This window comes from Canis lupus, unplaced genomic scaffold, assembly GCF_011100685.1.
Source record: "Canis lupus familiaris isolate Mischka breed German Shepherd unplaced genomic scaffold, alternate assembly UU_Cfam_GSD_1.0 chrUn_S1841H2038, whole genome shotgun sequence".
Classification (NCBI taxonomy): Eukaryota; Metazoa; Chordata; class Mammalia; order Carnivora; family Canidae; genus Canis; species Canis lupus.
The window spans coordinates 1-67,346 of NW_023330702.1; the positions used below are offsets into that span (position 1 = coordinate 1).

Consider the following 67,346-nt stretch of genomic DNA (forward strand, 5'->3'; position numbering starts at 1 on the left):
TTCCTTTCAGAGCAATCATGATAGTTTCAAAGCTGCTCTTTGAAACCCAGTAATTTTAACAGCCCTCATTATATCCTTGTTCCTGGGTATACCTGCCCTTGTTGCTATCAGTTAATTTTTGTTAGAGTGAGCAGGGGAGTCTTACTTTTTGAGTTGGGTACTGTACCAGCATATATATGTTTGTGACATATGTTGGATATATGTCCCTTACATCCAAAAGGTCCCAGGAGGGATCCCTGGGTGGCGCAGCGGTTTGGCACCTGCCTTTGGCCCAGGGCGCGATCCTGGAGATCCGGGATCGAGTCCCACGTCGGGCTCCCGGTGCATGGAGCCTGCTTCTCCCTCTGCCTGTGTCTCTGCCTCTCTCTCTCTGTGTGACTATCATAAATAAATAAAAATTTTTTTTAAAAAAAAGGTCCCAGGAATATCCATCCCAGCTCCCACCACCTGAGGTTTCCCATTTCTGCAACCCTTCTGTGGTTCCTAGATATGGATTAGGAGGCCCTATACCTTCTTTGATCTCTGCTTACCCTTCCCCACTGCCAAGCAAGTCAGTGTGTGTGAAAGGGTCTAGCTATAGGTGGTCTGGAGTCGGGGGGCGGGGGGCGGAGACGGGTCCACTCTGTCTTCTTTAATTTGGTCCTCCTGTGGGTGTTCCTGGTCATCTTTCTCTCCTCTCTTCCCTTTCCACTTGGCTCTTAGTTTCATATTTACTGACCCAATACAATGAGGAGAAGCTTACAGAGTGTATTTTGTAAAGGAACAGGCTGTTTAAGGAATAGATTAGATTTTGTTCTGAAATGTGGAGAATCATACTTAGCTTTTAGAGTCCAGTAAGACCTAATCTTCTATAAACATATACAATGCAGTGGCTCAGAAAGAGATTTTGCTTTCCTATAGCACTTGCAGGAACTCTCTAATGGGTCAAACATTTACCCAAATGAGAGGGAGTAGCAGGATACTAGTGAGGATGTAGGGCTGACGTGAGGTCACAGAGGGGATTCATGTGGCATTTCCTACTGTTAACAGTGGTTCCCAGACCTGCTCCGCAACAAAATCACCCTTAGGGTTTTACTAATAATGCTGAGTGTGGACCCTTTCTGGACCTCCTGTATCAGAATCCTTGGGGCTAGGACCAAGAACATGTATTTTAGCACATACTGATTCTACTTTTTTTTTTTTTTAAGATTTTATGCATTTATTCATGAGAGACACAGACTGAGAGAGAGAAGCATAGATACAGACAAAGGAAAAGCAGGCTCCCTGCAAGGAGCCTGCTGTGAGACTCGATCCCAGATCCCGGATCATGACCCTGAGCTGAAGGCAGGCGCCCAACTACTGAGCCACCCAGGTGGCTGATTCTACTTTTGACATAGCCATCCCAGCGTTGGTCTTCAGGCTGGTATTGGGGATCATGGCATAAAGATACTCATAGACAGTAGTTTCTTGTGGCTTATGAAGATATTATCCTTTTATGGAGAGAGAAACAGATTCAAAGATATTGTTACTTGCCCAAGGTTCTATAGCTAGTAAGTAATGGAGTAAATATTTAGTTTAGGATTATGGTTCAAACCCCTGCAGAGCAAACAGACTCTGTGGACTATATTAGTTTTATAACCACTGAATATAGATTCTTTTTGTGCAAAATTCCATCCTAAACTCTAAACAAGCAGCCCGTGGAAGTAATTCTAGCTACTATTAGTTGAGCATTCTGTCATATGCCAGGAATTTTACTGTCATGGTCTCTAGTCTTCCCCACACTGTAAGGAAGGGGAAAAACTGAGGTGCAGAGAGTCAGTGGCTTGTCTAAGGCTACAGGGCTAGTCATTAATGGTGGAAGGATGGATTTGGACCCACACTCTTTCTAATTACTCTCCCAAGTGAAATCTGAAACATAACCTAGACCAGGGATTTTTAGACCTTTTCTGTGAAGGACCAGATAGAAATGTAGAAATGGTTTCATTTTTGTGATGCATACCACTGCTGTCATAATTTTTCAATTATTTTATTCTAGTGGAAGCAGCCATAGACAAAACCAAAATTAATGGATATAACTGTGTTCTAGTGAAACTTCTTTCCAATAAAAGTATTTTATAAATAGGCAATTAGCCATAATTTGCTGACTCTTAGAGTAGATATATCTGGAAACCACTTAAATGCAAGAGTTGTTTTCTTATTTCTTGAGTCATCAGGGAGATACTGGATAACTATTAAGAGAAATCTTTAGAATTGGAATCAGATGTTGGTATGAACTCATGGTTTTTAAAAAAATATATACATAGATACAGAAATATAGATGTGCATGTGTGCATGTGGGCTAGTACGCATATGTATGCTGTTCCAAGTTCTGGTTTCTGAGATGGCCTAGAAGCAATGACACCACAGTAGCAATGAGCACGCCAACCCCTTAGATTTGGTTTCCAAATATCATTTTCTAATAAAAGGAACAAAGGCTGCTTGAAAAAAATGTCTGATTCTAGGGCAGAGGCAGGAAAATCACAAGATAAGCCTGGAGCATGTTGTGGTGCCAGAAAGTAAGAAACTGATCAAAAATAAAAGGTCACTAGAAAGTCACAGAGCTAACCTGAATGAGCTGCCAGTAGCTGAAACTGGAAAATTAGAGTGACAAAAATAAATAACAATACTATTGGATTATAATCTATAAAGTAAAATACTCATGAGTCATACTGATATAAGTAGTTGAATAAATAAATAAAAGGGGGAGAAGAGATAGCTCTTCCTTACAGATGATTCCAATTAATAAGTGTGGGAGGGTTGAGGGAATATCACAATGATAGTTGTGTGCAAGATTCATTGATGAATGCTAAAATCAGTGGGCAGAAGTTTGAGGAGAAACAACATATCTGTATAGTCTCAAAGTACCTCTCCCCATCACCCTCCTCCAGATATCTTTTAATTATAAAGAGGAGAAAGCCTAACTTTATAGTGGAGAAACCTGGTAGGCACCACTTTAACCAAGCCATCAAGGTTAACATCACCAGTGAGAAGACATTCCAATGTCACATATCCCCTGATTATCCTTCATTGAGGAGGGCACATCATCCCTGTGGTATACTCCCCAATAATGCATAACTTCATTCAAATCTTGAGGAAAAATAGGAAAGTCTGAAGCTAGAGATATTCTCCCAAGCAACTTACCTATATTCTTCAAAAGTATTGAGGTAATGAAAGACTATGGAACTCTCATAGATTAGAGAGACAGATCAACTAAGGCCATGTGGGATTCTGGACTGGATCCTGGAACAGAGAAAAATCTGGCAAGGGAAAATTCGTGAACTCCAGATTAAGTCTGTAGTTCAGTTACTAGCATTGTGTTAGTAGTAGTTTTTTAATTTTGATAATTGTAGTCTGGTTATGTATTTGCTAACATTAGGGGAAGAGGGTGCTTATGTTTGTACCTTTTCATATGTCTAAAATTATTTTTTAAAGTTAAAAAGAAGTGTTTAGGTTGATGTGATTCATTGTTCTTAGTATTTTGACTTGGTTTAGCTTAATGTTTAGTGTCCAGATTTGGGTAGTAGATTAGTGGAAAAAATGTGGGCTGCACTCAAAACAAAACTGTCTTATCTGATGTATCCATTAAATTGCTTACAGGGCTGCTTGAATCGTCATTTTTCCCCCCGCATCATAGCCTTTAGAGACTTTTGATTCTGAGGATTCAGTATGACTATAGCTTCCACTTGGGTTGCAGAATAGTTGCTACATGAAACCACATGGACTTTGTTTGTACTCAGAAAGATGTGCCTTAAATCCCACCCCTCCTGAAGGATAAACTGTGTGGTCTTGACCAAGTTATTGAGCCTTTTCGAGTCCCTGTCCTGATGGTTAAAACAGATAACAGTACCTACCGGTAGGGTTGATATAGGAATTCAAGATAAAGTATGCAAATGTTTAACAAATGGTATATATTGAGTACATGGTATATGCTATTTTTGTTGTGATTCTTATAATTATTGTGCATTGGCTTGGCATAGGTGAGGCATTCATATGAGGAAATACAACATGGTTAGCAACTCTAAAATCTAGAAATGTTCAGAACTTCTTTTAAAGGCAGGATGGCCATTATTATGATCTTTGGGTAGACAAGTGTGAGCCTTGAGTAATTAGAAAAATGGGCCCAGAAGCACACAGACATGCTGATCGGGAGTTTTAAGCAGAGATCAATTGACCAGCATTGGTGGTTTTACCAGGTCTCATACTTTTTCTCAATGGAAAATAAAACTGATGAATTATTTGGATAGAAAGCTAATCAACAGAGAAAATAAGTTAGTTAGAAAAACTGAAGTGGAACTTACCTTTGGTGTGGGAGTTGGTGGTTTGCCTACAACTCTTCACAACTTGATTTACAGTAAACCATTGGGAATATTAAATATTTAGCACTATTACATTTGGAACACCATATGTTTGACAAGATGTCTCATGCCCCATATGCTCTGAGAGTGATGAAGACTGAGTCAGTAAATGATGACTGTCTTTTGCTATTTTAATGGCAAGGGCTCAGAATTTCCATTAGTTTTGATGTAGGGAGAGGCAGATTGAACACCAGTCAGTAAAAATCCCCTCGAGTTTCTACCATATTCTTCTGAAGAACTCATATCATTTTAGTGCCTGAGATTAGGTGTCCCTCTCATTTTACTGAAAGAGAAAGCTGGGACTATAAGCTTAGAAGTCTTTGAAGAAACAATTCTAAAAGGAGAAGGTAGTACTTGACTTAAGTCCAGGTATTTTTTTCTTAAATGTAACATATTCTCTCCACTGCTTCTCAGGTGTTTGAGTAGCTTCTCTTTGGGAATATGAAGTTTGGAAATGATGAACTGGGTTTCATAATTCAGTTTTCTTACTTTGTTTTGTTACTATTATTATTTTAGTAATCTCTATACCCAACATGGGGCTTGAATTCACAACCCTGAGGTCAAGAGGCCCATGCTCTTCTGACTGAGCCAGCCAGGTGCCCCTTGTAATTCTGTTTTCTATAACTATGGTTTAGGCTGTCCATTGTCCTGGCTTTTCCCTCTTTCTGCCTTTCCCCATTTCCCAAATCCAGCTAGAGAGAAGTCACTCCCAGGGCCTGAGAAGGCAGGAAGTACTCCCTTCCCTGTCCTTCCAACCAGCCTAGTCAGAGGAGGAATTATACTGGGACTAAGTTGTGGGTGTTGGTTTACAGTCTGCAGGAAGATTGGACTCAGTGCTTTTGATTTTAACTTCCCTATTTCTAAGGGATCATCAGTATTATTGACTTTTCTCACTCAAGGACCTACATCAGTATCATTGACTACATCAGTATCATTGAGTTTTCTCACTTAAGGACTATTCTGGCTCATACCCTAAGACAACAAATTCACTTTGGAAATCAACATCTCTGTGGCAATCTCCTCCAACACTCTTGTGTTTGGGCAGTTTATGTCGTGTGGCCACTGGCTATACTTTTGATAGGATGACCTGGAAAGTCATAAATGCAAGGGCATCCTGAACCCTGATGCCTTCTTCCCCCGGATAGAATTACAGCCCTGAGGTTTCTATGTTGGTAGCCAGAAAGAACTAGTGAACCTATCAATGAGTTTTATTAATAATGGGAAAAGACCTTTTCTGTTAGAGCAGTTTGCTTTTTCTAAAGGTACCTTTGAGGAGGACATGGAATGGAATGAAAAAAAAATCCCAATGATTTTAGGTTTCACTCTGGGGCTCATGCCAGGAAGCCAGACAGCATTATGTCCCACCAGCTGCTCCTGCCTTTGGAAGGCTGCTTCTTGCTCTTGGGGACAATTGCTTCACAGATGCTTGTACATAGGATCAAGAGTGGTACATTACATTTAGGGCAGCCCTGCACTGAAGAGAAGGATTGTACTGCTGCTTTAGGTCACTGGTCATGAATTTGTCTGCTTAATGAGTCTACTTTTGTTTTTAATGTCTCAGGGGTATAAAAATCAAGACTACTTGGATGCCTATTTGGGGAGGAGGTATGGACAAGTAACTTGGCTTTATGGGAAAAGACTTAGAGTACTCAAATTACAAGGAGCATAGCAGTATCTTAACAGCTTGAAAATTGGATATTTTGTCTAATGGTTCAATTGTGGCCCAAGGTATTAACTTGACAGATTTGTGGAAATTGTCATAGTCTTCGGCAGAGAGCAGAACTAAAATGGTTGCTCATAATTGACTCTGTCTACACCTGATGTCCTCTCCTAGGGAGGTATGAGGATGCCTGATAATGACAGGTTGTAATCTGTAAGTCATAGGTAACTGGGATGTCCAAATTTTAGTGGAGGAAGGAGCAAGTACATGAACTGGTTATCTTGTTTGGGCCAATAGGCAGACATAGGAATAAGCGTGGCGAAAATGCCATTTTATCCTTATTGAGTTGGGGGAAAAACAGGAAGATATTCAGGGTAAGATAGTCTTCCTCCTTGGTGGTGGGAAGCTCCTGGGCTTGGTTCAGATGAGGGCAGGAATTAATTAGGTTGGTAAGGTTTAAGTTCCATCAGTAGACAGAGAAGCACTCACCAGAGGCTTCCAGCAGGCAAGAACATCAGAGCTGATGGGAGACCAGCAGGTTTGGAAGTTTCAAATAGCTCTAGAGACAGTTTTTAAGTCAAGCTGAGAGGAAGACTATACTGTAAAGATGATGTATAAAACTTGGAGAAATAAAAGCAGTAGAAGTAAGGATTGGCAATTGGACCAGACTTTTCTTTTTCATGCATGCTCAAGCAAATGTCTTTTACAAGTTCAATTGTAATTGTGTTATATCCATGGAGAGTAATAATGAGGAGTGTCTTAGTCAGCTTGGGATGCTATAAGAAACACCTGCGTATGCAGGACATTTAATCCTCACAATTCTAAAGGCTGAGAAGTTCAAGTTCAGGATGCTAACAGATTTGGTTCCTAGTGAAAACTCTCTTCCTGGCTTGCAGAGGACTGCCTTCTCCCTGTGTCCACACAGGGTGGGGAGAGAGAGAGAGAGAGAGCATGTAGGTGCTCTGGCCTCTCTTACTAATCTTATAAGGGCACTAATTCTATCAAGGGTTCCACCCTCATGACTTCTAAATGTTATTACCTTCAAAGGTCCCACTTCTAAATGCTATCACATTGGGGGTCAGGTCTTCAACATGTGAATTTGGTGGGGGTTCGGGAGCAACCATTCATTCCATAATAAGGAGTAAGAGTTCTGGTTATCTATTGCTGTGTAACAGGTTTCCTCAAACACTCAGGGGCTTAGATGAACACAATTTTATCATATTCTAGGATTGTTTGGGTCAGATATTTGAGGAGGGCTCAGCAAAGTGATTCTTCTGTTTGACATGGTGTTAACTGGGCTCTCTCAGTGGTATGCAGCTGGTGGTTGATCTATTCTGGGTGGGGGGCAGAGGGTCCAATATGTTTTCATTCATATTCCTGGAACCTTGATGGAGATGGCTGGAAGGTAGGGCTGGGGGCCCTCCTGCCTCTGCATGTGGCATCCTGGAATATACAACTCTTGATCTCAGAGCTTCTCTACATGGCCTGTCTAGCTGGGTGTCTAAGCTTCTTGCAGGGCCCCTTTGGGCTCCAAGTACAAGTGGAACCACTTAACCAAGTAAATCATATAAAGAGTGTTTTGCGGGAAGTAGTAAGTTTTGGACATGTTGAATTTGGGGTACCTATGAAATGTTGAGGTAGAGATGTTTAGTCTATACTTGGGAATATGGATTTGAAGCTCAATGAAGAGGTTTAGGCCCCCCATGGAGATTTTGGACCCCATGAGGTTTTCACTTCCATAAACCTTGGGAAATATACTGCACAGCCAAGGGAAAGAATATAGAATAAGACGAGTATCTGAAAGCTAAAGACTATCCATTTTTTAGAAAGGATGTCTAGAAGGAGAAACCAGCAAAGGAGATTGACCAGGAACATACAGAGTAGAAAGAAAAGAATGGGGAGAGAGAGACCTTCTGGAAGCAATGGTAGCTGTAGACTTACTATAAGAATGGGCTATAGTGTAAAACATCAAGAAGGAAGGAGGCTGGAGGACATTACTGCTCAGGTGCTGAAAGCTTTGATGCCAGGAAGACGGGGTTAAATCCTACCTCTGGTTGTAGGACTTTGAACAGCCTCCTTAACCTATGCCTCAATTACTTTATCTGTAAATGGGAACACTAATAATAATAACTATGCCATAGGGTTGTTATTTAAGTGCATTAGTCAATATTATCAACATGTGATGGGTCTTTTTACTACATGCTTTAAAGAGTTTGAAAGGTTCATGGTTCTTTCAGCTAGAAGATCTTTGACCTTAGAACAGTTTGGTAACAATGTGAAATTTCTGTGGCTTGACAGCAAGTGTTATATGGTGGTAAATTCCAATGTAACAAGCCTGAAGGAATCCCATCATTTCCTCTGTAATTGCATTTTTGGTGTTTTCATGTACTTTAAAATAAACAGCACTGAGTGTTTTTATAACCTCTATTGTATTTTCAGACTATTTTATTTTTAAGTATACATACATTAAGGATTTCTTGGATGTAGAACAGGGGTTGGCACACAGGTGTCAGGATGGCCCCCATTTGTTTAGTAAATAACATTTTATGGGACACAGCTATTTCTATTCATTTATGTGTTGTCTCTGGCTACTTTCGTGTTCCAATGGCAGAGTTGAGTAGTCCTGACAGACCATATGGGCCACAAAACCTAAAATATTTATACTGTCTGATACTTTACGAAAAAAAAAATGGTGCTTATGCTTTCTTAGGCTTCCTGTTTCTGCCTCTGTTTCCTAGGTGTTTCTTCTCCCAGCTGTTACTTCTATTTTGCTTATCCCTAAGGACCCAGAATGCAGGAGCAGTTATGGTTGAAGAAATAAAAACATTGCACTGAAGCAGTAAAGGTTTCTTTGCCTAGGTTACTGCCAGGAGGACAATAACTTGTGAGCATGCCTAGTCTATAGATAGTTTTGCTGTTGTTGCCATTGTGTTATAGATTTCATTGAAACTGGAATGAAGGGCAGCCCAGGTGGCTCAGAAGGTTTAGCGCCACCTTTGGCCCGGGGCCTGATCCTAGAGACCCGGGATCGAGTCCCATGTCGGGCTGCCTGCATGGAGTCTGCTTCTCCCTCTGCCTGTGTCTGCCTCTCTCTCTCTCTCTCTCTCTCTCTCTCTCCCTTTCTCTGTGTCTCATGAATAAGTAAATCTTAAAAAAAAAAAAAAAAAAGAAACTGGAGTGAAAACCATTGGTTACTGGTAGCTAATGAGCTAGGGCCTAGTTTTGATTGGCTGACCCAGAACACTGCTAGGCTGCATTCATTTGGATGGCATTCTTTTTTTCCCCTGTAGAGGCCAGAGGGCCTAGAAATGGCATAAATTGGCTAGATAATGCAGGGAGACTGAGTTACTCTGGGGCTTTATCCAGGTGAGATGTGAGAATCAGGCCATCTTTTCAGGGCTAGGATGAGAATTGGTAGATTATGGATCTGGTTACTTCTGAAGGGAAAAACAAACTCCTGCTTGGGAGGTGCATTCATTCTTGTTTGAAGCCCCATTTGTTACTCAACACATTTATTGGAGCTATGCATTATTCTGGTGTAGGGCACCAAGGGTTTTGAGAAAGATAAGAGATAAGAGACATTTATTGGAGCTATGCATTATTCTGGTGTAGGGCACCAAGGGTGTGTAATTTATTCTGTAATCACAGGCTGAATCAATTTCAACAGAAGCCCAACACTTGAAGATAACCAAGTGTGTTATATTGTTTACTTTGGGGAGGTTTTTTGTTTAGTTTTTTTTTTTTTTCCTAGCTCAGCAGCTACCAAATTAAAAATCAATCTACTTAGTCATAATCACCACCTCACACCCATCTTCCTCTCCCTCACCAAACAAGCCAAAGTTGGAATATGAAAGAAATACCCCATTTCTATGATGGGGTAGAGAAGAATGATCTAAGGCTAAGTGTAACAGAGCCTAGCAAAATTAAAAAGAACCATTTGTTGGTAATGTTCTCATACTTCAGGTTCATAGAATGTAGAATGTGAGAGCTGAAGGAATTTTAGGAGTCCTGGAATCTGTCCCCCAAGACCACAGAAGAGGGAATCAGAGAGTAGAGGGCTTAGCCAGCACCCTACTTTTCACCCCTTTGTGAGGCTTCATTAACTTCTCTTTGCTTCAAGCTGCTATCAGTCAAAATAAATTTGTTCTAAGAGGTGGCTTGAAATGTGGTCAGGCTAGATTGTCCAGACTGAAAACCTTGTTTGAATCGGAACTTCTCTAAGCAAATGAGGGAAACTGAGTGGGAAAAATTAGAGAGGGAGACAAACCATGAGAGACTCCTAACTCTGGGAAACCAACAAAGGGTTGCAAAAGGGGAGGAAGGTGGGGGGATGGGGTGACTGGATGATGGGCACTGAGGAGGGCACTTGATGGGATGAGCTCTGGGTGTTATACTGTATGTTGGCAAATTGAGTTTATTTTTTTTTTATTTTTTTATTTTTAAAGATTTTATTTATTTATTCATGAGACACACACACAGAGAAAGAGAAAGAGAGAGAGAGAGAGAGAGAGAGAGGCAGAGACACGGCAGAGGGAGAAGCAGGCTCCATGCAGGGAGCCTGATGTGGGACTGGATCCCAGGTCTCCAGGATCAGGCCTTGGGCTGAAGGTGGCACTAAACCACTGAGCCACTCGGGCTGCCCAGCAAATTGAGTTTAAATAAAAAATAAATTGGAACCTCTCATAGCAGGATATACTGGTTACTGGGGGTCAAGCCATGGAGAGAGGGCAGTTTTTGGTGGGGAGTTAGGGAGGCTGTCTTGACTGTGGTACCCAGAAGTGGATCTAGAGATGAAAATTTCAGTTTTATTAGGAAATCTTCCCAGGAAAAAAGACTTTTAGGAGCTTGGGGGGATTGAGACAAAGAAGGGTGGATGGTCACACAAGTGTGTGATGTTGAACAAAGTTGTACAGAGGAGAACTTGGCTGAAAGCCACAGAGGAGCTCTGGAAGAGTGTAGGTCATGCCTTAGAATTGTCCTGGCCTAGGGGCAAGGGAGCAGAGGTACTTATCCTCCCCCACCTGTCACTTCTTAACCTGACAGGGAAGATGTGAGTGGAGGAGGCTCCTTCTCCCCTGCATTGGGTTCCAGGAACCTGAGGCAGCCTTCCTAAGAACGATCAAGCTGCTGTATAACTAAGGAGAAAAGGGCCTCTGAGGGCATCTGGGCAGAACCCTGGCAGTATCCCTGCAGACCTACCTTCCTGATACCTTCAGATCATGCTGAAGGAATGCCTCCTCAGGTTTATCTGACTTCTGAAGCTCATTAGATAGAATCAGTAATTGGATCTTAGCTTCTTTAGTCTTTGGAATTCTTATTCTAAATGTAAGTTGAAGAAATAAAGGTTTCAGCTATAGTAAACCAGCCGCAAATTCAGATATTTGGTTGGCAGGCTTTTCTTTCTACCTCTCTTAGGGAATTTCACTTTCCAGTAAGGAAGCAGAATTTTAAAAAACCCAACAAAACCAACAACTAGCATATATTCCAAGTAGGAATTGAAAGGGAAATAGCAATGCAGTGTATGTTCTGAGCCTCCTGTCTAATTGCCAAGCACGCAGAATCATGGTTCTTTCTTTTTCAAAGGCGTGTAATCCATCTGTACATGTAGTAACAGCAGGAGTTGTTGGTGTAGTTCAGATTTGAATTCATTGCCCAACTTGCAACTCTAAAAGGAAGAAGGAAAAAAGGGAGGAGAATTAATTACCTTTCATGTAGAACAGAAGGCAGATGGGGTGGGAGTGTTAGAAGAAGAGAGTTCCAGAGGTGGGCCCACTAGGAGGGGTCATTGCATCAACTTGGGAGTGTCTGAGTGAACACAAAGAAGGTGGGAACAGCTGGGGTTTACTAAGCCTTCACTATGCTCTAAGCTCTGTTCTAAGGACTTCTTAATGTGTTAACCTACTTATACCGTACGATGATGCTGTAAGTGGGAAAACAGGAAGAAACTCACTGGAGGTCACATCACTATAAGTGGCAGAATTGGGATTTGAACGCATGCCTCCTGGCTTCTGTATTGGACTGCAGTGCCAAAGCTGGGGGGCTTAGTTGGACTTGACATCTGCCTGTTATATATGAAATTCTTCTTGAGTCTCAATAAGTCTAAACTACATAAAAATCCACCTTTATCCTGAGTAGAGCTTAGCTTTCTTTTTTAAAAATACTGACTTCTAATTATTCATGTAATGCATGAATACATGTAAAAAGCAGAAGTTAAAACATCACAGATAAAACAGAAGTCATAGTTTCTTTTGAGCAGCACCTCTAAATTCCTGTTTTCTCTCTCTTATCTGTTTATCATGTTTCATTTCAGATTTTTAAAAATACATTTAGATACTTATTATGTATTCTTTGAAAATATAGGGTAGTGTTTGTACTTTTTACTTAAAAAAGAAAACACATTAATTCGATGATACCATAGTTCAGAGGTTCCCAAACTTTGTTGATTTATGGCTCTCTTAGTATCTTAGTAATGATTTCATGGTGCCCTAGGTCAAAAGTATTTATTTCATAGTGCCCTCTGTAATAAGAGTTAGAGACAACAAACTTGGTATTTATATCCTAACACCTTGGGGCCATTTAGAACATGACCTACATGAAAATAGTATTTCCAGTTCATTCTTAACCACCATTACCCAGGAACAGGATGTGTCCCCTGTTGGCTGCCCCCTGGCTTCCTCAGAATCTGGGACCAGATCAAATACTTCCATACTCATTACCTCTCATGCCTCTTTTAGCATAGTACTTGCTTTTTATCACAGCAATCACCAGCAACTCAGAATTGCAAAAAGTATGACATAAAAAGGAATATAGCATGATCTGATATTGGAGCTGGGAACTTCCTTGAGCTTATAGTTTGCACGGTGGATATCTGAAAGATGTCTAGAATGACTCCTTTTCCCTGGGGCACGTCAGTGCATGATTTGGGAACTGTGGCCATAGTTATAAATTTTGCAGTTCACTTTTTTCATCATGCAGTGTGCTTTAGAGGTCTAATAACATTACACATCAAGATCTACCTCCTATAATACACTGAAGAATCATCAAGAACATAAACAGATTATAGGTTATTTACCATTTTCCTGATGATGGCCATTAATATTCTAATATTTTATAATTTAATATAATCTTGCAATGAGGATCCTTGTTATGTTCCTCTGTGTTCATATGGGCAAATTAGGAAATAAGGGGATTGTTGGGCCATAGGTCAGTCAGATTTTTAAATTTTAATAAAAATTAAAATTAAGTTCATGAACTGAGCTTGACCCTCTCTGAAGAAATGATTTCCTATAATCCCTTGAAACATGACTATTGCTAGCCTATTTTTCTTAGGGCTTTATACCCCATGACTATCTCACTGCAGAAGAATAGTTGTCCTGGGGAAAAGTATGTAGTGGTCACACTATAGACATAAGTAATTAAGATGCACAAGGTTTGAGAGGCAAGGGTAGGGTGTGAATAGGCTGAGAGGATGAGGAAGGTCAGAATCCATCAGAAACTGTATTTCATAGGATAATGAGGAGGCCAGTTCATTTAAAATAAATAATTTATTTAGGGCACAGATGGTAAGATACCTTGCAGGCATCCCTTACATGTTCCCTATCCCTCCATGGCAGATATTGCCATTCCATCGTGGTACTCATTCTCACTGAGACTTGGATCCTTCTTTGCAGCCCTGGGAGATTGGCACTAACTTGTATGGGCATATCAAATGAAATGTACTTGTCCTCCATGTAAGCAGAGATGAGGAGGAGAGGCAGGTCGCAGTTAGGCAGAGAAGGGCTAAGGAGTTCAAAGGATGCCAAGCAAGGGGAATTCAGAAAATGTATTTCAGACTTTATTGGCCAAATGACTAGTGATTTTTCTCTGTGAGACAGTAGCAGTAGATACTGATCTCAGTAGGTATTTTTTCTTGCCTTAGTTCTAAATTATCTTATTTATTTCTAGAACATAATCATCTGATGCCCCTTTTATTATTCTCCTCCATGGGATGTGGTCTGCTAATGAAACCATACTTATTAACTAACAAAAGCATCAGCAAACAAGGACTTATTGATATTTTTCATGTGCCAGGCACTGTTTAAGTGTCTCACGTTTAGTATTTACTAACTTTTAAAATCCTTGCAATAACCCTGTGAAGTAGGTATGATTGCTATTCCCATATGATAGTTGTGGAAATTGAGAGTGAGGTTAAACATTTTGTACACGGTTATACAGGTAGTAAGTAGTCCAATCGAGAAATTTCCCCACTATTAAATGATAACTGTGTGAATGCCAAACATCACTTTTGACTAGAAGGAGATAACCAAAAGTAGAATGGTGGTTTCCAAGGGCCTGGAGAAAGGGGGCTGCAGAGTGACTGTTTATTAGGACTTGAGTTTCTGTTTTACAAGGTGAAAGTGCTCTGGAGATGGATGGTGGTGATGATTGTGCACTGTTTTGAATACATTTAATACTACTGAACTACGCACTTAAAAATGATTAGGATGGTGAATATGATGTATATGTTATCACAATTTAAAAAAAATGAAAAGAGGAGAAAAACAGGGTTCTCAAAATAAACAGACATAATTTTGATCAGAATCAAAGAAACTTGCTATTCAGTTTGTGTAATACATTAGAAGTGAATGTGTGGTTTTCTGTCAAACTCTTCCTGATGTTGACATAGTGAAAAGACCTTTCTTCTAATTTTTGAAGACTGCAGAGATCTTACCCCCTGGATTGGAAACTATTGATTTGGCCACTCAATTTATCTACTCCTGGGGAAAGAAGGAATGTTTATCAAGAGTAGTGTGTTTTAGAGCAGACCTTCTGGGGAGGCAGCATGGCCAAGGCGAAGGGCCTGTGCTCTGGAATCCCACTGTGCACTGGTTTTATCATTTATTCTCTAGGTGACCTCAGGCCAGTTGTCTAATGTCCCAAGCCTCCTGATTTCTCATCTGCAAGTGGGGTGGTAGTGCTGGCCCTGGCATTTAGGAGGCACTCAGCATATGCTAGCTCTTACTAGATTTTATGGTTATGCATTTATATCAAAAGGTAGGGGTGTTACAGAACTCTGAGGCTTAACTGGATGACACAAGGGTGTAAGCCTCCACTGATGGTAAGTGTCCTCCTTTCCTCTCTAGTATCAAGTGTGATGAGTGCCTGGCAAGTGAGGGTTCTCTAACCTCCTGATGGATACCAATGGCACTCCTATTGTCTTTATAAACTGTGGATGTATAGAGTGATGCTTCCTGGCATGCCCTAAGTGGCTTCAGGGACATCATGGTTAGGGATATCAAAAGCTACCTGGCTCTTAGCATGTAGAGTGAACTGGCTGCTGGGATCAGCATGGTATCTGCTTCAAATGCTTGTCACTAAATGCCATTCTGAGCTACTGAGGTCGTTGGGCTTCTTTGTTTTGTGATACAGCTAGTGTTTCTTCTGGATGATCTCAGGCCTCTGAAGTGATATATTTAAAGTCATTTGTTCCTCCCTACTGTAAGGAAGAATTGCCTCTGTATGATTGGGCTAAGGCTCACTTGTCCCACTGTTCACAACAGAGGCTACCTGGCAGGGAAATAGGGTACTGTAGCTGTCTTGGACTGTGGCTCTTTGAGGTCATGGACATCAAAGTCCTTAGCCATCTGTGGCTTGCCCAGAGCAATGGAACCCCATCACCTAGGATCCACTAGAGCCACGAGAATATCCAGTTGAAGTGTATGTTCTCTCCCTAGTTCTTCTCTCTTAGTATGACTCAAATACTACTCATAGTGTTAATTCTCTGTAATTTATACCCTTGCCTGTTGTATTTTTATTATGGAATCATTTGTGTTGATCTGAAGAAGGTGGAACCTTGAGGAATATCTATGGGAACCAAGACTGTGCTTTGGAAAAAGATTGTATTGAATTTCTTTTAGTTATTAAGTATGCATCGTATGGTTCAGCCATTTGACCCATAATCTCTGCTTTTTTTCTCCCTAGCACTGGCTTGAACCTAACAAGTCCATCTCCAAGCAAATGAAATGTAAGTGTCAATCTCTGGTTTCACTTTTGCTGTGAAATGTCCAAAGATAGGTTCTGTTTCTCGACAAAGTTTCTGCTGCCAGGGAAGAAATGGCAGGAGTTGAAGATCTGTGGGTGGGGGCCTCTCTCTCCCATTGGAGAGAGAGTGAGTGAGTTCTCTTATTTGCTAGCCTTTGCCTTCCTTGCAGTTACTATTACCATCACCCTACCTTCATATTTCAAATTTGAACAGGATTATTGGAATTAGGTTGAGGATCTGTTAAACATAACCACAAGGTGCCAGGTGCCTTTGGATTGTGGGAATTGCTAGTAAGTGGTTGAGGGTGGGAGGTGCAGTTTTAAGGGGATGAGAAAAGTTAGGTGTATTTTGAAACTAGATTCTTGCCGCTGACTTTACTGAAGATTGTATTATTCTTTTCTACTCTTCAAACTCCCTACAATAATTTCTTCCCCCAAGTAATTGCTTTCAAGCCCTCCTGTTCTGAACTGCTTTTTTTTTTATTATTTTTTTTTTTTAATTGATGAACTCTTAGGGAAGTTGCCTTGGGAAACATCTTTCTAGAACATCTGGTCATCCACTTTGGGTGTTGTGAGGAGGGTGTTGTGATTGGATCCAGGATGATATGGTGTTTTGTCTTGGTAATCTGTGCAAGGCTGTAGTCAGCCTGCTTTTATTTATGATTTGGAGGAGGGCTTCTGAAATGCACTTCAGAAATTCATTGCCTGCCCTGAAATCCATTTATCCCTCCATGTCAACTTTCCCAGGGCTCTGAAATATAGGAGATAAATCAGTTTCTCATCGGAAATCAGTTTAGCACATATTATGTCACTTACCATTATTCAAGGGATTCCTTCCTTTTTCAAATATAAAGAAATTATTTTGGGCAGGGCTTTTAAGTCGGAGAAGGCAGAAACTGAATGCCGATGGCAAACTAGCAACCAATACATCTATTCCTTAACCTTCTTTTTTTCCCCCTCTTGTTCCCTCCCTCTTATCTCTTCTTCTCTTTGTTCCTTTCCATTCCTTTTCCTTCCCTGACCCATCTCTCAGAAGCAAACTCTGTCTGATTAGTGCAGGAAAGACAGCCAGGTCGTTCTGGGGAAGGCTGATACCCATGGCTGCTGGGAGCCATGGCTGTTGAAGGAACTGGCAGGAAAGTTGAAACAGGAAGCAGCAGGGGTCATGCGAAGTCCAGAGAGGTCAGTCTGTTGTGGTGAAGCTGGAATAGAATTGGGACAAAAATCTAAAAAGAAATAGCAGGACAGAAGTATCTGGAAGCTCTATATAGAATGATATGCAGGATAATAAGAATGAATTAGTATGTCTAAAGATATTGCTGGGGCACCTGGGTGGCTAAGTCAATTAAATCTCTCTCTCTCTCTTTAAAGATTTTATTTATTTATTCATGAAAGACACAGAGAGAGAGGCAGAGATACAGGTAGAGGGAGAAGCAGGCTCCTCCCAGGAAGCCTGATGCAGGACGTGATCCCAGGACCCTGGGATCCCAACCTGAACTGAAGGCAGATGCTCAACCACTGAGCCACCCAGGTGCCCTGTGTCTAACTCTTGATTTCTGCTCAGATCATGATCTGAGCTCCTTACTCAGTGGGAAATCTGCTTGAGATTCTCTCTCTTCCTCTGCTCCTCCCCTTAGTTGCATACATGTGCATGTGCATACACACACTCTGTCTCTAAAATAAATAAGTGAAAAAAATCTTTAAAAAATTGCTGATGCCTAGCTTTTATCCTTAGCTACTAAGTTTTGATATTTTTGTTTATGTGTTTTAAAATGTTTAGACAATTTTCCAGTAAGCTTATTTATAGTAAATGGTCCTTTGATTTTGGTTCTTAAATGTCACACGATATTTTCCTTAGGCTATACACACTTTTAAAATATAAATTTATCCCTTAGATGTATTTCAGCACTTAATGGAAGACAAAACTTTTAATTTGTGAGGAATTTGCTGCTTATGAGCTTTGTCCCCATGCGAAGTAAATCTGAACAACCAACTGAAAATTTATAAGGTTTGGTAAAAATGTTTTAAAGATTGACATTTGAATGGTAGCCAATATCAATCTAATGACAAATGAAATCTGAATCTGGAAAGAAGAACTATGTAAAATTCCATTTCTATACCGGACTGGTATACTTATTGGTTCTAGGAACTGGTAAAGGTCTTATCCATCACCCAGTCTTCTGTTATATTTTTGAGGGCATAACTGAACAAGAAATCATGTAATTTTCTAAGGGTCACAGATCTAATTTTGTTGATGACGGTGTCTTTTAGTATCAAGAATTTCTGTGTATGTATATATACATATATATATGTACCTATATAAATACAAATATGTGTATGTATATATATGTATGTACATATATGTATCTATATCTATATATCTCCCAGAAATATTAACTTTACTGTAAATTAGAACAAATTTTAAACTAAGATTTGTGTATTATTAACCTAGAGAAACTGGGTTCAACTCCTGGGACTCATCCATGAATCTATCAAAATTATATAGTTGCAGAACTCCAGGCAAGTTTATTCATGGGTATGTGTATACCTTTAATTCTTTGATTGCCTTTGAGTATCCAATGAGGGCAAAATTTCTTGGAAGAATGGTTTGATGGCAGACTTTCAGGCAGTATTATTTCTTAATAGTATTTTTAAAGACAGTTTATTTTCATTTTACTTGCTATTTAAAATTTTCCCTTTTAATGAGATATAATTGTCATGTAGCATTGTAGAAGTTTAAGATCTATAACATAATGATTTAATATATGTGTCTATTGCAAAATGATTACCACAGTAAGATTATTTAACATCCATTACCTCACATAGACATTCATACCTCATGTATTAAAACAGGTTTTATTTTTTTTTAAAATTTTTATTTATTTATGATAGTCACACAGAGAGAGAGAGAGAGGCAGAGACATAGGCAGAAGGAGAAGCAGGCTCCATGCCCGGGAGCCCGACGTGGGATTCGATCCCGGGTCTCCAGGATCGCGCCCTGGGCCAAAGGCAGGCGCCAAACCGCTGCGCCACCCAGGGATCCCTTAAAACAGGTTTTAAATGACGTCCATAAGTTTTCTTAGTTCGGAAGAATTTAAAATGAAAACCCAAACTATTTCTTTTCTCTTCCACTTATATCCCCAAGCTCACTCCACAAAGAAATAACTTAACAATATTTTACATATCCTTCTGAGATTTCTTATGTATATATGTAAGCTTCCCCATCATATATAAGATCCTTTATAAACAAAACTGAATCAATCTCTCTATATTATTTTATATCTTACTATTTTAAATAGCTTTAGAGATTTTAAAAATATCAATATTGGTATCATTTTAAAAATGCCTTTCTGGGGATGCCTGGGTGTCTCAGTGGTTGGGCTCCTGCCTTTGGCTCAGGTCATGATCCCAGGATCCAGGATCAAGTCCCACATCAAGCTCCCTGCAAGGAGCCTGCTTCTCCCCCTGCCTGTGTCTCTGCCTCTCTCTCAGTCTGTGTCTCTCATGAATAAATAAATAAATCTTTAAAAAATGCCTTTCTGATAATTACATGAATATAGAACAGACATCAAAGTATTTTCTAATAATTTGCTATTATGCATTATGCTGTAATAAACATGCTTGTATATATTTTCTTGCATGTTTGCAAGTACATATATACTAGAAATTCCTTTTAGAAGTGAAATTGTTGGATGAAAAGGTATATATTTTACCTTTCTTAGTGATAAATATCCATTTAAAGACCTTAGAGTAATTTACTCCCAGTAATATTATGTGAGAGTGTTTGTTTCCCCCAAATCTTGTTGAAAATAGATAGAATCACACTTATTTTTATGATGACTTCAAATTTATTAAGGAAGAAATATTTAATTGAAAGAATAATTAATTGGACAGTTCCTTAATTTGGTATACATTCTATTTTATTTTTTAAAAGATTTTGTTTATCTAGAGAGAGTGCATGTGAATGGGGGAGGGGCAGAGGGCGAGGGAAAAAGAATCTCAAGCAGACTCCCTGATAAGCATGGAACCCAGTGTGGGGCTCAGTTTCACAACCCCAACATCATGACCTGAGCCAAAATCAAGAATCGAATGCTTAGCCAACTGAGCTACCTATGTGCCCCAGGGTGTACATTTTAAAGCTGAAAAACTTCTTAAACCAAGGTCTTATTTCTCCTCTGAACTTAAATTTTATTCTGTAAGTGAACATGTAGTAAAATTGACATTATTTTGGTGTATAGTTCTGTAAATTTTAACATATAGTTTTGTATAACCTCCAGTAGAATCAGGGTAGAGAATAGATCCATCACCTCAAAAACCTCCCTTTGTGCTCCATTTTGTAGTCATGAACCTCCACCCCTAAGCACCAGCAGCCCTTGATTTGTTCTGTCAGTATAGTTTGTGTTCCTTTGAGATTGTCAGATAAATGTAATCATGTAGCATGTAATCATTTGAGATCAGCTTTAATCAGCTCTAATAGCTCTGAGATTCAGCCAAGCTGCTATGTTTGTCAGTACATGATACAGAAAATTATTAAATAATAAAAGTTGGTCTTTGAAAATATCAAGAAAGTGATGAACCTCTAGTAAGACTGATAAAGAAAAAAGAAGACACAAATTACCAATATCAGGAATAAAAGAGGCTATCACTACAGGCCCCACAGAACAACTCTGAATATGTAAGCTTGACAGCTTAGATGAAATGGGCTCATTCCTCAAACACCATGAATTACCAAAACTCACACGATATGAAATACATAACTTGAGTAGTTCTATGATTATCAAAGAAAAGAGGATAAATTTCCAGATAAGAAAATCTCCAGCCCATGATAGCAACATACTGTTGCTATGTTGCTGCCAGAGCCCCCTTTGCCTTAACTAGGAGCTTCTCCTGGAGCTTTCCCCATCCATAGTGATGCCTTTCCAGTATCTCTGAGTTCTGTCCAGGGGATACCAGAGGGGAAAAATGTGGAGATTTCAACACCAGTTCAGTGATCTTGTGAATTATTGACCTTTCCCACTCTGCCTGCTATTATTTACTGTCCAGGTTTTATGCATTCAGTGGGAAAGGTGGGGTGAGTACAATTAGTCAGTACTTCCTGGAATTGGAAACTTTGAATCAAGCTTTTTATCATTTCTTGTCAACTAGGTCAAAATGGAAGTAGGCTACATGATTTGGGCAGTGTTGAGGGAAATGTCTTCCTCATTGCCCTATTCCATCATTGTGTGTCCATTGTGAAATGAAATGACCTTTGATCTTTTCCTTTTCAGAGTATTTAGATAGAAGGTTGTCTACAAACAAAGTATTAAATGAAGTGGCGTATTTTGGATGTTTGATTTTCAGAATTTGTTTTCCAAGTAGGAATAGTGAGTGTTCTCACTTATAACCTATAGCTTTTAGCTTCATTCCCATAACTGTGGAATGTAGCTTAGTGTGTATACATGAGTGGCATGCATCAAAAGAACAAAACTTTCATGTCTTGCAGGATCTATGTAGTCAAGAGATTTTTAAAAAGTTACACATTATGACTCAGATGTGCATAAGTGTGACATTTATTTCCCCATGACTGAATTCAGTTTTCAGTGAGCCTCTTTCCTCTGGGGGCAAAAAGTTCAATCTTGCCATTTCAGGGTAACTCAAGATCTGCCAGTTTAGAATTTCATCTCTTTCAGGAAATTACTCAGTGAATTAATTATTTAATCATAATCACTTCAAAGTGCATACTTCTATATTGGGGTATTTTTTCCCATACCAATAGCTTTTCCTTTTTCTCCATTCCCAGATTGGCATCATGAGGCAGGGGATGCTTATGTATCAGCATGGCAGCAAGGATGACATCTCTCTTGTGCTCAGTCCTTTGAATCTTCCCCTGGCCTGTCTTAGGTGATTTGGCTTTTGGTTGCTGACATCTTTCTTCACTGCATCCTCTCTGAATGTAACTGGTCCCACTTGGCTTTTCTCAGTCTACATTGGCCATGTGCTGTTGAGACTGCTGCCCCGGATCATGGTCTTGTCCTGCAAGTCTACAGACTGTGCCCTCTGGTGATCCCCATTCCAGGTGTCTTTCACTCGTTGGCTCTCAGCAATTCTGTATTTACCACTGGGACAGGTGGATGTTACTCAGCCTCTTCTGTGCAGTGCTTCACTTTAGCCTCAGGAAAACTTATGTCCCCTATATAAGGCTCCTTCTCTGCTTAAAAGTAGTATGGGGCCATTTCTTCAGTGCTCTCCAAAGTCATAACAGAACACTTCCCCAAACTCCTACGGGATTTATTTGTCTTGTTTTTATGCTTCACCCTGTTTAGCCAAGCTAGGGTGTTGAGGGGTGGTGGATGCCTTCTCATAGTGGCAGATAGCATTTTAAATGTGGTTTTGTCCTCTCTGGATCTCTCCAAGCTCTCTACTTGCCTTCCTTCTCCACCCTCTCCCTACAATTAATAATGGCTTTTATCCTTGGATGCAGGATTAATATACTAAAACAATACTTATATACAAGCAGCAGCTATTTCTGAAATGTAATGGGAAAAAGGGCTATTACCTACACAATAGCAATCACAAGGAAAAACCTAAATTTCTCATAAACATAACAAGAAATATGCAAAATCTAAATAAGTAAAACTATGAAATTTTACTGTGGAGTTACTGTAGACAAAAAAAGGAGTTCAATAAATGGAGACTTCTTATGTTTTCCATTTGATATTGTTAAAGTCAGTTCTTTGCAAATTAGTATATACATTCAAATAATTTTCAAATCAAAATGTCAGTGAGATTCTTTATGGCATTTAACAAACTGATTCTAAGGCTCATTTGTAAAAGAAAATGCTCCAGAAAAGCCAGTAAATCTGTGAAAAAAGAACAATGATAGGATAGGATTCTTCTTTTATTAGGTAGCAAATCAAGGCATATGAGCTATAATAGTCGAATCCTCATGGTAGACACAAATAGTAATTAAGATAGACATAGGAATAGGAAAAGAAACAAAGCCCCAATCTCAAATTGGCCCATTATTTGTGAGGATATGGGTTATGATGAAGATTGTATTTCATATCAGAAATAGAAAGATTATTCAAGCCATGATTTTTTTTGGACTGCTTTTCCACTTGGAAAAAGAAAAAAAAAAAAAAGCTAAAGACTACCTCACAGCATATATGCAGTTAATTCCAGATGTATTCAAAAGCCCAATATATTTAATAACATATAGAAGTTTTAGGTAAAAATTTAGGACTATTTTTTATAATTATGGAGTCAAACAGGGCTTTCTAAGGAAAATAGAAACAAATAACAAAGCAAAATGCTGACAAATTTGTGTAAAAATTAAACTCATGTACAAGAATATTTGCTCACTACCCAGAGTAGATTTTCAGTAAATATTTGTTGAATGAATGAGTATAAGACAAATTATAAATAAATTAAAACAAAGTAAATAATGGGAGAACATTTGCCAAATACATAACAAGTACTAAATATGCAGAATATATAAAGTGTGATGGTATAAACCCGAAGATTAACAACTCAATAAAAAATGTGAAAAGACCCATAGAAGGAATAAAAATAAATGGCCAATAAACTCATGAACAGATGCTCAATATCATTAGCAACAAGGAAAATGTAAATTAAAACAAGGTGTTTTTGTTACACTGAGAAAATGGTTAATACTGATAATATCCAGTTGATGAGGATGAGAGTTACACCTCCAGCGGGGGGCATATAAACTGGTAAAACCATTTAGGAGGGAAATCTGGCCATATCTTTCTAAATTAAAAATGTATGTGTTTCTTCACATGCTAAGGACAATTTGTGCTTGCATTTTTGTTGAAGTGCTCAAAAAGTAGCTGGAAGGTAATATAAAAATTTGGATGATTTGATTACATTTTTGTTGTTGAATTTAAATTTTCTCTAAAGGTATCAGCCATCACTCATTTGGACTCAGCTAATTAGTTTTAAGTTTTTCTCCATGTAGAATAAACTACCTCCTATATGAGATTCTTGAATTTTAATTTTGCAGTGTGCAATGATATGCTTCATGAGTTAGTTTAGAATGGTTAACAGTATTCAACATCAGAATTTATGAGATGAATGAATTCAGAGAAAGTGTCTAGGATATTTAAAGTATAAATCAGAAATAAAAGTATAGATGTGTTTTTAAAAAAACCTATGTCTCTTGATCTAACAAGCTCATCTCTATGAATCTATCGAAAGTGAAATTTATCCAAGCCCAGGTATATATTATGCAAGGTATATATATTGCAGCATTGCTTATAGCACTGAGAATTGTAAGAAATAAAAAGCCTGTAATTTTGACAAGGCTAAATAAATTATGTGGAATACATACAGTCATTAAAAGGAACAAGACAGGGCAGCCCAGGTGGCTCAGCGGTTTAGTGCCACCTTCAGCCCAGGGCCTGATCCTGGAGACCTGGGATCGAGTCCAACGTCGGGCTCCCTGCGTGGAGCCTGCTTCTCCCTCTGCCTGTGTCTCTGCCTCTCTCTTTCTTTCTGTGTCTCTCATGAATAAATAAATAAAATATTAAAAGAAATAAAAAAATAAGGGATCCCTGGGTGGCTCAGCGGTTTTAGCGCCTGCCTTCGGCCCAGGGCATGATCCTGGAGTCCCGGGATCAAGTCCCACTTTGGGCTCCCTGCATGGATCCTGCTTCTCCTTCTGCCTGTGTCTCTGCCTCTCTCTCTCTCCCTCTGTGTCTCTCATGAATAAATAAATAAAATCTTAAAAAAAATAAAAGGAACAAGGCAGACTTATAGTATTGATATCGAAAGATTTATTAGATATATCTTAGAGTTAAGAAAGCAAGTAAAAATTCCACATGTAGGATGATCTATCATCTATATACCTAACATCTATCTATCATCTATCTATCTATCTATCTATCTATCTATCTATCTATCTGAAAATAAACAGATTATTTGAGATGAACATGTAAGTGCAGAGAAGGGCCACAAAGGTGTATACTAACTACTTACCTCAGGGGAAGAGAGTAGGGTAGAGGGAGATGAGGACACACATTATATTTAATATAGTATATGGTTGTATTTTATTATATAGTTATTCTCATTAGGAAGATCTGAGTAAAATATATTTTCCTAGATCACTTGGTAATAAAGAGAAAACAAAAAGAGAAAGAGTTTTATGTAAACATTGAGAAAGAGAGGGAGAGAGAAAGTAGGGGAGAGAGGAAGGGAGAAATCAAAGTGCATTATAGATTAAGAAGGTACATCCAGGTAAGGGCCACCTGGATGGCTTAGTGTCTTGTATCTGCCATTGGCTCTGGTCGTGAACCTGGGTCCTGGGATCAAGTCCTGCATTGGGCTCCCTGCAGGGACCCTGCCTCTCCCTCTTGCCTGTGTCTCTGCCTCTCTCTGTGTGTCTCTCATGAATAAATAAATAAAATCTTTTTAAAAAGAATGTACTATAAAAATACAGACTTAGATGAAAGAAGACCCACTTCCAGAGAGGTTCTCTGCTTAATCCTGGCTGGGACCTGATTAGCCCAGCAGGGAAGTTAAGATCACCTTCTTGCTCTATTTATCAGATACTGTGCTGTTGCCAAGCGCCCTGAAGGGATAGGGGTGCTTGAAAATGACTTCTGCGTGCAAATCAGGGTAGAGAGGACCCCCATCTTCTGCATAATACCTGGTGCGACTGGGCCCTAGAGCACTGTTGAGTCAGGTTGCTGGCTGGTGTCTGTAGTGCTCCCTCGCTGAAGTTACAATGGCTCTGCCTGGTTATTGTCACATTCTTTAGCCTTCCAGCACCCCTTGAGGCTAATTTAATGAACAGTTCCCCTTGCTGCTAAATAATTTCATCAGTGGAGAACACATCTTCTTCTGTAGCATACTGAGAGAATACCAGGAGCCTAGATTTTGCTCTGGTGTAAGGAACAGAAGGAGAAAAACCATGGGTCCCATGCCTATTCATGAGGCCAGTTTGGATGTCTGCCTTCCACCACTTTTGTTCTTCCAAGGACTCCTCTTGCTGAGTAATTAACTTCCTCAAGGGCTGCCATAACAAAACTACCCGCATTGGTTGGCTTAGAACAACAGAAATCTATTCTCTCACTGTTGTAGAGACTAGAAGTCTGAGCTCAAGGTATCAGCAGGGCCATGCTCCCTCTGAAAGCTCTTGGGGAAAATCTTTCCTCGCCTCTTCCAGCTTTTGATGGTTGCTGGCTGTCCTTGGCATACCTTCCTTGGCTTGTAGATATTTCATTCCAATCCCTGTCTTCCTCTTCACATCACCTTCTCTCTGCAATTCTCTGTCTCTATGTCCAAGTCTCTCTTTCCTTTCTTTTAGAAACATACCAGTTATCGGCTGTAGGGCTCACCCTAACCCCGTATGATTTCATGTTAATTACATCTGCAAAGACCTTATTTCCAAATAGGGTGACATTCTGATGTTCTAGATGGGCAGGAATTTCCAGGTAACGCTGCCCAGCCCACTATACCAAGTGGCCTCCACTCAGATCTCCCACATGTTTTAATATTTCTATTTATTATTTTGGTTACTTTCATGCTCTTGCTTTGTGGCTCGTTTCTTCATTTTGTGTGTGTGTTCTTTTTCTGTGGAACTTGATCATATGCTTCTGATAGTAAAGCTTCACATATTTTACTTCTCAAAATACCCATAGTGATAGTAACCCCATCTCTGACCTCTTGGGGCAACCTATCCCATTGGCCTCATTCATATACTTGTCTAGTCCTATCTCCAGTGTTTAGTTTGGAAAATTTCTTCACCTGATCCATGCATATAATCAATTTACAATCAATGCTTGTAGACTAGAATCAAAATACTCTTTTAGGGAGCAGGTAAAAGATGTTTAACCACCATGTTCTTTAAAAGCAAATCAAAACACACACCTGAACAAAACCCATTGCATAGATCAAGTAACTGTATGTCCCCATTTTTGTGGTTTAGTTTTGGCTGGTTTTGTTCTTTCTAGTTTTCTTCATTCCATTGTTTCTATACAGTTTTGGAAGCTAGCTCTTATTACTGTATGCAGAGCAACTATTTTTCTTCCAGGTACAAATGTTTCATCGAAGATTTCTGTATTTGAACCTTGTATCAGAAAGTTCATGCTGTTTGGGCCGATAAATGGTTTTTAGTGTTGCATTCTTTTGTTTTTGTTTTTTTTTCCAATATGGAAAAAAATAATGGTAACAATAGGTAATGACAAAAAAACTCTTTATGGTGTGCAATTTTAAATGGCATGCAGAGTTGATAAGCCACAGATTCATAATTTTTTTTAACCTTATCCTTATGTTATGGTTGGTAGCGACACTTAGGCCATTTTGAGTGGGTACAGTGGTGGGTTCTTGGGCTTTATGGAGAACCCAGAATTCTTCCTTGTTAGAAGGAGGGAATTTAATGGGGTATCGAAGAAACCAGAAGGAAAAGAGCATCTCCCATATGTCACTGGGGTGTACTTCCAGGGGCTTCCCTTCAGGAGCACCCATGTTTTTTCATGATGGACTGCATGATTCAAAACTACAGCTTGTATTGGTAGTCTAAATGTCTGAATGAGAACCCTGATGTACCAAGAGATTCCATACTTGGTGTAGGAGTACTAGAGGTGATTCAAACATGGGTCAAGTGGGCAGTTTTATTCATGTTTCCCTTTGGTTGGAAACCCTTTATAATGCCTCATTTTGGATGCGATTTTATAGTGTAAAGTTTTAGGGTGAAGTTACATAAGTAATTGAATTTGGCTGTTATAATTATCATTATTACTAGTTGAGTCACACCTACCAACATGACTCCTGAGGGTGTAGTATAACATCCGCAGCAAGCAAGCACCTGGATCTCCTGCCTTCAATTTCATGTATTTTTGTTTAACTCATCTTTCTTTCTTTCTTTCGTTTTCTTTCTTCTTTCTTTCTTTCTTCCTTCGTTCTTTCTTTCTTTCCTTTCTCTTCCTTTTTCCTTTCCTTTCCTTTCCTTTCCTTCCTTTCCTTGCCTTTCCTTTCTTTCCTTTCCTTTCCTCTTTTCCTTTCCTTTCCTTTCCTTTCCTTTCCTTCCTTTCCTAAAATTCTTGAGTCATTACCCTATACTCAGGGAGCAAAGTGAGAAACCAAAAGATTCATTCTGACTTGCTTTATGGAGATACTTGCTTTATTGTGGTGTCTAGAACGGAACCCTCAATGTCTCTGGGGTCTGCTCATATAGGGCTAGGTCAAGTTTAAGGGCTCCCCTTCATCCGCATTAAGTTCTTTTTTGCCCTCTAGAGTAGTAACAACTCTTAGGTCTCAGGCAGTCTTCTGAGTGCCTTATGTCCTTAACTCATTTCATTCTTATCATGAGCTCTGTATCTGGGATATATGAACTATGGCCCCTGGCCCAAAAGCAGCCTGCCATCGCTTTTTTGTAAGGCTAATAGGCTAGAAGTAGGTGTCCTAGTTTTAAATGGATAGGGGAAAAAAGCAAAACACAAGACTTTGTGACCTGTGATGATGACATGAAATGAGACTTCAGTGTCCTATTTGGAACACAGCCATGCCTATTGGTCTATGCCTTGTCTGTGGTTGTTTTTGCACCATACCTGCTAAGTGTAGTAGTGGAGGCAGAGACCTTGAGGCCTGCAAAATCAAAAGTGTTTACTCTCTGGCCCCTTACAGAGAAAGTTCGCTGATCTCTAGGCAATTGGTTCCATTATTATCTTCATTTTACAAAGGGGGAAATGGAAGCTGAATGGTTTCAGTTTGGTCAGAGCAATTTGTCCAAATGCTGAACTTGGGTTAGAAATGTTGGATCCCGGGATCCCTGGGTGGTGCAGCAGTTTAGCGCCTGCCTTTGGCCCAGGGCGTGATCCTGGAGACCCGGGATCGAATCCCACATCAGGCTCCGGGTGCATGGAGCCTGCTTCTCCCTCTGCCTGTGTCTCTGCCTCTCTCTCTCTCTCTGTGTGTGACTATCATTAAAAAAAAAAAAAAAAAAAAAGAAATGTTGGATCCCAAAGTCCTTATTAGAGCTTCTCCTGAACAGCACAGGCAGCCAGAAGATTCCCAGAACAAGTGTTTGTGAGGTAAAAACTTGGAGATCTGGGATCCCCTACATGCATGTGGGTGGGTGGGTGTGCCTGTGTGTATGATTCCAACCCAAGAGAACTGTAGCAGGAGGAGGATGAATTAAATACAATGAAAAAACCCTTTCTGCTTTGGAAGTAGAGGCAACACAGTGCCAGTAGCATCTTGGAGGGTGCTGGTTGTCATTTCAGTAGACGAGTGATGGAGGGATTATCACTCTTGATGATGATGATAGTAACAGTTGTTGCTGAATGATCATAATCATTTCCAACAAGAATAGAGCAATCCTTATGAGAGGAGTTCTCCGGCTGGCTCATTAAAACATATCCTAAGAGTTATAGTTTGTTGAATGAGTGAGTAATGCTCTGCCCTTTTGGTACCCAAGTGTCATTTTGCGCATGTGCAGAATGTGCTCCTGAGTGGTTTTATCTTGGAAGAAGCAGCACCAGTGAAAAACATTGGTGTCACTATGCATGCTGCATAGTGGGTTGTATGAACAAAGTGAGGTGTGCCCCTTGGTTTTCACTGTGAAGCCTCCACCCCACTCCCCAAAAGACATGGGAGGGACACTGTTCATTTGTTTAGGAATCAAAAAATGGTATCTTTTGTGCTACAAAGGTGAGGAACCCTGATGACTGCTTGGGGCCCTTTGGAGAATAAGCCTCATATTTGCAGGAGAGTTGAGGTCTTCCTGGAAACCACAAGCTCCTTGCTATGTTTCTCCCAAGTCTTAAAATCTGACAAAAGGATCATCCCCCCGCCTCCATGGACTCCTAGAGGAAGGAGGCACAGGAGAGACATAGTTCAGGTCGAGGCACTAGTTTAACATCTGCTGAAGTCACTGTCTCTAAGCTTCAGTTGGGGTTTAAAGGAATTTGGGAAGGGGTGCCTGAGTGGGCAGCTCAGTCAATTAAGCATCTGACTCTTGGATTCAGCTCAGGTCATGATCTGAGGGACCTGGGATTGAGCCCCATGTTGGGCTCTGCAGTCACAGCTTCAGATTTTTTCTATGACCCTCCAACCCTGCTCACATACTCTCATAGATAAATAGGTAAATAAATAAATAAACAAATAAATAAATAAATAAAATCTTTTAAAAATAAAAAAAAATAATGTAGGAGTTTTCGTAGCTGTTAGCCTGAGTGTACCTGATAAAGATCATGCGTTTACATGTATATTCCTGAAGGTATGTTTTTTGTTTTCCTATAGCTCTGTGTGATAACTGGAGGAAGACTCCTGCCTTTTATGAAAGGCTGCTAAGTGATGTTTCTCTCTGAAAAAAGCCCCCAAAACTTTATTTTTGTTTTGTTTTGTTTTGTTTTTGTTTTGCAAAGATTTGAGAATGGTCATTGGTTAAAACTAGAAAGCCGTCTTCTTTGTTTTTACCCAGGACCCTACTCAGCTAATCATCAAGTGTCCCCAACCCCATTTCTGGGCAGAATCTCAAAATGGAGATGAGAAAATCTGTCTCTGCTTTGTAAATGGCTGTTCCTCTCCCCATGTTCTGTTAACCAACTAGCAAAATGATAATACCCCAGGATCTGCCCATGCAGAAAGGGGCCACTCAGCTGCCCTGTGGAGACCCTCTGCCTCCCCAGCCCTTGTATGGCAGGTAATAGACGTCTGCAAGGGAGGGACCTGCTGTTCTCAGCAGAGTTACATGCTCTAAGCATTTTTAAACTGGAGTTCTGCCTTTTTTCCCCTTCCTCTGCTCCTCAGTAGTATTCTTGTTCTTAGCACTTACATAGCTGAGTAAATATTTCTCTACTGACTTCAATTCAGTCTTCTCCATCTCCTCCCATTTCCAACTCCCCATCTCCTTCTCTTTCCAGTAGGAGTAGGATAAACATCCCAACAAAACAAAAGCTTCAATTTAGGGCAGTGTGCCGTGTGCACTTGCCAAGAGCCTGTGCAAACACCTGTGGAAGAAAGATGTGGTCCCTAGTGTTGTCCCCTCTTCCAGAAGAGGGAAGAGAGACTTTGGGTGGCTTGTTCAAGGTCACTGTTGGATGTTCCCCTCAAAATATAGAGACTCATCCCCTGGGGATTTGGGGTTGCTACCATGCCATTTGTCCCCATCATTGATGCCAAAGCCTTAGTACCATGGCAAAAATGGGCTACGATGTCTTCCCCCATGGGGTGACCATGCTGTCTGGTCTAATGAAGACACACAGAGGCTGTTCACGATGACACTGTGGTGTAGGGTCCCAGTGTAGGGCGTGGGCTCCATGTGCTTCCTATTCCACAGGTAGCTCTTTCATCAGATGTTTCTAGCTACTGATTGTGCACCAAATAGTTGACACATGTAAGAGTAAAATCCTTTACTTCATCCCCTTTCCCCTGTAGCTTAAGAGTAAGAAGACCTGAAGTTGGAATGGCAGAGACCCGTAGTCTCTTGGAGAAGGAGATGGGCTCATCTCCATGAGGAGATTCCCCACACGTCCCAGCCAGCTGCCAGGTTGACCCTGGGAAGGTCCTTTTTGTGTATGAATCCAGGTTCATTTGCCCAATGCACAACAAAGCCAATCCCTAGCACATCAAAAATGCAGCAAGGAAAGGATTTAAGAGGCAGCCAAACAGGGAGACAAGAAGGCAAGCTGCATACATGCCTCCCCAAAGTGGAAGACTCAGGAATGCTTAAAGGCAAAGGATCAAGGATCTGGGTAGAGGGCAGAAGAGCTATGTGACTTCAGAATTAGATAATAAGTAGGGGAGGGTTGTACTTTTTTTTTTTTTTTTTTTTTTACCTGCTTACATCATCAGTGGCATCCATAGTATGACTGAAGGGTTGAGTTTTAGGCTGTTCCGTGTCAAAAGTTCATCCGTTGGACTCAAGTGCATGCTCAAAGAGGTGGCCAGTGGTCCTGACCATCTCTGGCTCGTTTCTTGGTGAAGCCTTGCGTCTCTGCAAAACAACTAAATCAACATTTTGTTATCACGGTGTCTAGGAATGTCATCTATGGAAACATGGCTGCAGGCTGTATTCTGAGAACAAAAGGATTTGGGTAAAAAGTTAGAGTTGCACTTAGGAGTCCCATTAACTCTGGTTATCTGTTTCACTTTTTTAGGCAGTTACCCAGTTGGTATGGGTGCATGCCAGTGCCCCAAAGCTGGACTTTTGACCCCAAACCAGTGCCAACACGTTTGGTGGTGACTTTCCCCATATCTTCTGTTTAATGACTTAACATTTTAAACTATATTTTTTCCCTTCTTTGGTTTTCTAGAAGGTAGTAAAGAAAATTGCACCTCACTTGCATGGATTTGGTTATAGTGGTGAGGAGAAAGGGGAACAGAGGTGGGAGTGGTCTTTTTTTACCCCTCAAAATCTTTCTGCTTTGTTCTTGACTGTAGCATTTATGACCTTCTAAATGTCCTATATATTTCATTTGTTAATTTTGATTTTATACCAGTTTATTCCACTAGAATGTCTTCCAAGAAGACACAGTTTTTATCTTTTTATAGCTGCTATTTGTCCATCTAAACTTGTACCTAGTATCTAGAAGGTACTCAATAAGTATTTGTTGATTGAATTAATACTCCTTCTAGAAATAGCTATTCTAACCACCTCCAGAGTTCCTGGATTTGTTTCACATGTTGAAGGACAGAAGTTGAAGATATAGGACCAGAGGCTTTCAAAATCTAAATCAAAAGAATTGCCAGTCATTCAGACTGTGGACCTTCTAGACCAGTGTTCTGATGGGATGAATGTGATGGCAGGACATGGTTTTTCTCTTTGGTTTCTCTGCCTCAAAACTTGGGTTTAATCATAAATTCAGTTAGATAGGATACATCTTTTATTAGTCATTAGCTCTAGGGATAAAAAATTTGTACAAGATATATGGCTCCATACTCTCATAAGTCTGCTCATCCATAACTAGATCAACATTTTTTGGGGGGGAATCATTTATCTTTTCAGACTGTTCCAACTCTGTCAAGAAACATTCCTTAACTTTACTATTTACTTTGTTTTTTCTTTATTTTTATTTTTTACTTTTTTTTTTTTTTTTTTTTTTTTTACTATTTACTTTGTAATATAATTTTGTATCCAGAATCTTAAGAGAGTTTCTCAAGGAGGAGCCCACTGCCACATTGGCTTCTTCAGGCTTGGGCTGTGAGGTTGAGCTTCTGGTCAGCGCAGGTCTTGGTGTTGCACGTGATTTACTATGTCATGGTCATGTGTTCCTTGTAACTTGCAGAAAACTCTTTTTTTATTGATGACATGGGGTCAATGATCCTGGGTCAATATGAGTAAAAGACACAGTAGGGGTGTATATGATGGTAAAGGAAAATGGATAGAAAATTTCAGACTTGAAGTGTCTCTAAGTTTTTTTCTGTTGCCTGCTCTCATCCCTTCTCTGATAATGGATCTAGTGGTGAGTGTACTCCTAGTACCTTATTAATTTCTTCTATGATCACATCCTAGAAAATGGAAGGAGATGTCAGATGTGACTTTCTGTGTCACAGCATATAGGAAAAGCATATAGCATAGGCATATGCTAAGCAACAGCATATATGAAAAGGATTAAAAGCGTTGGCCTATTATAAACTCTCAGCTTTGAGATGAGGCTCTTGAGGGGGAGCGACAGTTATGTCCACAACAAGGCTGGTGATGATCTCTTCACCCAAGTGGATGTGGCAACCCCTGGGGCCCTGTACTTGAGGAAACAGAGCCAAGAATCTACTTATCATGAGGACACTCAGAACTGTTTCATATGAGGAGCAGTTGACGGGGTGGAGGATGTTTATTATAAAGAAGACTCAGAAGAACCGTAAATGCTGCTTAAGAGCCTCCTTCAATTGATGGAAAGGGAGCTTCCTTGCCTTCCATGTGGAGCCTCAGAGCTTGGAAAGAGGATGCCTACTTTAAAGGGCTTCCTATAGTAAAGAGTGTTCAAAGATGGCTGCCCCGGGAGCTTCCTGTTTCAGTGCCTGATTCCTTAGGCAGATTGCCAGTCCTGATTTGTAGCCACACAGATGTGTGTAGGGCATAGTAACCAGATCACTGACTAGGAGGAAGAGAAAGTAACAGCTCTGGTTTGGGATCATCTTCTGTGACCCTTCTTTCCCCAACTTACCTTCAGTGGGTTTTTATTTTTCAGCTCCCTTGAAAATATTTGTCCATACCTATTGACCCCAAAATTCAAATTTTAGAAATAAAAATATGGATATTTAATGATATGTGCACAAGAATATAAACAAAATTGTATTGCAGAAACATGGAAACAAGCTGTATGATAATTAAGAGAGAATAGTGGGATAAATTCTGGTGTATCTATAATATGAACTATAATGCAGTTAGTATAGACAGTGAGTTAGATCTATGACTGCTGTGCCAGAGGAATGGGCAGAGGTAAGTGAGAAAAGCAAGAGAAACATGTATTGTGATCTCATTTTGTAAAACTAAATTATAAAAAAATCTCTCACATATGTAATCATATTGGCATATATTTGTATGAGTATGGCAAAAGGGGTGGAAAGATAAGATGAAGTTGTTGACAGTGGTGGGAGAGTTTGGAATAAGGTAGGTGGGGCCCTGAGGGACAGAGGGGCAGCAGTAAGGACAAAGGGAAGGAAAGTGAAAGGGGATGGTTTATCCATTCGTCTACTTGTCTTTCCATCTGTCTCTCTGTCTGCCCTCCTGTTATCTGTCCATCCATCTGTCCATCTATCTATTCATCCATTATCCATCCATCTATCTACTATTATTTATCTACCAATCATCTTCATTGGCTATGCTTAGACATGTATTAATTTTGAAGACTAATAAAGAAGAAATAAAAATCCCCTTTTATTTTATTTTTTATGTTATTTCCATTTTTTTGCTCTGTGGTTCTTATCTTATAAAAACTATCTCAACCTTTCTACTAAGGACAATCCAGAGGTTTGTGATAAAAAAACAATTAGGTTTAATCCTTTAAAGATGGTGACCTAAAAAAATTAAAAGAAATATGGGGAATGTGTAAAAAGTAAATATTTTGAGTCAAAACTGAAATTCTAGATATCATGAATGATGAATGACTTGAAACTTATTTGTATTTTTTCCTTCATTCTTTGCTGTATAGATGGTGTTTATTTTCTCCTGGTGCTCCAGAAAAATGTTTCCCTACATCTGGGGAACACAGGGTTAGGTTAGGAGCAGCCAACTCAGTTAAGAAATTTGTTAGTTTCTGGTGGAGAAGTAGGGCATTGAATGGGAAGAGTTCTGACATCTGTGTGTGGGGGTGTATGTGTGTAATCGGTTTTTTCTCTGCTGAGAGGCCAGAAAGATGCTTCTGTGTTTTCCTGTGATTTGGATGCTTTCTTTAAAATTATTTTTAAGAACTGTTTTCCATATTAGATTATACTCATTATGCATTCATATTTAATGCTGGTAGTTCTTTCTACATAAAGAATTTGTCTACATACAGAATAGCCCCAGGCATTATAGAGATGGCTGGGGATTTAACCCCTCCTTATTATGAAAGAGGATTGGGCAAGAATAGGATGCTGTTTCATATTTGCATTTGGATGGAGACTCGGAGTTGATCCCAAGTAGCCATAGTGAGATAAGGGCAAAACATGAGTGGGTATGTAAGATCCATAGAAATAATAATGCTAACTATCATATTTCTTTCATTTTAAGGTGTTCATTTTATATGCTATTTAAAATTTGAAATGCTTCTTACTACACTTGTGTGCATTTATTAGGTTAATATTGTTAAATCAATACTTTTTTTTATAATTAAGGGTGTCAGAAATCCTGTCAATTCCACTCAGCCGGTCCTTGAGTTCCAGATATTTGATGCAGTTAGAACATTCTAGAATCATGAACCTCAATCAGAACTTCAGTCAGCGTCGTGCTATCTTGATTCATACAAATCAGGAAGTTATAAAATGTTTGTTTTCATAGTGACTGCCTCATAGATAGATAATACTAAAATAATACTAAAAATATACAAAGTAGGATCTGTGCATGGCTAGACTCCACAATCACTAAAATTGTGATTTTAGTTCAAAGGCACCATCATTTTGGGAAAACTAGTCATGTGCAGTGACATTTTTCCACCTCACAGTCTGAAAAATATCTCACTAGGCCCAGACCTGAGTGGGCAATTTATCTGTCACAAGGGGGTGGGAAGAATCAGAAGGAAAAATGTTACTTGAATTTGAAGCTATGATCTGGAGAAAATGTGAGGTGGAAAGTTATGCTGACTAGGTTGCCTGTGTCCTGCATTTGCTTTGGGTGTCCTGTCAAGCATTTTTTTTTTTTTAAGTTTAATTGTCACTGTGGCTTTGTTTTCTTGAGCATAAGATCTGCTTCCTCCAGAAAAATCACTTTCTCCTGGTCCCTGCCCCCTCAGGCTAGACTGTAACTTCACGGCTGACTTTCCTGTGTGTGTTGGAGTCCATGGTCTTTTGCTGCTTTTCTCATGCCTTTTCTTTATGATGTTTCAGCTCATCCACCATACACCATGTGCTTTAGAGTGAAATTCTACCCACATGAACCCTTGAAGATTAAAGAAGAGCTCACAAGGTATTTTTCGTTTGTTTGTACGTTTAACATGCACCTTTAACCAGCCAGGGCCTCCCAAGTCCTCCAGGCTAGAGGTGCCTCCTGTCTAGAGCAGAACATCTCAACCAAGCAGACTCAGCTCAGAATTTTGGCTTGGAATGTTTCTCTTGCACTTAATTATCTTGGGATTTTTCAAATAGTTGTCATTGGGAGTGTAATTAACTGCACACAAAAAAGCAGTTGGTTATAAGGAGGAGGTATTCTCTGAAAACATCTGACAGTGGGGTGCTAAAAATAAATAGAAGACGACTGTCTTTAGGATATGGGCAAATTCATAGCTAGTGTAGCACATAGGGACAATCTTTTGGATCTGGAGTGTTCTGAAAGGGAAAAGATCACTAGGTAGTGTGAAACTGTTTGTTACCCCACATTCCTCTTGCTGAATGGCCAACTGTGGGCTGTTTTCCCTCAACTTGTAGACTGTTGTCAGACTGACTCTGAATTTTCCGGTTCTCCGGTCTCCTCCCTTCTGATCTTTCTGGACTGGGGCCGTATTCAGTCCTCCTCCTGGGGTTTTGCTTTTGAGAACAGCCCCAGCCAATTCAAGCTGAGCGGGGGTCCCAGGAAGGCCAACTTGGTGAATAGTGAAGAGGCAATGTGTGCTTAGTCCTTAACGGGACTCTGATTAGGTGACTATAAAGATCACTGTGCATGATCATCTTTTGAAATAATTAGCAGAGATCTGAATGCAACAGAGATGCAAGGTGATGCCTTGGATATTTTGCTTTCTCCTTATTCATGAGTTTCCAGTAAAGCTTTACCACTGTGGCACCAAGTGACCTTGTAAGGGAGCAGATGGTTCCATTCCCTATTATTAATTTGCACACAACGATTAGTGAGCTTTGTGCTTGAGGGTGGGGGTAGGTGAAAATGAGGGACACATAAATAATGGACATTATAAATGGTGGCTGGCATTTTGCAATCTGGCCTGCTTTTTAAAAATATTAAGGTAGAATTCATGTAACATAAACTAATTTCACCACTTCCAAGTGTATGATTCAGTGTTATTAAGTATGTTCACATTGTTGGGAACCATCACCCGTATCTCATTCCAAAACATTTTCTCATCACCAGAAAGGACTTCTGTATCCAGTAGCAGTCACCTCACTCTCCTTTTGCCCAGCCCTTGGCAACCACTCATCTGCTCATTCATGTTGCCTGTTCTGGACATTTCCTAAAGTGGAGTCATGTGATATGTGGCAGGGGCTGCATGAACTACCAAAAAACAAAAAAACAAACAAAAACAAAACAAAAACATTTGTCCTGCCCTCCGGGGTGCCGACAATATAATTGGAAAGATCAAATTCAATACTAATGTCAGGCATTATTTAGTCAGATGTTTTGTCATTTGTTTTCTTTATAATCTTGTCTGGAAGATAAAAATTGAATATGTGTCATGATACAAGTTAAGGATGGATCTTTTGTTGTTGAGAAGACTCCCGTTTGAAAGTAAAAGAATACGAAGTGTTAGTTAATAACGCCAGTTCAATTCTTCTCAGTTGAATTTGCTAACATTTCCCTGCATTTGACTGAATAGCTGAGGTATGAATGGTGGAAGATTGTGAACATTTAATGTCTCCAAAGGAAATTAAGACAATGCTAAGACAGTGCTAAGACAATGCTTTCTTAGTCAATACTATCCTTAGAATTCTTTTTTTTTTTTTTAAGATTTTTATTTATTTATTCATAGAGACACACACAGAGAGAGAGGCAGAGACATAGGCAGAGGGAGAAGCAGGCTCCATGCAGGGAGCCCGACATGGGACTCGATCCTGGGCCTCCAAGATCACACCCCAGGCTGCAGGTGGCGCTAAACCGCTGCGCCACAGGGGCTGCCAAACGAATCTAGAAACTGTGGAATGCCCCAGTACTTATGGTTTAAATTCTATCTTGAAAGAGTTTCATTTTTCTTTTGATAACTTGTTATTTTGTTGTAAGAATAAAGTTTAAGAAGAATTTGCTAAAGTGAGAATTTAGGATTACATTCATGACTATGCTTAGGGGTAAAGAAACATTGGGGAAAAGGCAGGTGGGGAAAAGGCAACAAATATTCATAAAAAAAGGATATTTGAGATCCCTTTTTATCCTTCATTTATCTTTCCATTTACACAGTCCTCTTACAACCCTTTACATTTCTAGGGCTTTTGTAAATGCTGTATACAACTGAATGTGATCAAAGTATTTTTTTTTAAATAAGAACCATCATTAAGTTCATGTTAGATAGAAAAGCAGTATTGTTAATGGTGGCCAAGGATGTGTCTCCCAGATCCTTTTGTGCTTTTATTGCTTAACCTTTTCATACAGGAGTGATATTAAAAGGAGATACAATATTATTATTTTTTGGTGGCTATTATATTAAAAAAATGAGTATCTGAACCTGAAGCTATTTGTAAGTCTCAGTGGATTATGTTGAATGCAGAGTAATCCATGATTATCTCTAGAGATCACTGATATTGAGCAAGGACCCCCAGCTCGGATATGTAAAAGCAGATTTTCTTTTCTCTGGAAGTGTCCATCAAGCTTGATTTCAGAGTTATGATATGAGAATCCAAACCTCTCATTCATCAGTACGTAACTATTTGAAACTATTTTTCTCTACAAAACTCATCAAAGATAGAAAGGAATGCTTCTTGTTCAATGTGTAACGTTTAACAAGTAGACAAGAAGCTTCATGGTATTTGCCCTGGAAGTTTACAGTCTTTAAAAAGTCCTTAAATATTTGATCATATTGTGTGACCTTGGTAGTCTGAATGGTCTATGGCTGAGGGTCTTGAAGTGAGGGCCCAGGCCAGCAGCCATAGTACCTGGGTACCTGACCCCTGGTCCAGACCTGGGATGGGACTCAGCAATCTGTATTTTCATGAGCCTTCCAGGTATTTCGAGAGCATATCAAAATTTGAGAACTACTCTGTGGCAGTTGATTTTCAAAAGTATCAGTTTCTTTTGGCAGACATTACAGTGCACACCTCAGTGAGTTTCATGTGTTCAGAGTTGTGCCACTGTTGCTGCCATCTAATCCCAAAACATTTTTTATCACTAGTACCCATCCAGTCATTCCCTGTTTTCCCCTCCCTGCAGCCATTAATTACTTTCCGTCTGTAAGATTTCTCTATTCCAAGCATTTCATACACAAAGAATCATACAATATGTGGCCTTTCATGTCTGGCTTCTCCCCACTTAGCATAATGTTTTCAAGGCTCATCCATTTCGTAGCAGGTGTCCATGCTTCATCCTTCTTTATGGCTGAATAATATTCCATTGTGTGGATATTCCACATTCTTTTTACCCTTTTTTATCCTTTCATCAGTTGGTGGGTATTTGGATTTTTCTGTTTTTTAGCTATTATGAATAATGCTGCTATAAACCTTTGTGTACATGTTTTTGTTAGGACCCAGATTCCGATTTATTGGATTTGGGCAGGGCTCACAGCTTGGTATTTTTTTGAAAAGCTCCCCTGGGTGGTTCTAATGTACAGTCAGCACTGAGAACCACTGGTTTAGAACCTTGGTACTCAGTGTGTGGACCATGGGCCTGCAGCACAACTTCACCAGGGAGCTTATTAGAAATATGGACTCTGATGCTCCAGCCCCACCCAGATCTACTGAATCAGACTCCACATACTCTCAGGATCTCCGAGCAATTCATTGGCTCACTGAAGAGTGAGAGGCTATGACGTAGGGGGCGCTCAGGGTCCTTACCTACCATGTGTTCTGCTGTTTCTCTGACAAAATGCGTACTGGACTCTGGGTAAGAAATTACTTAGGGACTGCCGTTATCCCCTGCAGACAATCCTGTACAAGGTCAGGGACAGAGTGTCATTTGAAGCTGTACAGTGTCCCCAGTGCCTAAGTACAGTATACAGCATAAAGTGGGTGTGGGATAAAGATTCATCAAATGGAAACAGCAAAGAGCCTCTGAATACTTCGGTGTGTCCAGTGTGTGCTGTAGGTGATCCAGCCCCCAGAGCTGGGCAGCTCCGGTGTTCTGGGGCTGGCAGCACCTGTGTGATCCTAGCACGTTAATCATGCCCTCTGAGTGAACTTGTATGTATGGCTCCTCATAGACCGAGTAAAGATCAGATCCTTTAGAGCACTGGAAGCGATAACTGGAACCAGTTGACTGCTGCCCCACCTGGCTCCAAGAACCTAGAATTAAGAAGGAAAAAAAAAAAAAAAAAAGATTGGTCTCTGAGAGTTAAAGGAAAATAAACAAAGAATCTGCATACATGTGCAAAATCACTTTAGTCAGAAAATGTAGACCCCAGGCATGAACGTTGAAGGGAAGAACCAATTTGGTGAAGAAATAGGAGTAAATCGAAAGAGGGCTTGATGAGCCTGGAGAACAAAAGGGATGGTAATAAGATGAGCCTGAGCCAGGGGTTGTAAACCCACTTCTCCCCCTTTCCCCTGGCTGAATAGAGCCTTGGCTTATATTTTGTTCGACAGTACAGTGTTTTCAAAAACAGAGTTTGTCACAATATTTAAAATTCAAAGGGATTTACTTCTAAATCCAGTCTCTTTGATTTTTCTGGAAAAGTGGGCTGTGCTTGGTCTACTTTTCTGCACTGCATCACTGGCCCTGGGCTGACCCTTCTTGGGAGCCAGCGCTCTCCATTCTGCCCTCTGGACCCCCTTAAACCAGCTTGTTTTGCTCATTATTAGGTTTGCCTGGCTTGATGCGTCCCTGAGTTTGCCATCCCTGGAGGTGGGGACAGGGCACTAAACAGATGACAGCACTAGTTGTGAATAAATTGGCTTTCTGGCCTCATAACCAAGTCCTTTTGAGATTGATTAATGTGAATCTGTCTGCCCCTGAGACTAATTTCTGGATACTGATTGAGTCTATTTTCTAACGCTCCATTTCACAAGTACCAGGGGTGGGGGTGGTTATCACCATGTGGCAGTTCCTTCTAGAAACGGTGGCTGCTGGGCCCTGTGGCTTTCCTCTGTCTTCCTGTCTCTTTAAAAAGGGGCAAACCCCCTGCTTTGGAAGGTGCCAAGGTCACTTCAGATTTCCTGAATCGGAGGGCCCCCTCATTTTCTCCTGCAGGCCCTCAGAGGGGCTGGGTGTGGCTCGGGTGGCCCAAGTGGATGGAGTGTGAACAATGCTTCTACTTCTTCCAGGCCTCAGGCAAGACTTATGGTGACTCTTGCTCATTTTGTGTTGCAGGTATCTTTTGTACCTGCAAATTAAAAGAGATATTTTCCATGGTCGACTGCTCTGCTCCTTTTCAGATGCTGCCTACCTGGGTGCCTGTATCGTTCAAGGTAAGGTGGCCGCAGCTGCTCACCCCCTCTGAAGGGATGTGGGGTGCTGTATGTTCTGAGCTCTGAGTGCCAGGCATGGTGTCTGATGGGTATATTGAGGGGGAAAAGTCTGGCCAGGGAGGTAGATGTCAAACAGTTTGAAGTGAAATGTCAAAGCATTTATATATATAAATGTGTTTATATATATATAAATTCTATTTATTCCTGACTATATTCCTATATGTATAGATGAATACATGTGCAGCATATTGAACACTTCAGCTTTTCTAGCCATGGCATGATGAGGAGAGTGCCAGGCTCATGGCCCATCATACTCAGGTCGAATCTCACTTCCTGTCTACTGGCTATTTTACCACAGACAAATTATTTCAATTATTTAAGCATATATTAAATGGAGTGGCATACCTCTTTAACTTCTGTGTGAAGATTTCATGAGACTTATTTTCAGGGTTGAATGAGCCCCAGAGGGTGGGGCAGTGGGAAACAGTAAGCACATGGGTGCTTGGCTTGGCTTCTGGATGTTTCTACCTATAAGAAAAAAACAAAAAACAAAAAACAAAAAACAAACCACCTGCTGAGTGAAGTAAGTCAATTGGAGAAGGACAAACATTATATGGTCTCATTCATTTGGGGAATATAAAAAATAGTGAAAGGGAATAAAGGGGAAAGGAAAGAAGATTAAGTGGGAAATATCAGCAAGGGTGACAGAACAACAGAGACTCCTAACTCTGGGAAATGAACAAGGGGTGGTGGAAAGGGGGGAGTGGGTGGGGGGATGGGGTGATTGAGTGATGGGCACTGAGGGGGGCACTTGACGGGATGAGCACGGGGTGTTATGCTATATGTTGGCAAATCGAACTCCAATAAAAAAATATACAAAACAAAAAAAAAAGAAAAAGAAAAAACCACCTGGAAAGCAGTCTCCTGGCCCAAGGTGGTGCATGGCCATGGGGGTGGGCCCCGAATCCAAGTGAAGAATGACTCAGGTATTCTGTTCCCCTGGGCCAGTTGGGAGGCAGCTGGTAGCTAGTCTTGTTTGGAGGGACCCAGGTGATGTGGCCATTTGTGGTGTGAATGCTATGACATGTTTATGAGAGAAGGGGAGGAGGAGGGAGGGGAGATGGAGAGAAGAGGGGAGGGGAGGATGGGGAGAGGGGAGGGGGGACAAGGAGGGGGGATGGGAGAGGGAGGGGGATGAGATGGTGAGGGGAGATGGAGATGGTGAGGGGAGTAGAGGGGAGGGAGAAAGAGAAAGTTATCAAGTGAGCGGTCCTCTTCATAAAGTCTGGAATAACATGGGATTTTCTGATGGGTCATAAGCAGATCATGACGATCGTCTGCCTTCTCAATGCCAAGCTTCATTCACAGCTTGAGAAAGACACCCATCGTTCGCCTGGGTTTCACTGTCACTCACCACTGTCCCCGTGGGGTGCTCTGTGCTGTGAAATAGTTCCTTGGGCCCTGTTTATGGGTGTGTGTGCTTTCTGAGAATTCTGAAGAGTGTATCTGTGTTGCCGTCCCCTTCCCCTGGGATCCATCTAGTGAGCTGCACAGCAGATTTTGGCAGAGGTGTTAAAACCCTTGGAGATACTCAAGTTTAAAGTCAGAACCACAGTGGTCCGGTGATGGGAAATGGTCCTTCCGTCTGCCCCGAGATGGAGTGTGGAGCATGTGCTTCCCCAAACTACCTCTCTTACAGCAGAGCTTAGGGATGTTATAACCCATAGTCCCCCCTCCTTCCCTGTGAGGTTGCAAATTCCTGGTTAGGGTGCAGTGTCCTCTATAAGGGAAAAGCAGATCAATACTAATCCAAGCATCAGACCAGCACATGAGCATTTCAGAACTCATTTAGGCATTAGTGAATCATGGTCAAGTCTCCAAGGACAGACCGGCTCGATATGGATCTGTAACGGGAAACTCGCCATCCTGTTTTATGTTTGAAATAAAGTCACAAGGTCTCCGTCCAGACAGTCAGGGCCCTTGGTGCTATTAACCCTGATCATGCACAGATGCTGTGGAGACAGTAGAGCTGGAAATGGACCGGCAGATCTGGGAAGGACCATTCAGCGCTAAGATACAGCAGCCTCCATGGGCCATCTGTAGCAAATTGAGTAAAAGCTGGATTCTTGATGTTCTCTGGTGCTTGAGGTGATCTTTCAGCGGCCCTACAGATAAAGATCTGCTTTGGTGGACCTAATATGCTTACAGAGAGAGGGAGGGAATTATTAGAAAGTGGGAGGCCATATGACATTTCGTTGGCTTCTCATTTGCCAACCACCTCTTAAGGAGTGGATTTGAAGCTTCAGAATATTCTCAGCGCATGAAAAACAGGCAGCACCCAGAGTGTTGCTACATGTACGTCCTGAACACAGTGAGCGTATTCAATGCATGCAGTGCATTTTTTTTCATAATACAAATGGTAACACAGATACACAAAATCCTAGGTATCTGTTTATATCTTTTTCTTGGTAAAAATGGTATCTTTCCTGTTCCTTCTACAGAACAGCAACATGGTGGGATTGTCACTCTTCTCTCTTCTGTCTCTTGCATTGCAGATATTCAGAACTCAGTTTGATCTCAATTCATATCACTTCTGAGAAGTCTTCCTGGCCTACTCAAGTAGCCTGTCTCCTGCACCTCATTCTGTCTCATACCTGTTTTGTTGCCTTTTAAGCACTTATACTGGAAATTACATTATTGAGTTGTTTTGTGACTTCTTATGCATTCCCTCTATGTAGAATCTAAATTCCATGGAAGTAGAGCTCTGGGGGCATTTTTCACCATAATATCCCTGTGTCTGGCATGTAGCAAGTTCTCTAGTAATGATGTTAAGTGAACCAGGGCACTTGCCTAAATTGCACCACTGTGTGCTTTATTTCTCTGCTTGGGAAAGAGTGATTGATCCCCTACCCTCATGTATTTATTTGCTCATGTTCTCTGAATGTTTACTGAGCAGCTGGTATGTGGCAGGCACTGGATTCCAAAGTCCCTGGTTGGGAGGGAGGAGGGGGAAGGACAGACAGTAAACAGGCAGGTGTAACATGTGTGTTAATGGCTCAATAGAGGGACACCCAAGTGCCTGCTTTGACTTCAGGAGGGCTCCAGACCCAGTGAGGGGGATCAGGGAAGGCTCTTGGGGGAGTGGCCCCTGGAACATCCTGTCTCTCATGTTCTTTTGGAATGAATCCTCTCCAAACCAGGGGAAATGCATTGCGGAGCTTGCCCTTTATACTTACCATCACCTGATAGCCCTCATCCTTTTGCTTCAACTCTTTGGATTTTTCTGACAGTTAAATTCCCTTAGAAACCCACCAGGGCCCGTTTCAGATTGCAAGCCATCTGATGTGCATTTTGTCACAACTTGACCCTCGCTTACCCAATTCCTCTTGATAGAGAAGACAAAGTCTGAATGTTTAAAAGTCCTGAATCATTTGTGAACTGCCTTCACTTCAGGTGAAGTCAGGCAAAGACCAGCTTTAAGGGACAACCAAGCAGGGCACGTGATGCGAGAGCATTGACATTTACCTTGCTAGCAACCTAAGTGCAGGTTCCATGGCATTTCTTCTCTTAGTTTTATGGCATTTTCCAAGCTCTTCATTTGCAGTGTTTAGCAGTACAAGTTCATTTTATCTCATTTCCCTGGATAGGGACCCACCACCCCACCCCTGGCACCAATGTCTTCCCTTACCAACCACCATGCAAGCTGACATTTGCATTGAAACTGACCTAGTTTTGTATTGGTGGTCCATTCTCTATGGAAAATGGAAGCATTGAGTTATACCACCTCCTAAATTTTTAGGTGCATAGCCAGCTCACAGGGTGATACATATGTATGGATGTGGTATAGGTCTATCATGTGTGTATCTTTTGAAACTCAGGTTAGGTTAATCATCAGTGGATGGCTCATTCTCTTCATTAGTCCCTCTGGGTCCATCAGTTGATTGATTGATTGATTGATTTTCCTTTTTATTTTTTATTTAAAAAAATTTTTTTAAAGTAGTGGTTTTAATACAGATTTGCAGAGACTTTGCCAAATTAAAAATTTCAAACATTTCTTCTCCAAAGTTCTGCCTCTGAAATTCTTTCTTTCTTTCTTTCTTTCTTTCTTTCTTTCTTTCTTTCTTTCTTTCTTTCTTTCTTTCTTTCTTTCTTTCTTTCTTTTTAATAAATTTATTTTTTATTGGTGTTCAATTTACCAACATACAGAATAACACCCAGTGCTCATCCCGTCAAGTTCCCCCCTCAGTGCCTGTCACCCATTCCCCGCCCCCCCGCCCTCCTCCCCTTCCACCACCCCTAGTTCATTTCCCAGAGTTAGGAGTCTTTATGTTCTGTCTCCCTTTCTGATATTTCCCACACATTTCTTCTCCCTTCCCTTATATTCCCTTTCACTATTATTTATATTCCCCAAATGAATGAGAACATATAATGTTTGTCCTTCTCCGATGGACTTATTTCACTCAGCATAATACCCTCCAGTTCGATCCGCGCTGAAGCAAATGGTGGGTATTTGTCATTTCTATGGCTGAGTAATATTCCATTGTATACATAGACCACATCTTCTTTATCCATTCATCTTTTGATGGACACCGAGGCTCCTTCCACAGTTTGGCTATTGTGGACATTGCTGCTATAAACATCGGGGTGCAGGTGTCCCGGCGTTTCATTGCATCTGAATCTTTAGGGTAAATCCCCAACAGTGCAATTGCTGGGTCGTAGGACAGGTCTATTTTTTTAAATTTTTATTTATTTATGATAGTCACAGAGAGAGAGAGAGAGAGAGAGAGAGAGAGAGAGAGAGGCAGAGACACAGGCTAAGGGAGAAGCAGGCTCCATGCACCGGGAGCCCAATGTGGGACTCTATCCGGGGTCTCCAGGATCGCACCCTGGGCCAAAGGCAGGCGCTAAACTGCTGCGCCACGCAGGGATCCTGGCAGGTCTATTTTTAACTCTTTGAGGAACCTCCACACAGTTTTCCAGAGTGGCTGCACCAGTTCACATTCCCACCAACAGTGTAAGAGGGTTCCCTTTTCTCCGCATCCTCTCCAACATTTGTGGCTTCCTGTCTTGTTAATTTTCCCCATTCTCACTGGTGTGAGGTGGTATCTCATTGTGGTTTTGATTTGTATTTCCCTGATGGCAAGTGATGCAGAGCATTTTCTCATGTGCGTGTTGGCCATGTCTATGTTTTCCTCTGTGAGATTTCTCTTCATGTCTTTTGCCCATTTCATGATTGGATTGTTTGTTTCTTTGGTGTTGAGTTTAAGAAGTTCTTTATAGATCTTGGAAACTAGCCCTGTATCTGATATGTCATTTGCAAATATCTTCTCCCATTCTGTAGGTTGTCTTTTAGTTTTGTTGACTGTATCCTTTGCTGTGCAAAAGCTTCTTATCTTGACGAAGTCCCAATAGTTCATTTTTGCTTTTGTTTCTTTTGCCTTCGTGGATGTATCTTGCAAGAAGTTACTGTGGCCGAGTTCAAAAAGGGTGTTGCCTGTGTTCTCCTCTAGGATTTTGATGGAATCTTGTCTCACACTTAGATCTTTCATCCATTTTGAGTTTATCTTTGTGTCTGGTGCAAGAGAGTGGTCTAGTTTCATTCTTCTGCATGTGGATGTCCAATTTTCCCAGCACCATTTATTGAAGAGACTGTCTTTCTTCCAATGGATAGTCTTTCCTCCTTTATCGAATATTAGTTGACCATAAAGTTGAGGGTCCACTTCCGGGTTCTCTATTCTGTTCCATTGATCTATGTGTCTGTTTTTGTGCCAGTACCACACTGTCTTGATGACCACAGCTTTGTAGTACAACCTGAAATCCGGCATTGTGATGCCCCCAGATATGGTTTTCTTTTTTAAAATTCCCCTGGCTATTCGGGGTCTTTTCTGATTCCACACAAATCTTAAAATAATTTGTTCTAACTCTCTGAAGAAAGTCCATGGCATTTTGATAGGGATTGCATTAAACGTGTAAATTGCCCTTAGTAACATTGACATTTTCACAATATTAATTCTGCCAATCCATGAGCATGGAATATTTTCCATCTCTTTGTGTCTTCCTCAATTTCTTTCAGAAGTGTTCTATAGTTTTGAGGGTATAGATCCTTTACATCTTTGGTTAGGTTTATTCCTAGGTATCTTATGCTTTTGGGTGCAATTGTAAATGGGGTCATTAAGCCCGTTCACGTTCAGAGTTACTATTGAAAGGTATGAGTTTAGTGTCATCATGATATCTATTCAGTCCTTGTTTTTGTGGATTGTTCCACTGAACTTCTTCTTAAAGGGGAATTTTAAGAGTCCCCCTTAAAATTTCTTGCAGAGCTGGTTTGGAGGTCACATATTCTTTCAGTTGCTGCCTCTTGGAAGCTCTTTATCTTTCCTTCCATTTTGAATGAGAGCCTTGCTGGATAAAGTATTCTTGGTTGCATGTTCTTCTCATTTAGGACCCTGAATATATCCTGCCAGCCCTTTCTGGCCTGCCAGGTCTCTGTGGAGAGGTCTGCTGTTACCCTAATACTCCTCCCCATAAAAGTCAGGGATTTCTTGTCTCTTGCTGCTGTAAGGATCTTCTCTTTATCTTTGGAATTTGCAAGCTTCACTATTAAATGTCGAGGTGTTGAATGGTTTTTATTGATTTTAGGGGGGGATCTCTCTATTTCCTGGATCTGAATGCCTGTTTCCCTTCCCAGATTAGGAAAGTTTTCAGCTAGGATTTGTTCAAATACATATTCTAGCCCTCTGGCCCTTTCAGCGCCATCGGGAACCTCAATTAATCGTAGGTTTTTCTTCCTCAGGCTGTCGTTTATTTCCCTTAATCTATCTTCATGGTCTTTTAATTGTTTGTCTCTTTTTTCCTCAGTTTCCCTCTTTGCCACCAACTTGTCTTCTATGTCACTCACTCGTTCTTCAACCTCATTAACCCTCGTCGTTAGGACTTCTAGTTTGGATTGCATCTCATTCAATTGATTTTTAATTTCTGCCTGATTGGATCTAAATTCTGCAGTCATGAAGTCTCTTGAGTCCTTTATGCTTTTTTCTAGAGCCACCAGTAGCTGTATAATAGTGCTTCTGAATTGGCTTTCTGACATTGAATTGTAATCCAGATTTTGTAACTCTGTGGGAGAGAGGACTGTTTCTGATTCTTTCTTTTGAGCTGAGGTTTTCCTTCTAGTCATTTTGCTCAGTGCAGAGTGGCCAAAAACAAGTTGTATTGGGAAAAGGAGAAAAAGAGAGGAGAGAAAGAAGGAAAGAAAAGAGAAAAAGAAAAAAGATAAAAGGAAGAAAAAGAAAAGCAAAAGAGAAAGAAAAAGAAAGAAAGGGGAAAAAAAGGGTGGGGGAAGCAAACAGAAATCAAAAAGCAAAAAAAAAAAAAGAAAAAAGAAAAAAAAACAAAACGGGGGGGTGGTATCTTCGGATTCTGTGTACTTTAAGTCCCTTGACTTCCCCTGGAACTTGTCCGTCTAGCTGGTCTTCTGGGGGAGGGGCCTGTTGTGCTGATTTTCAGGTGTTAGCACTTGGGGGAGCTGCTGTGCCCCTGCCTGGTGCAGGGCTCAGTGGGGGTTGTTTACCCCGTGAGGCCGCAGGAGGAACAGCCCCAGTGGCGGGGCAGCTCTGGAAACCTGGATTCAGCCCCCGCAGGAACTCCGGAGCTCTCCGTCTGCAGGGCCTGGAGGCTCCGGGGCGGGGCCGCTGATCTGCTCAGCTCGGGGCAGGAGCGTCCTCGCTGTCCTGGGCCCTCCCGGCCTCTGCCTGTCCCCGGGGGAGGCCGGATCCTGGGCTGTGTCCCGGCGCCCTGTGCTCCGGGGCCTGCGCTGTTGGATTCGCGCTCCCGCCCCGCAGCCCCCTCCGCGGAGCCGCCGCCCGAGCCCCCGGAGCTGCTCCGGGTCCCGCCGTGCGCGCTGCAGCCCTCAGGGAGCTCGGCGCACTCTCCCGGGCGCAGGTGCCTGTTAGTGTCCCAGGGAGCCCGAGGGCATCCTCGCTCTCCTGGGTCCTGCTCCACCTCCCTGCGAGCCCCTTTCCGCCCGGGAAGGTCGGTGCAGCTCCTGCGTCTCCGGGACGGGGCTCTCCTGTCCTGGGGACACTCGCCCCGGCCTCAGCCCGGCTCCTCGCAGGGCCCCTCCCCCTTGGAGGCCTTTGTTTCTTTACTTCTTTTTCCCCGTCTTCCTACCTTGATAGAAGCGCGAACTCTTCTCACTGTAGCATTCCAGCTGTTCTCTCTTTAAATCTCAGGCCGAATTCGTAGATTTTCAGGATAATTTGAAGGTTATCTAGGTAATTTGGTGGGGACAGGTGACTTGGGGACCCCACTCTTCCCCCATCTTGCCCCTCCTCCTCTGATTTTCCTTTTTATTATTCTCCATTTCCATTCCTTAAGACAACAATGGGGTTCATATAGATCTTTGACTTTCCATACAACCTTATAAATGATAACATTGTTTTGTATGTATACACTTTTAAGTTTCATGTATTAAATGGGGCTGTAAAACGTATTTTAATCCGTTTATGCTCAAAACCTGGTTTTGGGGATCTATTCAGGTATTTTAGTGTCCATAAATTGCTTTTAATTGCTACAGAGTATCTGGTAGGGTACATTGCTCATGTTTTATTTATTGCTCCTATCAACAATGAACACCCAAGTTGCCTTCGAATCCTTTCTGGTACTTAGAGTTTTTCTAGAATGTATGCCCAGCAGTGGGATTGTTTGACTAAATATTCCCAGCTTGCTCTTTAGAAGAGCTGCGTGCATCAAGGATCATCCAGAAGTGTGCAAGTATTTTCATTTCCTTATATCTCTGCCAACATATAAAATCATCCACTTGTATACATTTTGCCAATTTTTTAGGTGTGGAGTGATTTTGATTTCCATAGTTCTGATTACTGATGAGTTTGAACATTTGTCTATATTGGCTGTTTATATTCTTTGACCATTTTCCCATTGGTCCTCCTGGCCATTTTCTTATTGATTGGTAGGGATTTCTTCTTTATTCTACATATTAGCCCTTGTCAGTTTCGGACTTTGTAAATATATTCTTTCAATTTGTCGTCTGTTATTTTGACTGTGACTACCTTTAATGAACAGAAGTATTTTAATCTTGACACTTTCCAACTAGTTTCCCTCCTATGGTTAATGGTATTTTGGGTCTTATTTTTAAAGTCCTTCCTCATGTAGGATATATACTTTAGGGAGTTTTAAGAACTCTGTAATTTGAATTCTATTAGGAAGCTTTAAAGAGCTTTGCTTTCCTCCCAGTTTTGTCCTTTTGTAGTCATTAGATGATTCAACAATGAAAGGACAGTAGGTACAAATTACAGAGTTGGATGTGATTTTGCAGATGTGCTTAAGGCATATTGATTCTTATCTACTACAAAGTCATGTTGGTGATCAAGTTCTTCTAATACAATTTTCCTACCATCTTTTAATCTTCTTTCCCGGGCCATTTCTGCCTGAGACACTTGCTCCTTTTGGTACATTTTCCCTAGCAGGCTTGTGCAATCACTAAAAAGTATCCCCACTGCCAGAACATCACCTTTGCTGCTCCAAGCTATGACTGATGTACTTTCTAGGTCCATCCTCTCCTAGACCTTCTGGGAGCTCAGAGATGTGCCAGCATTTTTTTTTTTTTTTTGCCATTAAAGACCCCCTGGAGGTGCTCTGTGTTAGAATCCAGAATAATCTTCATCTGGTATACTTCCCATGCTTAGATTTACACTTTTAATTGGAGAAAGATTCCATTTATTTTTAAGTGCAGTCTTCTTGGTTGCCTTCATGTTGTGAATTTTTTTTTATGGGATGCACCTATACTTGTATGAATCATAGAATTCCCAGACTCAGAAAATTAGCTATAAAGGAACCTTGAGGGACATCCAGTGATTTCCAACTAATATCCTAGGGAGCATTTGGAAATACTGGGGGGCATCTGTGTTGGTCATAATGACTGTGTGTACTACTAACACTTAATACCTGATGGGTAGGGTGATGAATGTACTATCATGCTTTGAAATATCTGAAAAGATAAAGAATTGTTTGGCTTTCTAAGTGCCAATAGTGCCTCATTGAAAAACAACTAAATTTCCTTGTTATGTAGATGAAGAAAATGAGACTCAAAGAAGTTGACAAGTGCCCAAGCTCATGGCTAAATCTGAGCTAGAATATAGGCTTCTAGACACTCAGGGTGTGGTCCTCCCATGGATAAAAATCCATTTTGTTGGGTGAGCCATTGCCAGCTCTTCATTTGGGTGGCAGAAACCATTCCACAAGTACCCTATTCTTGTTCTTAATCTTTCTCTCTTATTTTTTACTCGTTACAGCTGAGCTCGGTGATTACGATCCTGATGAGCATCCTGAGAATTACATCAATGAGTTTGAGATTTTCCCTAAGCAGTCACAGAAGCTGGAAAGAAAAATAGTGGAAATCCATAAAAATGAACTCAGGTAATAGGGGTAGACATTTGGAAGAAGGTATTCTTACTGCAGGGAATGTGGAAATCATGTTGTGAAGTAAGAATGTTGGTAATGTATGAGGACTGTTCCAGGTAGCAGAGCAATCTTTCTGGGCACTGTCAAGATCTTCCACCAGTAACAATCTCCATAGTGTGAGGTCCCCTAGGTGGCTGTCTATGAACCATCCAGTTATTAGAACCATATATTTTCCTATGGGTTTTAACACCCTGAGTTTCAGTGAGTGAAATCTAGGGTAAATAAGTAATCATTTCTATTTTGAATTTTGCATTGCCTCTTCCTCTCCTATGGCATTGCTGGAAGCTTTGACTCCAAGTAGGGTGAAATCGTTGAGCTGCTTTCAAGATGACAGATTCAGTGTCTGCTTTCTTTCTTGTCTGTGGTGCTCCAGGATGATTGTGACTAACTACATAGTAATAATGGTAGAATTAGTAAAACTGCATACAGTATTCACTCTGTACCAGGCACCATTCTAAGTACTTATACATAGTGACTCATTTAATCTTCACAATATCTAGGAGATAGGTGCCATGGTTGTTTCCATTTTACAGATAGGGGAGCTGAGGCACAGAGAGATTAAGCATCTTACCCAGACTAGCAAGTGGCAGAGCCAGGATTTGAATCCAGGCAGCCTGGCTCCAGAGTCTGTGCTCTTCATGCTTGTGATGCTCCTGCTCTGCATAGGCTACCAGGTATGAAATGGAGCATGGGTAGGAGTCACTGACAACTTGGAATCAGGTAACTCTAGTACTCTAGTGTGTAACTAAAATTTAGATCTATGCAAATCATGGAAAAATTCACTTTGGTAATAATAAACATGGGCTATGTTAGGACAAGCATGGATGAAGACCTGGAGGAACTCAGATGCCTTCATCTTCGGGACCTCTGGTAATTGTAGAAAAGAAAAATAGTGTCACCAGATTATGAATTCTGGAACAAGAAACTGTCCCCTTGAGACAGTGCTCGAATTCCCTACTTTACGCAGGCACTCCCCCTTCTGGTGAATCTGAGCATAGTATATATGTGGGCAGTAAAGGCAGCAGCATATTCCAGCTCTGGAAAGATGACCTTTGTTCTTAACAAATAAAGATGACTAAACATCAAAAATTGTACTGATTTCAGAAAGCAACATGCCATCCCTATGGGTAATTTTAGGGTATTGTCTCCTAATGAAAAGCTTTATTGAAAATATAGGACATTGACTACTCTTTTTTACATTTGGGGGATGAGAATTAGTAGAGGTAAAAATAAAGCTCCAATATTCTAGCTGAGGAGTTTGTGGACAAGCAGTGTCTGGGCAGCACAGGGGAGGGGACCTCTGGAAAGGGGAGTCATACCCACTGTGTGGATTGGTGAGAGATAGGAATCATAAGGTCTACTGTGACCAGAAATTGCAGGACCTTAAATGTTCAAAACATATGACATTAGTAAACATTTATCAAGCATTACTGGATGCCAAAACACTGTGCAAAGATTCTTACGTATGTCCACTCAGTCCTCCTAAACTCTAAAAGGAAGGTGCTATTGTTGCTCCCATTTCAAGGTGAAGAAGGTGCAATGTGCAGTGGATAAAGGACTCACCCTGTTAGCAACAAAGTCAGGAGTTGAACCTTGCTCTTACTTGACAACAACATCCATGCTCTTATTCATTCTGCTGAGCAATCATAAGGCAACCAAGTAATCATGTTGGTGTTTCATAGCAGTCACATGGCAGTGGTGCCACAGGGTGGAGACTGTGGGCAGGAGGACCAATTAGTTACTTCTGCTCTCCAAACAAGAGATGCCATGGAGTAGAGAATAGGAGTAGAGAATTGAAAGAAGAAAGTTTTAAGTAATATTATATCAAGACAATGGCCCACTGAATTTCGTGAGTAAATGAATGAATCAGAGAAGATTCTAAATTGCTTTTTATAATCAGAAAGCTGTAGATTGGACCTCGTGCCAGCACCTGCCTTTGTTGATAACCTTGAACATCATACACCAGGAGAAGAGAAGGGGTCATCAATCAGCCATGGTTTATAGATCTTGGAAGTAAATGCCATGGCTTGATCGAAGCTGCATTCTGAAGCACTAGGCATTTGTAACATCCAGAAAGCCCTTGTGAAGAAATTAGAGTTGTATATTGAAGAACAAAATAGCCAGAAATTATGTGACATTGCATGGAGAGCTACAGAGGGTATTTTCCAGTGAATTTTTGCTCATTCTCAAGTAGTTGTGCATTTTCTTCGGCATCGTGCAGTAGAGAGAGAGATTATAGGTTTGGAAGGGAAAATAAGAGCAGAACAAGTTGACAGTGCAGAGGGAGAGAGACTTTTTAAACTTTTTTTTTTGAAGATTTTATTTATTTATGCATGAGAGACGCACAGAGAAAGAGGCACAGACACAGGCAGAGGGAGAAACAGGCTCCACACAGGGAGCCTGACATGGGACTCGATCTCGGGTCTCCAGGATCACACCCTGGGCTGAAGGTGGCGCTAAACTGCTGAGCCACCAGGGCTGCCCAAGACTTTTTAGAATTGGTTGGATACCTGCCATAGAGACTGAGGTTACTCTGAGGGTTCAGCAGACCCTTTGCACACAGATTATAAAAGTGTTGATTTTTCTAGTGTGGAGAACTGGACCTTTGGTTCGATTGCTTTGCAAAACCAACAGTGTCAGAAAGGAGTTGTAGGTGGAAGAGAACCATATGAGGTTGTACCAAGGTGTTACCATCTTACTCTCTAAGGTCCTCACCCATGACCCTCCCACACAACAAAGGGATAATGTATGATCATTGAACTATTACAGAAACTTCCTGAGAGGATTCAGCTGGCCTATCTTGGGCTTTGAGGGGCCCCCAAAGTTAACCTCCTGCTTCCTGCCTGGTTTCTGAACCAGTGGAGAAGGAAAACAAGAGATGGCAGGCAACATACAAATGATAATGGTGATGATGATTTACAGTGAGATTAGCATACTTACCTGTGGGGGTTCCCAACCTTCTTCTGCCTTTTTCTTTGATTGTAATTGTTCTCTTTCTGTACTTTCTAAGGAAGGGGAAAAAGCTGTGATTCTTGGGAGAAAAGTAACCAGGGAGGAAAAGAACCTCTCTGTCTAGGAGGCTACGAATTGCTTGAAGATGGGACCAAGGTGATGTGATAGACAGCCATGAATGAAAGAGTTCTTTAGGAGGAAGAAAGAGAGACTCTTTGGAATTTTGGGGTGCTTGAAAATAAAAGACCAAAAGTGTAGTTAGAATTTCCATCAACTTAGATTCCTTCAGACATTAAGAGATTTGTGAATGAAGATTGAAATGTATGATTGGGCCAACCTTGCTTTCTTAAATGTGCCATCTGAACAGGAGGATAGGGTAGGGAGAAGTGACAGTTTTGCAAATGTAATAGTATAGTTATTGATCATCTCTGTATTAGACATGATAAACTAGATTTTGCTTGGGAAACAATCCTGAAAGCTCAGTGTTTAGAACAAGCAAGGCTTATCGTTTGTCTTGCTGTGTGTCTACCACATGTCAGCTGGGAGTCTCTGCTCACCACTGTCACTCAGGGCACTCAGAGGTTTGAATTTACCAGTTGTTGAGCCAGAGGGAAAAGAGAGTTCTGGAAAGTCTTGCTTCAGCTTGGATGTGATACACATCACTTCCACTTAACGATTGTGGCCATAACTAGTCACATGTTCCTACCTAATGGCAAGGAAAGTACAAACTGGAAATAGCTAGCAAACAGCTCTTACTGGGCTTTGTAATCTCATTAGCTAATAGGCTTCTTTAAACTTTTTTTATTAAAAAACTTTATTTTTTAGATTCACAGCAAAATTGAATGGAAGGTACAGAGATTTCCCTTATTCTCCCTGCATAGCCTCTCCTGTTATCAACATCTCCACCAGAGTGATGCATTTGTTGCAATTGATTAACCTACCCTGACACATCATTATCACTTAAATCCATAATTTGCCTTAGGGCTCACTCTGGAGGTTGTGCATTCTGTGGACAATAGTATGATGACATGTATAGTATCATGCAAAATGTTTTCACTGCCCTAAAAATCCTCTGTGCTCTGCTGTTCATCTCCTTCTCCTCCCCCACCCCAGCCACTGGCAAACACTGATCTTTTAACTGTCTCCCCAGTTTTGCCATTTCTAGAGTATCATATTGTTAGAATCCTACAGTATGCAGCCTTTTCAGATTCTCTTCTTTTACTTAGCAACCTGCATTTAAAGTCCCTCCATGTGTTTCCATCCATAGCTCATTTCTTGCTGAATAATATTTGATTGTCTGTATGTTTCACAATTTTTCCACTGACCTAGTGAAGGACATCTTGGATGCTTCTAAGCTTTGGCAATTATGAATAAGGCTTTTATAAACACTCATGTGCAGGCCTTTTGTGTGGACATACATTTTCAACTCCTTTGGTAAATATCAAGGGGCATGGCTGCTGGATTGTATGGCGAGAGTATGTTTAGTTTTGAAAGAAGTCCTCAAACTGTCTTCCAAAGCAGCTGCATTCCCACCAGCAATGAATGAGAGTTTCTGTTGTTCCCATACATCTTCACCAGCATTTGGTATTATCAGTGTTCTTGATTTTGGTCATTCTAATAAGCATGCGGTGAACAGTGCTTTATTCAGAAAAATTCTATAGAGGCATCGTTGGGCCTCCTAATATCCTGTAAACTAGAAGATCTGGGGATGTATGATTCACATTATTGAATAGATGTTAATGCTAGAACTCACTGTGGCTGAATGATTCTTCTAGATCAGAGTATATATATATATGTATATATATGTATGTGTATATATATATATATATAAAATATTGCAGTCACGTGGCTATGCCTTTGTAGAGCAAAAGAAGACAAAAACCACACCTAAGTTAGTGGGCTATGATTCAATGAAACTTGGTTGACAAAACAGATGGTGGGCCAGATTTTACCTGGGGGTTCTAGCTTGTGGACTCTTAAACACATGGCAGAGCAGGTCTGGAATTAATTTCTGCTTCACTGCCTGTCTCTGTAGATAATTTTAAGTCAAAAGAGCTGTATTTGTTTTTAAAACTACGTATAAAAAAGAATCTTAAAATTTACAGATTTCATTTCAGTTTGGTACACAGGGATGAGGTTCTAGCATTGGGACTGCTTAGAAATAGGTTAACCCTCCTTCCAGAGCCCTCTGGTGGCTGGAAGAAGCTGACCCCACCATCCCCAGGGATGTGACAGTTCTCTTCCTTTTGAGGGTCTTGGTTGCTGTTCTCCACACAGCTTTGATCACGGCCATGTATGTGGGTTAGAAGGGAAAACCCATCCCATTAGTCCTGAGGGTGCACAGGGAGGGTTGAAGATCAAGAATATGATTGATTTCACTATCAAGAACCCTGAGAGGCTTCTCTGGAGCTTTTCCTAGAGTTTCTACTCAGCTAGTTCTCTCCATACCAGTTTATCAGATTTCTCATTAGACGCAAAGACATTTGGATTAGCTTCAGGCACAGGTCATCAGCTTTCAAATATTCATAAATCTCACTTGGGAGTGAAGTTGTTTTGATGAAGTATATTCATGTCCTTAAAAAGCAGAAAAAATCATCCAATTAGCTACCATGATAATGATCTGATGCAGTGAGGCTTGTGCTAGAAGCAATAATGATACTGAGTGGATTTCAGACAAAGTCATTATCTCTTTTTATTTTTCAAAATTCACATTCTGTGTAAATCATGTGCATCCTGGCAAGGCTTTACACTTTCAAAAATGTCTAGTATTCTAGGGATAAGTGACCTGCATTGATAAATACCCTCTACCTGTGCTTCTGATGAAGAGATCACAGGAGCCCCCCTAGGAGGTGTTTGTGTGTGGGTTTTGGGAAGGGCATGTATTGTGTTAAAGGAAAATGGGAAAGATCAGGTTACTTTAAAACTTCTAATCTTTTTTGAGATATGCTTTCCATCCTCTCTACTCCTCCCCTTCCTTTGGCCTTTCCCTTCTCAAGTCTCTTACTTTAAAACCCTAAATTTCTCTCTCTCTCTCTCTCTCTGATGGGTTATCAAATTCATTTCCATTCTCTGTTGTTATTTGGCATAGGAATTGGAAGAGGGAATTATTAGTATCACATGCTCCTCCTATAAAAACTGAATCCTTGTATTATGTGGCCTGGAGTCAGGGATGTTTCTGGGGAGGGTTGGGCCAGGGGCAAATCATGTGTGCACCCAAGTTACCAACATTTCTACACAGGTAAAATCTGGTTATGGTGACTTGAAAGGAGAAAGAGTGGTGTCACTGAAGTGCAACATGGCTTAAGAAAGAGAGAGGAATAGTATTGACAGCTTGAATCAGCGATGACCTAATAATATACTCTTTGATCCCCTCTGACATGTGACATGTAAATCATGCATAGTCAAAGACTTTTTTGAACTTTAGATGAGCTTATAACAGTGTATCCATCCCTCTGTCCATCCATATACCCATCCATGATTCATCCATGCATCTACCTGTCCATTTATCCATGCACCCATTCATGACTCATCCATGCATCCATACATTCATGCATACACCTATCCATCTATCCATGCACCCATTCACGATTCATCCATACATCCATTCGTTCATCTGTTCATACAACAATATTTATTAAGAGGCAACTCTGTGTCAGGAACTATGCAAATGTTGGATGACCTAGGCCACTAATCTTCAACTGCTTTACCACAACACTGGGATCCTCTTCCTCATCTATACTTATCTAAAAAAAATACAATTAATTTGCTTCCTAATTTTTATTTGTCATACACAGCTACAACTATCACCCAGAGCCTTTGAATATCCAGAGGTCACCAGCCAAAAGTAAAAAACTTGACCCCCAATTATTATACTTGAGGAACTCTTGGAGTCCAAAATAGGGGTTATAAAATGACAGTTGTTGTGTTACACTCTGACCCAGATGTATGTTTCTTGGGCCAAATAATGTGGGGTTTTTTTGTTTTTTGTTTTTGTTTTTTTTGTTTTTTTAGTTTTTAGTATTTGTTTTTGTTTTTTAGTTTCAGAGGTAGAATTTAGTGATTCATCAATTGCCTAAAACACCCAGTGCTCATTACATCAAGTGCCCTCCTTAATGCCCATCACCTGATTATCCCTTTCCTCCACCTGCCTCCCCTCCAGCAACCCTCAGTATGTTTTCTAGAGTTCAGCATCTCTTATGGTTTGCCTCTCTCTCAATTTTCATCTTACTTTATTTTTCCTTCCCTTCTCCTATGTTCATCTGTTCTTAAATTACACATATGAGTGAAATCATATGGTATTTGTCTTTCTCTGACTTATCTCACTTAACATAATACCCTCTAGTTCCACCCACATCATTGCAAATGGCAAGATTTCATTCTTTTGATGGCTGAGTAATATTCTATTATAAATATACACACATACACACACACACACACACACACACACCACATCTTCTTTATCCATTCATCTGTCAATGGATATCCAGGCTTATTCCATTATTCCATATTTTGTCTATTGTGAACATTGCTGCTATAAAAATTGAAGTGCATGTGTCCCTTTGAATCACTATGTTTGTATACTTTGGATAAATACCTAGTAGTTCAATTGCTGGGTCATAGGGTAGCTCTATGTTTAACTTTTCGAGAAACCTCCATACTGTTTTCCAGAGTGGCTGCACCAGTTTGCATTCCCACCAAGAGGGTTCCCCTTTCTTCACATCCTTGCCAACATCTGTCATTTGCCAAGTTATCTCATTGTGGTTTTGATTTGTATTTCCCAGATGCTGAGTGATGCTGAGCATTTTTTCAGTTTGTTGGCCATTTGTATATCTTCTTTGGAGAAATGTCTGTTCATGTCTTATGCCCATCTCTTATGTGGATTTTTTTTGGGGGGGTATTGTGTTTGAGAAGGTCTTTATAGATTTTGAATACTAGCCTTTTATCTAATAAGACATTTGCAAATATCTTCTCCCATTCCATAGGTTGCCTTTTAGTTTTGTCGACTGTTTCCTTTGCTGTGCAATAGCTTTTTATCTTGATGAAGTCCCAGTGGCTCATTTTTTGCTTTTGTTTCCCTTGTCTTTGGTGATATGTTTAGCAAGAGGTTGCTGCAGCTGAGGTCAAAGAGGTTGCTGCCCATGTTCTCCTCTAGGATTTTGATGGATTCCTGTCTCACATTTAGGTCTTTAATCCATTTTGAGTTTATTTTTGTGTATGGTGTAAGGAAGTGGTCTAATTTCATTCTTCTGCATGTGGCTGTCCAATTTTTCTAACACCATTTACTGAAGGGGCCAAATTAAGTCTTTAAAAATGGAATCAGTTGCCAAAACGTTCCAGCTTTACTTGCACCTGGGAGATTTGGTAACACTAGGCCTTGCCCCACATGATAACACTCAGCTAGAGCTAAGCAGCAGTGCTCTGTAAGAGACCCATTTGCTCTCTAAATTGCCACCATCCCTGCTTGGCCAGTTCACCTTCTGCCTCCATTGGTATTGAGTTTGAGACCACCTTCTTGTACCAATAAGGAGACAGATGTCTGAGAAATTAATTTATCCAAGGCCTCACAATTTGAAGGCAATAGACTTTGACCTGAAACCCATGTTTTCCTGTACAGTGTTCTGATATCTTTCTAACTGACTGCTCTCCTGGAAGTCTTGTCCTTGCCTGGCCACAGGGCATTACCACTATCTCCCTCATAGTATGGGAGTTACCCAGATTAGTAGTGTTCTATCTAATGTTCTCATAAAGATGGTTCCTAAAGGTCCAAGGAGTTTTTAAGAGACCACGTTCCTCTTTAAACAATTAGACACAACAGACTGGAGACTCCTCTAGTTAGGATGTAGAGAAGCATGAGACATCCATTTCCCCCAATACCAATATAACACAACAAGCCACGTAGATTACAGAATCATAGTTTTAAAACACATCTGAAGGCAAAGAAACCTAAAGTAAAATTCAGAGTGTCTTTCCTAGGACACTGGAGACATACACTTGCTTTCACTTCTGATGGTGTGGGAGGAGGAGGAGGAGGAGTATGCCATAGGTGGGTCAAGGGGAACTAGTCAAGTCTTTAGCAAGCTTTTGATGGCCATGGATGGGATGACTTAGCTCATTGGGATTGCAAAGATGCCAGCTGCAGAGTGAGTTATACTTTCCCACCACCATTTGGCTCTAGGCCTTCACCAAGCAAAGATGGAAGAAGTCAGACATGGCTGGAGAGCAGAGTGAAATTCTTCCAAGGCACTCCAGGCCTTCATCCAGGGCAGGGTAGCTCTTGCCAACAGCAGGGAAAGGGCCACAGGGAGATCCTTCTGAAGTGCTGAGAGCCCGTGATGGGACTGAGCAAAGGAGACTCCTTGAAGCTCAAAAAGTTGACAACAAGGCTGTAAAGAGTAGAGAACTCTCCAGAGTCTAATGGGCTATGATCCCAAGCCCTGCTGAAGCCCTGTTTAACTCTACAACACAAAGACCCAAATGGATAAGGTGGAGCCAAATCCACCCTTTCCTGCCAACTGTGCTCCCAGCAATCCAATTCGTATAGGGCAAGACACACACCTTATTTAATTAATGTACCCTAATAATGTGCACAATTAATGTATACTAATAATATACACACATTCTTAGGGTGCTATATATTTTTGTAGTCTATGTGATGGTATGCTAAAGGAGGGTCAATAAGAAAGTGCTCCTTTTGGCAAAAAGAGTACCAGGTAGGCAGAAGGGAAATACATGCCTAAATATGTAACTACTCGACCTCACCTACTTATTAGAAAAGCATATTTTTGGAGAATTGTTAGCTCTTAAAGAATTCAAATGATCATTGATTTTTACATCTAAATGTCTCATTAGAGACACTATTCATCTTAGTTGAACAGCTCCTGATGCAAGATTTAAAGGATAGAAAATCATTATTTTCCATTACTAAACAGTGTCTTTACCAGAAAGAACTATCCAATGGGAGATTGAGGAGACAAAAAGAATTTTGTTTGATTGGTCTTAGTGTCTTCCTGAAAACATGATCATTAAATGGTTTCTTACTCGGTGATTCAGGGAGACTCAGTTTCTAGTGCCAGTGGGGTCTCTACCTTTCTTCCATTTTTTTTTAAAGATTTTATTTATTTATTCATGAGAGAGACACACACACAGAGGCAGAGACACAGGCCAGGCTCCATGCAGGGAGCCCGATGTGGGACTTGATTCCGGGACTCCGGATCATGTCCTGAGCCAAAGACAGACGTTCTACCACTGAGTCACCCAGGTTTCCCTCTTCTACTGGTTTTGAATGCTTTTCCTGGCTTGAACATTTGCAGTTAGTTTTTCTCTGAATGTGATTTCTTATATAAAATCTTTTCAGTGCTTAGCTGTTGGAGAGCTGCAGTCAAACCCAAAGCAATGGATAATTTGAGGACTTTTATTTTAAAGAAGGGTCCTTGCTTTGCTGTGACTGTCTTGACATGCTTCCTGACATTTCCCCCAATGTCATAATTCTGATTTCAGTCATGTGCAGGGCTAGGAGGGGGAACAAATGCTGTTCTGAGGGTGAGGAGAGACCACTGTCTGTGCCAGGCACTAGTTTAATGGTTTTTCATCTGTCAGCTGCTTACTCTATATACCAAATCTTCAAGATAGGTACTAATTTTATCTTCATTTTATGGAATCAAGGAGCTATAGCTTGAGCAGTTCTCCATTCCTGTGTGCAGTTCCTAGCTCAGGGCTCAGCAAACTTTTTCTATTTTAGACCATTTAATAAATTCTTTAGGCTCTGTAGAACATAGGATTTCTGTTGCAATTATTCTGCAATTATTCATAGGATTTCTGTTGCAATGGCTGTACTCTTGCCATTGGAGCATGACCACATCCATAGACAGTACACAGATGTGTTCTTATTGGAACACAGCCACACCCACCTGTTAGAATAATATTACTCAGCCATCAGAAAGGACAAATACTTAACATTTACATCAATGTGGATGGAACTGGAGGGTGTTATGCTGAGCAAAAAAGTCAGTGAGATAAAGATATTTATCACCTGGTTTCATTTATATGTGAAATATAAGAAACAGTGCAAAGAATCATGGGGAGGGGAGGGGAAACTGAATGGGAAGTCATCAGAGAGGGATAAAAACCATGAAAGACTTAACTATATGAAACAAACTGAGAGTTGCTAGAGGGGAGGTGGGTGGGGGGATGGAGTAATTTGATGATGGGAATTAAGTAGGGCATGTGATGTTATGAGCTCTGGGTGTTATATGCAGTTAATAAATCATTGCCCAGTACATCTGAAACTAAGTATGTATTTTATGTTGGCTAACTGAATTTAAATTAAAAAAATTAAAGAGAATCTGTTGGAACTGAAATTTGAATGTCATATAATTTCCATGGGTCATGACATACTATTATTCTTCGTTTGATTGTCTTAAACCATTTAAAAATGGAAAAACCAATCTTAGCTCAAGGGCTGTACAAAACCTGGTGATGGTCAGGATTCACCTGTGGGCTTTAATCTGGGAGTCTTTGACCTCATTTAAAATTGAGACCTTCCTGCTCTCCCATCAGGTCTGAATATCAGGTACCTGGAGTGGATTGCCTCATCACCAATCTAAACACCGATGTTTAGAATTTGAGAAAAGCTCTCTATAAGAACTGATAGAAACCGTGTTATTTTGATATGCTCTGCCATGGCATGTAGGAAGGCAGGCAGATGGTTCTTGACCATATCACGTTGGTCGTGATGGTGGTTCAGGCACTGAGACGTGCTTTGGAACCAGGCAGACTTAGATTTGAACCTCTCTTCTGCATTTACTAGCTGAGTAACTTTGAGCAAATTACTTTTCCTTTCTGAGTGTCAGAATCCTCATCTACAAAAGGAAGATGACAATTCCTCCTTTATGAATACTAAGTGACGGAATACATATATTGCTTGACAACATAAATGATTCTATATTGCTCAGAACAGTAGAGTTTAGTAAAAAGTAGCTGCATGCATATCTGTTATGGTTCCTGACCAATTCTCTTTAGTTCAGCAGTGCTTTTGGACTCTACAGTATTCTGTTCAATAATTCTTTTATTAAAAGACAGGAATTGTTCCTCTTGTATCATTGCAAATATATATGAGTATACAATATGTGTATAATTTAAAGAATAGCCTAAAAAACACCCATGACCCCCTGACTCTGCTTATGAATTAGAACATCATCAGATGCTCTGAAATCACCCTTGTGCTCCTCCCAGATCACCTTCTTCCCTTCTCTGCACTATTCTGTATTTGAGGTTTTTCAATCTCTTATTTTGCTGTTGTTAAGCATACTTCATATTATCACTAAGTAATGCATTGCTTTGTTTTTGCATGTTTTTGACTTTCGTATAAATGGTATCATATTCTATTCTTGCATCTCACTTCTGCCCATCAGCATTGTGTTTGAGGTTCCCATTCAGTATGTATGCATATAGCCATAGGTCTTCATTTGCGCTTCTGTGTATCTAAGATTCTATGATGCGAACAGGTCACATTTTATGTATCAATTCTTTTGATGGGCATTTGGGTTATTTCTGGATTTTACTATGACAAAGTTAGTATAGCTTCTTCAATAACTCTCATGGGAGTATGTGAAGGAATTCCTAGCCTAGGTATGAACCTAAGTGTGGAATTTAGAGGGCCATAGAGTTTATACAGTGTTAGCTTTTCTAGGAAATGATGGCTTGTTTGCTAATGGGGTTACTCCAGCTTACATTCACACCAGAAATACATGAGGGTTCCCAGTGCTTTATAACCTTTTTTCTTTTCTGTTAAGTTCTTAAAAATTGAAATATAACAGACTTAGAAGAGTGTGCAAAGCATAAATATAAAGCATGATCAATGATTACAAAGCAAGCATGTAAGTAACTACCACCCAAGTCAGAGAGAATTGGTAACACCCCAGAAACTTCTCTTCTGCCCCTTCTCTGTATTTACCTGTCCCTCCTCCCCAAAGGTGATCACATCTTTGACTTTTAACACTTAGTTGTGTTTCGCTCATTTTGGAAAGTCGATAAACTGAATTAATTCCTTGTTTATTCATTTATATCTGGCCTCTTTTGTTCAATTTTATTTTTGTGATAGTCACCCTTCTTATGTGTAGCTTTAATCATTTATTTAGTGGCTGTATGGCTTCCATTGTTTCATATCCATTCTCTGTTGGTAGGTATTTGAGTTTCCTATTTTTTTGCTACTACAATGGCACTACTATGAAAATTCTATATTATTTCTTGGTTGCAACACAAGTTTCTGTTGCATATGGAACTATTAATAGAACTGTTGTATTATGGAGTAAACACGTTGAATTTTTATAGATAATGCCAGCTTCGCAGATAGTTCTACCAAATTACTGGCTCTACTAGCACTATAAGAATTGCTCTTTGCCTGCAAATCTCATGAGTGCTTGGTACTATGTTTTAAATTTTAGCTATTTAGATGGATGTATAAATTATTTCTCATAGTTTTTTTTAAGATTTTATTTATTTATTCATGAGAGACACACAGAGAGAGGCAGAGGAACAGGTAGAGGGAGAAGCAGGCTCCATGCAGGGAGCCCAATGTGGGACTTGATCCCAGGACTCCAGGATCATGCCCTGAGCCAAGGCAGACACTTAACCACTGAGCTACCCAGGCTTCCCTATTTCTCATAGTTTTATGAGTATATTTTCCTGATCATAAAGAGGTTTTAAACACATTTTCATGTAGTTGAGGCTATTTGGATATCTTATGAAGTGCCTATTTAAGTCTTGTGCTGATTTTTCTTCTGAGTTAATATATATATATTATATATATATATATATATATATATATATTTACTTTATTTGTTTATTGATTTATAGAGTGTTTTAAAAAAAATTCTACATAGAAGTCCCTTTTTAGTTGTACATGTTACTGAAATCTTTCCTTGTACTGGGGCTCACCGTTTCACACCCTGAATGAGATGTCCCAATGAACCAGAGGTCTTTTGAGTTTAATGGCATATCCTCTGAAGCTGTGTAGCACTGCACCTGCTGCCATCTGTGGTTGACTGTTTTCAGTTAGAAATTGGATGCCTTTTGGATTTACAAAGGACAGGAAAGTAGTCAGACCACCTAGGCAAACAGAACTTACTTTCCAAAACAAACTTCCAAATTACAACCTTTCATGATTAACTTGTTCCCAGACTGAATACAAAAGAAAGGTGAGCTTTAAAACCGAGCTTGGATTTAAGAATAAACAATGTGTGGCTTATACAAAGATGCTGATAATTTAACCACCAGGGAAAATGGCCAGCTCCTTGGAGTGGAGGAGTTCTTATTAGTGTAGGATAGAGTGGAGTCCTTTCATGTCAAGCAGGAGGATTATCCTGGAGCAGAACTAACGGCTTAGGCTCCGTTGGCTCCAGTCCTGGTTCCTTTTGGCCTTTGTCTGGGGTCATTAGGCTGAGATTGTGCATTGAGGGCCATCAGAGTGGGGGTGCTGGTTAGTAACATGCTGGACAGCTCCGCTCTGTGCTTTGTCCCTCATCACGCGGTGAGGATATGGCAGGGAGAGAAGTAGCAACCAATATTTGGATTTAATATTAATAATTGATTTTTCAGTGAAAGGTAAAATATTACTCCTAGAACTTAAGAGAGCTATGGAGAAATCATAGTATGTATTGAGAAAACTTTCAAAAATCCCATTTCCCTTTTTCATCAATAGAGTTGGTGACTGGGGCACCTGGGTGGCTCAGTGGTTGAGCATCTGCCTTTGGCTCAGGTCGCAATCCTGGGGTCCTGCAAGGAACCTGCTTCTCCCCCCTTGGCCTATGTCTCTGCCTCTTTCTGTGTCTCTCATGAATAAATAAATAAAATCTTTAAAAAATATATAGTTGTAACTTTTTTGAACCTATTGTTATGGTATCAAGAAGAGAAATAGTAACAGTGACTATGACTTGAAAAAAAGAATCAAAGAAAGATAGGAATTGTATTGAAAGGATCCATACAATGCTGGTCAGGATGAATAAATAAAGATGCTG

At 40.5% G+C, this 67,346-nt stretch overlaps 1 protein-coding gene across 1 annotated transcript; it reads left to right on the top strand.

The window, feature by feature from the left end:
* Nucleotides 1-15,100: 15,100 nt before the first annotated feature.
* On the top strand, nucleotides 15,101-52,335 carry LOC119878702 (FERM domain-containing protein 3-like; the record flags this gene model as incomplete). Its single annotated transcript, XM_038589289.1, has 5 exons — nucleotides 15,101-15,130; nucleotides 15,994-16,036; nucleotides 36,520-36,598; nucleotides 41,807-41,904; nucleotides 52,212-52,335. Coding segments are annotated over exons 1-5 (374 nt in total), but the record flags the coding sequence as incomplete, so codon positions are not given.
* Nucleotides 52,336-67,346: the final 15,011 nt, after the last annotated feature.